Here is a 72,089-nt window from a genome sequence, read left to right as displayed (position 1 = left end):
TATATTTTAGTTGTGCCCATAAAACTCATATGGATTTCTTTATCTCGAAAATCGAATCATTTTAGAATTCCCGAAAAGATCACTTGTTTACATAACACTTTTAACTTTTAACATTTTTATTAAATTTATCCATTTAATATGTCAACTTATGTGATATACATAAATTATTGATGTGATTTTAGAATAAATACATTTTTCATATAAAACTGAATCACATCTAAAAATAGATAATAATAAAAAAATCAAAAAATCATCTCGAGAGCTTTGATTTGTGATAATATTTTACTATCATATCAGTTGTTTACTTAAAAAAGGAAGGAAAGAGGAGAATTAAACATTATATACTCTCTAATATGATTATAAAAATAGATTGATGAATAATCGACCATATAGAAAAAACAAATGATAGTTATACTATCAAGTTTTAAGTTTATTTAAGGAACTAAAAGTAGTTTGAAGTAAGTTTTGAAATTTTCCACCAATTTTATATATCTAAAATAATTTAAAATATACATTAGAGTAAACCAGAAGATTACTGAAAAATTTATATTTACGGGCTAATAATCACAGCTTTATTAATCAAAATAAGTTGTACATGAATCCAACTGTAACAATAACCAGCACGTGCAATCCTAGGCTTCTCATCCATGAATTTTAAGATTATAAGGTACAAATCAATATCATCTACTTCATATTTATCATGATATTTTATAAATCCTTATATTTTAGTTGTGTCCGTGAAATTCATAATAATTTCTTTTATCTCGAAAATTGAATCATTTTAGATTTTTCGAAAAAATTACTTGTTTACGTAACCCTATTAATTTTACATTTTGTTTAAATTCCTCCATCTAATATGCCAGAGACCCGTCAGCTCTAACGCAAAATAATCTCAAGGCAAGTACATTTTACACATAAAATTATGGATAAAACGTGATATACCGGAATACATTTTGGCATCTGGAACTTCAATGTCGTGCCCACACATTTCAGGAGTACCTGCCTTAGTCAAGTCACAACATCCCACTTGGGATCATTCAGCTATCAGATCAGCCATTATGACTATAGGTCAACAATTAGTTTAGTTAGTATTCTGCATAAGTACTTAATTTTGACTCTAATTAAAAATAATGTTACATGTTACAAACTCTAATGATTTTTCACTTAATACAACTGTTCAAAAAAGTCGTGTTGGAACTCCAATTACAAACCAACCAGGATTACAGAAAGCCACACTATATGATTTTGGGGCTGGGGAAGTCAATTTAGCGCAAGTAACAAATCCGGGGCTAGTTTATGAGACTACTACCATTGATTACTATCTTTTTCTATATAATTACAGATATAATCTGTCAATCATTAGGCTTATTTCTAAGGAAATTCCAGAAGGATTTTCTTGTCCGAAGGATGCAAACGCAGATTTGATCTCCAATATGAATTATCCATCAATAGTCGTTGCAAAGTTCAAACCTGACACATATCGAAAGATTACAAGGATTGTTATAAATGTCGGTGATAAAGAGGAGACTGCATACGCAGTGACAGTAGATCCTCCTGAATATTTGGATGTGAAAGTGATACCGGATAAGTTGTATTTTACCAAGGATATTAAAAAGAAACGCTTTGAGGTGAAATTTTCAACATTGTATCCATATAAGAGTGATGTGTTTGGTTGGATCACTTGGAGCAATGACCATACAAAGTGGGCAGTCCTTTTGTATTAACACAAAAATTTAATGTATGTATTTGCATTTTTAATACACGACACGAAAATATACGAATACGAAAGCACCCGATCGAGATAGATTTAGTGTCGGTTTTGTGTTTTCTCTTCAAGTACACGACACGACACGAAGTATATGACATAAATAAATATTATAATTAAATATTAATACTTATCATAAATATATGTATATTTATAATAGATATATGCATATTTACTTTTAAAATAATTACTTAATTTTATAATATGTATATATATGTGATCTAAATATATATTTTTAATCTATTTCGTAGAAAATTTACTTAAAACCCTTATATTTTTATTTATTTATTTTAATCAATATTAAATTCAATTTTATACAAAAAACACGACACAAAACGAAAGTACACGAACACGAAAGTACACAAACCCTAAATATGTCGGTTTTGTATTTGACCTTCAAGTACACGAAACACGAAAATACACGACACGAAAATATACGATACGAATGATTTGCCAGGTATATTATAAGCTAATAAAAATTTTAGATAAAGTGAAAATAATTAGGTAGAATCAACTTGTACCAAAAACATTAAATGATATTGCAGAGAGTAATTCACTGAGGCCTGATCAGAACAAAATAATAATAATTCTAAAACTGATTCCTATGATAAAATTGAAATAAGTTGTGGAAACATGAGTGACGGAATGTAAGACATTTGGAGTTTGGATCTCCAAATAATATTGTACAAATAATCTTGTTTCCGCTGGTTCTGTTGGTTTATCGCATCGCTGCCTTCGTCTGCCTCGATCTGTAATCTTCTGAACTCCGGGTGTTTTCTGATCTGAAATTGTTGTTTTCAGCATCGTAATCACTTAATTGATTGCTGTAAATGATTGATTTAAAGATCGTTTCCATAATTAAATAGAGAATTTTTTGATTGAATCATTCATTCTAACTCATTATAATATTCTGTAACAAACTTGATATCCGTGGCTGCTACTCAGAACACAAATCAAAATGTTGTTGATTTTTCTAGTGTCTATTATGTTCATCCTTCATATGCTAATGTAAATCAATTAGTCTCTGTAAAATTTAATGGAAATGGATATAACAACTGGAAACGGAGTATGATGCTTATGCTCTCTATTAAAAACAAACTGAGTTTCGTTAATGGAACTGTTGTTGTACTTGTGCCTGGTACTGATGAGTATAAGGCATGTAAGAGATGTAATGATCTTGTCATTTCTTGGATCCTTTATAATCTCGATGAAACGATTGCTCAAAGTGTATTATTTTTGAAGTCTGCCAGGGATATATGGAAGGACTTAGAGGATATATTTGGATATGCATTGATAACTCAGATCTATTCCCTAGAACAACAATTATTTGAATTGACTCAGGGGCAACAAAGTGTCTTAGAGTTTTATACAAAGATCAAAACACTATGGGATAGCATTGATGATACTCAGCCTTTGCCTGTATATATGTGTGTTGCTCCTACCTGTACTTGCAATTTGACAGGGAAGATACATCAGTTACAACAAACTCAGAGAGTTCTTCAATTCTTGATGAAATTGAATGATCAATTTTCAGCAGTCAGAGCTCATATTCTCATGATGAATCCATTGCCAAGTGTTACTCAAGCTTACAGAATTGTAGCTCAAGAAGAAAACCATAAGGATATTTCACAAAACACTTTTGATTCTATTGCTTATGCTGCTGAAAAGAAGCCCTATCAAGGACAATCCTATCAGACCCAAAGTGTTCGACCACAGACCTTCAACAATTATCAAAGGAATGGAAACTCTACTAACAGTTTCAACAAAAGAACTTCAAAGCCACAAAACAACTACTATTGCTCACACTGCAAAATTCCTGGACATAGCTTGGAAAGATGTTTCAGGATACATGGTTTTCCACCCAATTTCAAAGGCAACAAAGACAGGATAGTAGCTGCAATGGTCCTCAATCAACAAGACTCTCCAAATGTTTCTAATGAAAAAGATCAAAGTGTGAATTAACTCTCTACTGAACAGTATAATCAACTATTGACACTCCTAGGAAAGCATTCCATCTCAAACAATAAAGAGGACTCTGTTGCGGGTCATGCATTGTTGGCAGGTAATATTTATCTAATGTCATCTAGTTCTAAATAGTGGTTGTTAGACAGTTGTGTGACTGATCATATTAGTCCGGATATACAAGATTTTGAGTCCTATCACCCTGTAACTAATAGTGACAGTTCAATCACCATTCCTGATGGTAGACAAATAAAAGTTCTCCATATAGGCACAGTTAAATCGAATGACAAGATTATCTTAAAACAAGTATTACATGTTCCTGGTTTTCACTATAAGCTTATTTCTGTCCACAAGTTATGTCAAGACATGGATTCCAAGATTATTTTTTCTGCTAATCAATGCATGATACAGGACCATTTACAAAAAGATCCTCCACTGCTTCTTGGTGATCTGCAAAATGGACTGTATGCTCTTTCTCCTCAAAGGCTGATTGACTCTAAATCTTGTATTTCTATGGCTGATGTTGAGAAGACCAAGCTATGGCCTTTGAGGCTAGGGCATCTTCCATTTCAACAAATAAATCATTAATATCCTGATTGTGATGTCAATGAATGTACCAGAACAAATATATGTCAGATTTATCATCTTGCAAAACAAACTCGAAGTCAATTTCCTCATAGTAGTATTAAGACTTCCTGTGTACTTCAACTTCTTCATATTGATGTCGAGGGTCCGTATAGGACAAAGAATCACAATGGATGTACATAATTTTTAACTATAGTGGATGATTACAGTCGTTCTACATGGATTCATCTTATCAAATTTAAATCTGATGTTAAGCATGTTCTAATAGATTTTGTTCGTTATGCTGAAAATTAGTTCAAAGCTAAGGTGTTATGTATCTGTTCTGATAATGCATTAGAGTTTGCTTCTAAGGAGTTACAACTGTTTTATAATAGTCAAGGGATTATACATCAGACAAGTTGCGTATACACCCCACAACAAAACGGCGTTGTCGAACGCAAACACAGACATCTTTTTGAGACTACAAGAGCTTTTTTTCATCAATCTAAAGTTCGAGAAAAAATTTGGGGTAAAATTGTGTTGTGTGCTGCTTACTTAGTCAATTGTATGCCTCTTTCTATTCTTGAAAATATCACTCCTTATGAAAAGGTTTACAAAGAACCACCGTCTCTAGACCACCTTCGAATATTTGGTTGTCTCTGTTTTGTATCAACTATTAAAGTTGAACGAACCAAATTAGAACCATGAGCTTTACCATCTGTTTTACATGGTTATGCTACGTCTTAGAAGGGATACAAGGTTCTCGATCTTCTTTCCCAATAAATAGTTGTTTCCAGAGATGTTCACTTCTTTGAGCATCATTTTCCCTACCATATCATATCTGCATCATCAAATGACTCTCAGTATCACAATACTTTCTTTCTTCCTTATACTACAACCCCTCCGGACTTATATTCTGATGATTATAATTTTCTCACAACACAGATAGAAATTCCTATAATACACACAATCATGGTACGAACCAAAATTCTCATCACACTGAAGATCATTCTTTTACTACTGATTCTCATAAATCTTCTTCACAAGCCTCCTCTTCTTCATCTGAAAATCCTCCAGTATTAAGACAGTCAACTAGGACTAGGAATCCTCCTAGTTACTTGTCTTCTTATCATTCTAATTTGACCTCTCTTGATAAATTATAATCTCAACATTGGTACAACCTTGTAACATATGATCAGGATCTTTCATCTCATAAAGCTTTTACTTTTCAGACCACTACTATTTTTGAACCTAAAAGTTATACAGAGGTTTCACTCCATCCTGCCTGGATAGAGGCTATGCAAAAAGAAATACCAAATTTAACTACAAATAAGACATGGGAACTGGTTGACTTACCACCTTGGTAAGAAAAGCAATCAGATCGAAATGGGTGCACAAAAAGTTGAATTCTGATGGATCTTTAGAAAGGTGCAAGGCACGTTTAGTGGCAAAGGGCTATAATCAAAGGTATGTGATTGATTACGAGGAAACATTTTCCCCAGTTATTAAAATGAGTTCTCTTCGATGTCTTATTGCATTAGCAGCGAGTCGAAATTGGTCTCTATACCAACTGGATGTCAATAATGCATTTTTGCACGGTACATTGTTGGAGGAAGTCTATATGCAAGTCCCTGCAGGTGTTCCAAATCCTCTAAACAAGGTTTGTTGACTTATCACATCCATCTATGGTCTAAAGCAGTCTTCACGATAATGGTTTTCTAAACTTCATTCTGAGCTTCTCAATTTAGGATATGTCCAATCTAAAAATAATTATAGTCTTTTTTATTAAAAGATGTGATCAGTGTATTACTATTGTAGCTGTCTACGTAGACGATATTATTGTCACTGGTAATCAGACTAGTGACGTTCAGTCCTTGAAATCTCATTTGAACAATGTTTTTGGCATTAAAAATTTAGGATTACTACATTACTTCCTAGGGATAGAGGTTGGTTATGTCCCAGATGGTATTATTTTGAGTCAAAGAAAGTTTGCTAAAGAAATTCTTGATCTTTGTGACACTGATTTATCCAAGTCTGCTACTATACCGTTGCCTTTACATTTGTGTCTTAGTATTTCATAACGAGATTTGTTATCAAATCCTGAGTTATATCGGTCATTGGTTGGGAAGTTGAATTATCTGACTAATACTAGACCAAATCTTGCCTTTGCTGTTCAAACGTTATATCAGTTCTTACATCAACCCCGTACTAGTCATCTTGATGCTCTCTATCATACTCTTCGTTATGTGTTTCATACATCAGAACATGGTATATTACTCAAAGCTACAGATGAGTTAACAGTACAAGCTTTTTCTGATTCTGATTGGGCTACTTGCCTAGATACTAGACGCTCTATCACTGGATATTTACTTCTCTTTGGTCAGTCTCCTGTTTCCTAGAAATCAAAGAAGCAAAACACTGTTTCACGATCTTCTTCAGAAGCTAAATACAGAGTCATGGATGCTGCAACATCTGAGGTCACTTGGTTAGTTCACTTGTTAGAAGAAATGGGGTCACCAACCTTAAACCGATTACTTTACACTGTGACAATCAGTCTACTTTGTATATAGCCAAAAATCATGTTTTCCACGATCGAACCAAACATATAGAGATCGATTGTCATTTCACGCATGACAAAGTAATGGAAGGTCTCTTGCAACTATCTTATCTTCCTACCAAGCACCAGCTAGCAGATGTTCTTACTAAGATTGTCCCTTCACCACACTTTGCAGAACTATTATCCAAGTTAGGAATGTCTGCACCCCATTCCAACTTGAGGGGGGGGGGGTATTAACATACATCCTATAACTACAAAGAGCAAAACAAGATACTCATGCTCACTCACTACCAGCTCATCAATCTGCCACCTCATTTCATAACTAACTTATTCTGTATATAGATAAATACTCTCATATATGATAGAGATAGATAATAGAAAATATATGAGTGTTTAGCTTGTAGACTAAGTTTTGTACAGTTTTACAATATTGCTTGAGTTCAACAATGGAGTTTCATTTCATCTTCTACATTACTTAGGCCTTACTCCCGAGTTTTTTAAAGGGAAGGAAGTAAGTGTTAAGGAGGTAAAGTACTTTCATCCCACTTTTGGAGTGAAAGTTTTGGAATGAAAGTTTGTTAAATTTACATTCATTATCACTTGCTTTCGCTCCTTTTAAAAACTCGGAGCACAAATATGAATGCAAGTGAAACTATTTTACTTACCCACCACTTACTTTCCTTCCTAATTAAAACTCGGGAGTAAGGGGTTACTAATCTGATATAGTGTTTGTATTACATCAAATTACAGTGTCTTCTGTTCATGTTATCTTCTTCTCCGGTGTACCTCCAGGGCTTAAATCGAGCAGCACAATTATTTAGCTTGTGAATGTCCCTGAAGAATATGTTGAGCAAATCCTGCTCAGAAAAGGAAGTGGGAGGTGGAGTTTTGACAACATAGAGGAGATCATCATAAGGGGAGATATTGGGCTCATAAATAAACATGCCAGCATTGAAATAATGAGGGGCTTGGGCCCTAAGTTAGCATTACACTAGACTTTGTTTGGGCACTGTTGACAGTACCCAATCTTGTATTGTGGGCTTTCACTTCATATTTTCTCACAAAAATAGTCCTTTACAGCAGGGTTAAGTATTGGTCTATGAACTGGATCATACAGATTGTTGTTTTCTGGTCCATCAGATAGAAGGCCTTGTTTAGGACTAATAATGTTTCTTTAAGGCCTGGATCTTGTCAAGTGGCCCATCAGCTTCTTGTCTTTCCCAAGCAGCCCATTTAGTTTTTTTTATCTTAATTTAATATGATAAACTAAAAAATATTTTATGACACTTGAGAGCTAGTTTGTTATTTTTTCCCATTTAAACTTCAAATTCTGTTTAGCTCATCAACAAACTTATGTACAAAAATGTCTGGCCCTTGATATTTGGGTTATTGTATCTTTCACACGTATTTACACATGAAGAAAATGGGTCCAGTGTTGATCCTGCTGAATTATTTTTTTGTAGAAATCCATCTGCATTTGATAAATGATCACCATAAAATAATCTCTAAATAGTATACAAAATGAAACCTATACCACAATTTTGAGAAAAACACAAAATAAATTAAACTAGGTGGGGTAGGTATACAAACTTAGATCAACAGAAGTAATTGATTGTCATTTTTTATCCATCTTCCTAATTTTATCACATCAATTTTATCGCGGCTTAAGAAAATTTACCACATGTTATAATATAGTGATTGTCATGCATATGGTCAATGAATCAAATAGTAGGGCTATGATTTATAGGAGTAGAATTTGTGTATGCATTTAATGTTCTTGGCTTCTTGCAAATTCACATTGGCTATAAATAGCCACACTCGGTAATGAAGAAAGATGCACCCGAGCTTTCTTTCTATGCTCAGCTTCTTACCTCCTTCTGTTAAATTTAGTAGCTCTCCGATTGTTCTTTTATAGCTAGGATATTACAACACGTTATCAGCACGAAGCCCTGCCGGAACTGAGAAGGTATAATTTTATTTAAATGTACATATATATGAGTAGACGTGGTTACACCCTCTACTAATATTTTAACTACATATGGCCGGAGCACCGCCTATTTACGGTACCATATAATTTTGGGTAATACCGAAATATAGTGGGAACCTTGATTTATAAATTGCCTGCCTATCGGATAATAATTCTTTTGTGCCTAACTAACTTATGCAGGATTTTCCACTTAAATATATTATTGGTTGGAGATAACCTGTATACGCAGACGTCCGTATGGCGGGTGAAAATCCATTTGTCATTTTATATATAGATCTATTTATAATATCGATGATAATAATGATGTACACATTTATTATTGCTTACTTGTTAACGCACCAGATTCAGTAGGATTGTATGTAATATTTATATTGAAAATTTAAGTTAATAATTTTGGTGTTAAATTCAGATTAAAATGACAAATCTTACAAACTTGTCGTTCGTTGCATTGGACATTTCTGGGGAGAATTATCTATCGTGGGTACAAGATGTAAAGTTGCATTTGGGTTCAAAGAAATTAGGCAACACAATAAAGGCAGAAAACACATCCACAATTGAAGAAAATTTTACCTCTATTATTTTCCTTCGACACCGCATGCATGAAGATCTAAAATCTGAGTACCTAGAAGTCGAGGATCCCTTTATTTTATGGGAAAATCTAAAGGATAGGTTCGATCATCAGAAACTAGTTTATCTACCTGCAGCTGAAAATGATTGGGCTAATCTAAGGGTTCAAGATTTTAAGAGTGTTCGGGCATATAGCTCAGCACTATTCAAAATAAGTTCTAGGCTCATTATGTGTGGTGAGATTGTTACTGAGAAAAGAAAGATCGACAAAACATTATCCACTTTTCATCCCAATAATATCAACTTAGCCGAGATGTACAGGGAGCGCAAGTTTACCAAGTTTGGGGATCTCCTTTCAACCCTCCTTGTTGCCGAGCAGAATCATGAATTGGTGATTAAGAATCATCAATCCCGTCCAACGGGATCTGCCCCTTTACCAGAAGTAAATAACACGACATTCCAGCAGAATGTACGTGGAAAAGGGCATAGAGGTGGACGAGGCCATGGTCGCTACCGTGGACGAGGCCGTGGTCGTGGGCATTTTCGTCCTTATTATAGCTTTGGTCACCAGAAGTGGCAACCTGAAACACAGAGCAAAAGAAAGGCACCACAAGGAGGGAAAACTAACAATTTATGTCACAAGTGTGGAATGGAAGGGCATTGGTCACGTAATTGTCATATCCCACAACATCTTGTTGATTTATATCAGTCATCTAAAAGATCAAAAGGGAAAATGGTGGAAACCAATTTCGCCAACAACTTAGATGATTCTCTTATAATATCAACCTGGGGAATAAGCGTTAATGGTCCTAATGAGACTAACGAAACTCCCATGTGGGAGGCTGAGGATTAGTTTTCATAAAATTATTAGTAACCGGAGGAATGAGCATTAATGGTCCGAATTACTATAGTTACTAGTGCGTACTGTGTGCTTTATTTTATCTATGTAATGTGTTATGTTCTTATCAAATAAATCATGTTTCTTAATTATATACAGAATGGATTCTGAAGATATATGCATTGCTGATTGTGGTACAACTCATACGATTCTACAAAATAAAAAATACTTTACCCATATAACCAAAACTGAAGCTCAAGTTGGAACGATTTCTGGCGTATCTAATATAATCGAAGGTTTTGGAAAAGCTAGTTTCGTCTTACCTAATGGTACACACATACATATTCCAAATGCATTATTTTCTAGTAAGTCCACTAGAAATCTTCTTAGTTTTAAGGATATCAGATTTAACAATTTTCACATCGAAACCACTTCTGAGGCTGGTAAAGAATATCTCCTTATTACTTCTGCTAATTCTAGCAACAAGAAAATCTTAGAAAAGTTTCAGTCACTTTCCTCAGGATTATATATGATGAAAATCAGAACCATTGAGTCACACAATGTCATTGCTTCCAAACTCATAGATCCAAAATCATTTACCCTTTGGCATGAAAGATTAGGTCATCCTGGAGTCTCTATGATGCGTCGTATTATAGAGAATTCTACCGGACATCCTCTTAGAGATCTTAAAGTTCTTTCTAAAAATGACCTTCCATGTTCGGCATGTTCTTTAGGAAAATTGATTACTCGGCCATCTCCTACTAAAGTTAAGCTTGAAAGTCCAAGTTTTCTAGAAAGGATACAGGGCGACATATGTGGACCGATCCACCCATCATCTGGTCCATTTAGGTACTTCATGGTACTAATAGATGCCTCAACTAGATGGTCTCATGTTTGTCTTCTCTCAACTCGTAATGATGCTTTTGCAAAATTACTTGCCCAGATAATCAAGTTGCGAGCTCAATTCCCAGACCATTGTATTAAGTCAATTCGTTTAGATAATGCCGGTGAGTTCACATCTGCAACCTTTGTTGACTATTGCATGTCTGTAGGAATTTCAGTTGAGCACCCAGTTCCTCATGTACATACACAAAATGGGTTAGCCGAGTCCTTTATCAAAAGACTTCAACTTATTGCAAGACCGTTGTTATTGAAAGCCAAATTACCTACATCTATTTGGGGTCATGCAATACTTCATGCTGCTAATCTTATAAGGATTAGACCAACTGCCTATAATCAACATTCTCCGCTACAGATGGTACTTGGTCAAATCCCTAATATTTCTCATTTCAAAATCTTCGGAAGTGCTGTATATGTATCGATTGCTCCACCACAGAGATCGAAGATGGGAGCTCAAAGAAGAATAGGTATCTATGTTGGTTTTGATTCAACATCTATAATTAGATATCTTGAACCACTAACTGGAGACTTATTTACTGCACGATACGCAGATTGTCATTTTGACGAATCTTTGTTTCCTCCCTTAGGGGGAGATAAACATGTGAATAAGGTTAATCTTGACATAACATGGAATGCATCGGGGTTACATTTTCTAGATCCACGTACCGGTAAATGCGAACTTGAAGTTAAAAGAATCATACATATGCAAAATATCGCAAACCAAATGCCTGACGCATTTAACGATTCTAGAAATGTAATTAAATCTCATATACCTGCAGTAAATACTCCAGCTAGAGTAGATATACCAATTCAAAAATCAAGTACAAATGAATTGGTTACAGATTCAAAGCCACGCCTGAAGCGTGGTAGACCGGTCGGTGCGAAAGATGTTGCACCAAGAAAAAGAAAGACAAAGAAAATTGCCCCTGAAGTGGCACATGCTCCAGAAGAAGCAAATACCCCCGAAGTGGTATTATCTCCTGAAGAGATTCCCGTCCCTGAAGATTCGGGATTAAACAATCATGAAATTTCAATAAATTATGTGCATGATATGAAATTATGGGATCGAAGTAAAGCCATAATCGATGATGTATTTGTGTATTCAGCGGCATTGGATGTCGACATAAATTCTGATCCTGAACCATAAAGTGTGGATGAATGCCGTCAAAGAAAAGACTGGCTAAAATGGAAAGACGCAATTCAAACAGAATTAAATTCATTGCGCAAAAGAGGAGTATTTGGACCTGTTGTCCAAACACCAATCGGTGTGAACCCTGTTGGGAATAAATGGGTATTCATAAGAAAAAGAAATGAAAAGAATGAAATTGTGAGATATAAAGCCCGACTTGTAGCACAAGGGTTTTCTCAAAGGCCTGGCATTGATTATCATGAGACATACTCGCCAGTAATGGATGGAATTACTTTTCGTTTTATATTAGGTATGGCATCTAAAGAAAAATTAGAAACACGTCTTATGGACGTTGTTACTGCATACCTATATGGATCACTTGATAGTGATATTTTTATGAAAATCCCAGAAGGATTAAAAATGGATGAGTTCAAGAAACCTCGTCATATATACTCCATTAAACTTCAACGATCATTGTATGGATTGAAACAATCTGGTCGTATGTGGTATAACAGACTTAGTCGTTATTTACAAAAGAATGGGTATATTAGTAATCAAATTTGTCCATGTGTTTTTATCAAAAAATCACAATTTGGTTTTGTGATTATTGCTGTATATGTGGATGATTTAAACCTTGTAGGAACAACTACAGAGGTTGATGAAGCTGTCATATATCTAAAGACAGAGTTTGAAATGAAAGATCTTGGGAAGACAAAATATTGTCTTGGTATACAAGTCGAGCACTTGTCATCAGGAATTTTCCTCCACCAATCTACATATACAGAAAAGGTTTTGAGCAGATTTTACATGGATAAATCTCATCTGTTGACTACTCCAATGGTGGTTAGATCTTTAGAACCAGATAAAGATCCATTTCGACCACGAGAAGATGATGAAAAAGTTCTTGGTCCTGAAATCCCATATCTTGGAGCAATTGGTGCACTTATGTATCTTGCGAATAATACAAGGCCAGATATTGCTTTTGCTGTCAATTTATTGGCTAGATTTAGCTCTGCTCCGATGGCCAGACATTGGAATGGGATCAAGCATATATTTCGTTATCTTCGTGGAACCGTTGATTTTGGGTTATTCTTTCCAGAGAACTCGACATCTCAGTTGATTGGATATGCAGACGCTGGATATCTGTCAGATCCTCATTTTGGAAAATCACAAACTGGATATGTATTCACATATTGCGGTACAGCCATTTCATGGAAATCCACGAAGCAAACTACAGTGGCAACCTCAACAAATCACTCAGAGCTAATTGCAATTCACGAAGCCAGTAGAGAATGTGTTTGGTTGCGATCTATTATCAAGAACATTCAAGAATCATGTGGATTGCCGGACATCACGAGAAGTCCTACTGTTATGTTTGAGGATAACACTGCATGCATTGATCAACTCAAAGAGGGATACATCAAAGGAGACAGGACGAAGCACATTTCACCAAAATTCTTCTATACTCATGAGCTTCAAAAGAATGGAGAAATTGATGTACAACAAATTCAATCATGTGACAACCTTGCAGATTTATTCACAAAATCATTACCAAATTCAACCTTTGCAAAGCTGCGACATAACATTGGAATGCGTCGACTCAAGAATATGCTGCAACAAAACTCCAGTGATTGATGTTTTTTTCTTCTAAGGGGAGATTGTACTCTTTTTCCTTCGTTAAAGTTTTTATCCCACTGGGTTTTTCTTTGACAAGGTTTTAACGATGCAATTGATGATCCACACTATCATGACAATCAAAGGGGAGTGTTATAATATAGTGATTGCCATGCATGTGGTCAATGAATCAAATAGTAGGGCTATGATTTATAGGAGTAGAATTTGTGTATGCATTTAATGTTCTTGGCTTCTTGCAAATTCACATTGGCTATAAATAGCCACACTCGGTAATGAAGAAAGATGCACCCGAGCTTTCCTTCTATGCTCAGCTTCTTACCTCCTACTGTTAAATTTAGTAGCTCTCTGGTTGTTCTTTTATAGCTAGGATATTACAACACCACAAACTATATATACACTATTGTGGAATTGTGAACAGAACAGGAAAGCATGCCATTATCTTGTTGTTTTGTTTGGTGAACATTTTGATATTTAAGATTATTCAAGTCCATTTTTAGTTTCTCTATATAATCACAACTCTGTAGTAAAATTTGGTTATAGTATAAAATGGACAGACAATTGGCAAGAGTTGTTAGTTTTTTCCACCTTCTTGCTAAAATCTAGATATGGGAGTTTGTTAACAATTTCTGTATTTGAAAATCTAGCAATGGCGGTTTGTTAATAATTTCTATATATGAAAATTGATATTGATGTTATTGTTCACTGTTCAGTGTGTGTATATAAGGCTGTTGTTGATAATCAGAATTCATAAATCATCTTTACAACAACAAATACAATGCCTTCTGTTATAAACTTAACTCTCATTTGTTATTTACTCGTCACCACATTTGCTCGATCGGAGCTTTACATAGTTTATACCGGCAGAAGCTCAAAAACATATGAGCTTCTCAACTTTATTCACAGCAAAGATGTGGTCCATGTGTACCAGCATGGATTCACAGGTTTTGCTGTTGAAATGTCTCAAAATGAAGCCCACCTGGTAGCTCAAGTACCAGGTGTAGTATCAGTTTTTAGAGACAGAGTGTTGAAACTTCACACCACCAGGTCGTGGTCTTTTCTCGACAATCAGGAGCTGCTTGCTACTTTTACATTCACGAATTCCACTGACAAAGGAGCGGATGTTATAATTGGGGTTGTAGATTCAGGTGCATTCATTTGTTTGTTGTGTTTTTATGATTTTCAGAATTTTCAGATTATATGGGTCCAGTTCCAAAGAGGTGGAAGGGAACTTGTGAAGCAACAGAGGATTTCCCTGCTTCAAGTTGCAACAGGTAAATCCCCTGTCCCTCTCTATCTATCTCTCTCTCTCTGCATCTGTACCTTTGGTTTCTTTTTAAACCCCTTTTAAACCCCCATAGTTGTGAAACACGATAGATACTCCTTCGTTTTGAGACAGCAAAAATGTAGACTTTACATCATAAGAAGATGGGTAACAAGTTTCACTAGATTTACAGTTTTGATTATTAAAAGTTTGTAATACAGGGATCATTGTTGTTTTCTAATCATATCATGACCATACTGTTGGGTTCCGAATGCATAAAACGCAGCGGATAAACGTAAATAAAACAAAAATTTCGAAACCCAAAAACAGGATCCATGTATAATTATGGGCAGATTATGGAGATAACGAATCATACCTTTCAAGAGATTAACTTTCACGAACTCAACGGAGATCCTAGCTATCACGCTTTGTGTCTACCTCTCGGAGAAACACCTCTATGGTATCCACACGAGCACCTTCAAGAACGTCTAGCGAACTTGACTACGGAATGGATGTACTAGCCTCCTTCTTGACGATCTGAATTGCCTCTGCCTCTCTTTGCTGCTAGGGTTTTCTTAAAAACGTACAAGCCTCTTTAACCTCTCATTATCTATTTATAATGACTGATTAAAAAGGCCCATAATAGCAAAGCCCAACCCTAGTAGGTATTGGATTAAATAATAAAAACGAATTTCTATTATTTAATTAATAACTAAGTCATACTTAATTATTATGGGCAAAAACATTCCTTTTAATTCGAATTTATATTATCTCAATTAAGTCTTACTTAATTATAATAAAATTCAAATAATCATCAATTAATTTAAATCCATAATTTAAATTAACTATTCCATTAAGTGCTCTATTTGTGCGACCCTATAGGCTATTATTTAATTGGCAATAATTTTATTTTCTAATAAAATTATAAACAATGAGCGGTATCTAGTAATACATCATTGTTACCCAATTAAACAATAATTAAATCGTGATTAGATAAAACCTTTCGTGATTAATGTTTTTCGTGTAATATAATCCCTTTAACCATACATATTATAGATTAAACTCGAGGCATGTATTTAGTCATCCTCTTCAACATTTAATCCGGGTTTACTTGATCCATGAGTAGATTATCGAGACAAATCATTATTTGAGCATGGCCATATTTTTATAATCTCATTCAATCAAGAGGCCAATAATATATCTCCTAATTATAGGAGGGTTAAATTCTTTATCTATCATTCATATTTCTCATACGACTCATGATATACCCGATGTCCACTTTTATCATCACCCGATCAAAAGTAACTTTTAATGTAGTCAAAGTATATTAATCCTCGTATAGAAATATAATGATTTCAAGTCAACGGATCGTTACACCATTATCACTGTGAGTCTTTCTTATGACTTTATTAAACATGAAGAATCTCACTGTGGGTCTGTCCAGTACCATGTACTCTCACATGTACCTATGTATTGACTTTAGTATCCCCATACTTATAACCAATGAGATGTGGTTATCTTGTCAAACAACATACTAGTCTATCTATGTATTATTATTGTCCTATATAATAATACTCGACTAGGGACCTTTAAGAATATGATATATTATATAATCTCAAGTTCAAGTCATGTACTTAAACTATACAATTTGTATCATAATTCTAAGGACATTTATTATGCTAACAAAATATCGCAGTAATTGAGGTCATAATAAATACATTTATTGAATGATCAACTGACATAAAGATAAAAGAATAATGTATTGCCTCTAAGGCACCTACACTAACAATCTCCCACTTGCACTAGAGCCAATCACTCATATATCTAATACCCATGGAACTAGTGTGACCATCGTGCTTCTGCTGCGACAAGCCTTTGGTCAGTGGGTCTGCAATGTTCTCATTTGTGTGCACTTTACATATGTGTATATCACCCCTTTCATTAATCTCTCGAATAAGGTGAAATCTCCTGAGTATATGTTTAGCACGGGAGTGTGATCTAGGTTCTTTAGCCTGTGCAATGGCTCCATTATTATCGCAGTATAGATCAATGGGATCTGCGATCGATGGAACCACTCCCAAATCAGAAATGAACTTTTGAATCCAAACGACCTCCTTAGCTGCTTCACAAGCTGCAATGTACTCAGCCTCCATTGTAGAATCAGCTACTGTTTCTTGCTTTGAACTCTTCCAGCTTACAGCACCTCCGTTTAGACAAAACACAAAACCAGACTGTGATACAGTATCATCTCTGTCTGTTTGGAAACTTGCATCGGTGTAACCTTTTACGACGAGTTTCTCTTCTCCTCCATACACCAAGAATGAATCTTTAGTTCTTTTCAGGTACTTAAGAATATTCTTAACTACCGTCCAGTGACCTTCACCCGGATTAGACTGGTATCTGCTCGTCATGCTCAAAGCATACGAGACATCTGGGCGAGTACATACCATTGCATACATGATAGATCCAATTGCTGAAGCATATGGAACTTTATGCATGTGGTCCTTCTCATCCAATGATTTCGGACACTGGTCCTTAGAGATCGTTATCCCTTGAGACACGGGGACATATCCCCTTTTTGCATTTTGCATTCCAAAATGATGCAAAACCTTATCAATGTATGTGCTCTGACTTAGACCGATCATCCTTCTAGATCTTTCTCTATAGATCCTCATTCCTAGAATGTAGGATGCCTCTCCTAAGTCTTTAATGGAGAAATTGCTCCCTAACCAAGTCTTAACAGCCTTTAGAGAAGGTATGTCATTCCCCATTAGTAGTATATCATCAACATATAGTACTATGAATGCCACATAGCTCCCACTAACCTTCTTGTAAACACACGGTTCATCTTCGTTTTGAACAAAGCCATACTCTGTGACTATTTCATCAAAACGGATATTCCATCTCCTAGAGAATTATTTCAATCCATAAACGGATCGACGCAATTTACATACCTTGCCAGCATTCCTTGGATCGACAAAACCCTCAGGTTGTGTCATGTACATATCCTCTTCAAGGCTTCCATTAAGAAAGGCTGTTTTGACATCCATTTGCCATATTTCATAATCATGGAATGCTACAATGGCAAGTAAAATCCTTATAGACTTGACCATAGCCACTGGTGAGAAAGTTTCATCATAGTCAATACCATGAATTTGTTTGAAACCTTTTGCAACCAGCCTAGCTTTATAGGTCTGAACATTTCCATCCATGCCCTTTTTCTTCTTAAAACCCCATTTGCACCCTATGGGTTTTACCCCTTCAGGTGGATCAACCAAAGTCCATACTTGGTTTTCGTACATGGAATCTATCTCGGATTTCATGGCTTCAAGCCATCTCTTAGAGTCTGGACTGTTCATAGCATCTTGGTATGTGAGAGGCTCATCTTCATCTATGAGCATCAAATCACCACACTGTGTCATGAGAAATCCATATCTCTCTAGCTCATGGCGAAATCTACCAGATCTACGAACAACCTGTGTTTGTTGAGCATTTCATTATTCCGCTCTTGTTCCACTTCAGGTTCAATGCTATTTTGCGGTTCTCGATCTTCATCGAGATCTATAGTTCTCCCACTATTTCTTTTGGAAACAAAATCTCTTTCCATGAAGACAGCATCTCGAGCAATAAACACTTTCTGCTCAGAAGGACTATAAAAATAATACGCCTTTGTTTCATTAGGGTATCCTACAAAAATGCACTCTTCGGATTTAGGTCCAATCTTGTCAGATTCTTGACGTTTCACAAACGCCTTACATCCCCAAACTTTCATAAAGTTCATGCCTAACCGTTTCTCTTTCCATATCTCATATGGAGTCGTTTGAACCTTCTTAGTAGGAACACGGTTAAGTGTGAAAGCCGCTGTTTCTAGAGCGTAACCCCAGAAACTAATTGGAAGATCTGCATGACTCATCATCGATCGCACCATGTCCAACAAGGTGCGATTTCTCCTCTCTGAAACTCCATTCCATTGAGGTGTTCCTGGCGGAGTGAGTTGTGATACAATACCACACTCTTTCAAATACTCTCTAAATTCGGTGCTTAAGTATTCACCCCCACGATCGGATCGTAAGATCTTAATACTTGCATCTCCGCCAATTTGCTTCTCTACTTCAACTTTGTATTCTTTAAATTTTTCAAAAGAATCGGATTTGTTCTTCATAAGATATACATATCCATATCTACTGAAATCATTAGTAAATGTTATGAAGTAGTAGTAGCCTCCTCTAGCCATTACACGCATTGGGCCACATACATCACTATGTATTAGCTCCAGACGTTTAGTGGCCCTTTGACCCTTACCAGTGAAAGGGGCTTTAGTCATCTTACCAAGCAAACAAGATTCGCATTCTTGGTATGATTCAAAATCAAACTTATCCAAGTATCCATCCTTATGTAATTTGGATATGCATTTCTCATTTATGTGGCCTAGACGACAATGCCAGAGGTATGTTTGATTTGAGTCATTCATTTTAAGTCGTTTGTTTTCTATATTACAGACAGGGTTATCTAAATCAAGAACATATAAACCATTAAATAAACGCGCAACACCATAGGTTAAATCATTCAAAGCAAAAGAGCAACTGTTGTTCTTTATTGTAAACGAAAAACCTTTCTTGTCCAAACAAGAAACAGAAATAATATTTCTGCGAATCGCAGGCACGTAAAAACAGTCTTCTAGTTCTAAAACAAGCCCAGAGGGCATAGATAAATAATAAGTCCCTACAGCTAAAGCAGCAACTTTTGCTCCATTGCCTACTCTTAGGTCCACTTCTCCCTTAGCCAAAGTTCTACTTCTCTGCAGGCCCTGCACATTTATACAAATGTGAGAAGCACATCCAGTATCAAATACCCAAGATGTAGAAATAGACAAATTGACTTCTATAACATAAATACCTGATCCAGAAATCTGAACTGCATTCTTTTTCTTCAGATCCTCCAAGTAAATTGGACAGTTTCTCTTCCAGTGACCATCTTTCTTACAGTAGTGACATTCACCCTTGGCCACACCACCCTTAGGCTTTAAAGCCTGTTTGGGACCTGACTTTGGCTTGGGTGTAGAATCAGATCCAATCTTCTTCTTACCCTTCCATTTGCCCTTCCCTTTGGCCTTACCTTTATTTCCCACCATCAGTATGGGAGCAGGTTCCGCTGTCTTCATGTTGGTCTCATATGTTCTCAACATATGCAACAATTCAGTAGGTGTTTTGTCAAATTCATTCATATTGTAGTTCACAACAAACTGAGTGAATTTGTTGTTCAAAGAATTCATGATTAGGTCAATACCAGTTTCCGGACCAATCGGGAAACCCAAAGTTTCAAGGTACTCAATGTAACCAATCATCTTCAGAACATGTGGGCCAACTGGTTCACTCGCCCCTTGTTTGCAATTAAAAAGTGACTTACTCGTGTTGAACCTTTCTTGACGAGTTTGGCTTGCAAACATGCTTTGCAAGTGCTCATTAATAGTATATGCATCCATATGCACATGCTGTCTTTGAAGCTCAGCACTCATAGTTGCCAACATAAGACATGCAACATCATTTGCATCATTCTCATCCCTTGTGCGTGCTGCTCGTTCATCAGCAGTAGCACCCTCAGGAAGGGGGCCTGGAGGAGGAATTCCTCTGCCAGTCTAGGAAGTTGTTTCTTCCTGTCAGCTTGTCCTTCTCAAGGACTGAACGTACGGATAGTGTGTTTATGTTGTTTGCCATTACTCAGTATCTACAATAATAAAAGCGCAAAATAAACATTAGATTGTCTGAGTTAAAATTTTATGTTCATATGATTATGATATATTCATAATATATCTTCCACTATTTTTTTATCAAATTAATAGTCCTAACTATTAATTCGGAAAGTATATCCCATAAATCTTTCTAGTGAGCCAAGATCCATATTTCGTCATGTTCTAAGTCAACCACTGGTATCCTTAAAACATGATTATTTAGGTAGACAACAGTTGTCAATTATATCATATATAATTTTTGGATAATTTGGTGAACAACAATTGATCTTATCTATCTAATAGATTTTTAACCAAACTCTATGCTTCTAAGTTCATAATAGTTGAATATAACCGTTTATATTCACCTTATTATGATGACTCAGTTAAGTTAGACGCAATGATACTTGTAAGGCTAAGTAAAAATATTAAGTTTTAATCAGATGCTTTCCAATGAATGAACACTCATTAAATCCTAGATCGATAAAACCCACAGCCTTACAAGTTCTATGAACCCGTTGTTGACAAAATCGCCCCATGTCAGAAATAAAGAAAATTCGTATTTTATTCCGTGTTTCATAAACACGAGAATCTCATGATCGTTTGTTAATTTTAAATCTTGAGTCGTTACAGATTTTATCTTGTTTAAAGGCATGGCATGGGTGATGTATCTAATACATACATGCATCATTAATCTAATTAAAATATGCATTTTCTACTCTACACATACTATTTATACATTATATGAAAAGTACGTAAAGTAAACGTGCAATAGTTATGGCCCAATCCTATGTGATCTTTTCAGGCTAATGAAAAGATCAAGGTCAATCTATGGTGTAAAAATAACTATTACATATGTCTTCTCTATTGCTTCCATTGTCTCCTTGGCCTCCATAGGATGCCTCCTCTTTCCCTTGTCCTTCTTGGATGTTACATTAAGAATTATACTAATGAACTTACAAAAGAACTCGAGTTACATTCGAGATAAAACAACTACAAATAGAAAACGACATGCAAGTCGTATTTATTACAAACCAAAAGAATAAACCATTACAACTAAGGTCTTAAGGCCATAACTATGCACCATGCTCAAGTAACCATTAAAGAACATGATAGATCATATAAAGATGACATACTATTTATCACTTATCATGATCCAATCAAGAATAATAAATAAGTAAAGCATATGTCATAAGCACAAATTAAAAACGAAACCCTAAGCACGCGGATCGACCTCCGCGGTGAGGTCGTTGGGGGGGTTCGGGGGGGCAGCGAGCCCCCCGATGGCGGAAATTTTTGCAAAATCAAGTATCAGAATACTAGAAAAACATGTATCATAATACTATTCCAGAAGCATGTATCAGTATACACACGATCCATATCCCAGTTACCAAAAACGTGTATCCGTATACATATTTTAAGAGATCGCATACATATGAGTTATGGCAGATCTTAAACATACTAGTATCATCATATAGATCATTAATAGATTCATCATATCATTAATATAACATAACTGTTATCATGGCAGACTCATATAACATAACTGTTATCATGGCAGACTCATCACACATGCATACTTGTAAAAATACAGTAAACACGTAACCAAATCAGCCCCTTATACACGTAGCTCTGATGCCATTGTTGGGTTCCGAAGGCATAAAACGCAGCGAATAAACGTAAATAAAACAAAAATTTCGAAACCCAAAAACAGGATCCATGTATAATTATGGGCAGATTATGGAGATAACGAATCATACCTTTCAAGAGATTAACTTTCACGAACTCAACGGAGATCCTAGCTATCACGCTTTGTGTCTACCTCTCGGAGAAACACCTCTATGGTATCCACACGAGCACCTTCAAGAACGTCTAGCGAACTTGACTACGGAATGGATGTACTAGCCTCCTTCTTGACGATCTGAATTGCCTCTGCCTCTCTTTGCTGCTAGGGTTTTCTTAAAAACGTACAAGCCTCTTTAACCTCTCATAATCTATTTATAATGACTGATTAAAAAGGCCCATAATAGCAAAGCCCAACCCTAGTAGGTATTGGATTAAATAATAAAAACGAATTTCTATTATTTAATTAATAACTAAGTCATACTTAATTATTATGGGCAAAAACATTCCTTTTAATTCGAATTTATATTATCTCAATTAAGTCTTACTTAATTATAATAAAATTCAAATAATCATCAATTAATTTAAATCCATAATTTAAATTAACTATTCCATTAAGTGCTCTATTTGTGCGACCCTATAGGCTATTATTTAATTGGCAATAATTTTATTCTCTAATAAAATTATAAACAATGAGCGGTATCTAGTAATACATCATTGTTACCCAATTAAACAATAATTAAATCGTGATTAGATAAAACCTTTCGTGATTAATGTTTTTCGTATAATATAATCCCTTTAACCATACATATTATAGATTAAACTCGAGGCATGTATTTAGTCATCCTCTTCAACATTTAATTCGGGTTTACTTGATCCATGAGTAGATTATCGAGACAAATCATTATTTGAACATGACCATGCTTTTATAATCTCACTCAATCAAGAGGCCAATAATATCTCTCCTAATTATAGGAGGGTTCAATCATTTATCTATCATTCATATTTCTCATACGACTCATGATATACCCGATGTCCACTTTTATCATCACCCGATCAAAAGTAACTTTTAATGTAGTCAAATTATATTAATCCTCGTATAGAAATATAATGATTTCAAGTCAAAGGATCGTTACACCATTATCACTGTGAGTCTTTCTTATGACTTTATTAAGCATGAAGAATCTCACTGTGGGTCTGTCCAGTATCATGTACTCTCACATGTACCTATGTATTGACTTTAGTATCCCCATACTTATAACCAATGAGATGTGGTTATCTTGTCAAACAACATACTAGTCTATCTATGTATTATTATTGTCCTATATAATAATATTCGACTAGGGACTTTTAAGAATATGATATATTATATAATTTCAAGTTCAAGTCATGTACTTAAACTATACAATTTGTATCATAATTCTAAGGACATTGTTATTCCTAGAGGACTAACAATGAGATTTACAGAAGGGGGGGTTGAATGTAAATCTCAAAACTTTTTCAAGTTTTGAGAAGTTTATTAAAGCAGTGTGTTCTAGATGAACAAGTGTATGAATTGCTTTGAGCTAATGCAGACAGATATATATTCAAACACAAAATGTAAAGAACACAACAAACTTTAAAAACTTTTCTGGTGGATTTGTTGTTCCACCAGAGATGGTATTTTAGAAAATCTGTGTTCAACAATGTTGATCACAGCTGCATCCTAGTACAAACTAGATGAATTTTCTCTCAAGATATTTCTTAACAGCTCTGGAAAAAATCTCACTCTAATTACTAGCTTCTTCTTGGTTTTTATATTACCAAGTGTACAAGTGAAAAACAATATAAAATTACAATAGTAAAATAAGTTCTTCACTTGCTTCTTTTCCTGTTCAATCAAGTACTTTGTTGACTATTGCATCTTTGTACTAAAGAAGAACGGCTGCTTTTTCTGTTGATCCTGAAATTCGGCTACCACATCTCAGTTTTCTCTGACAACCCATGTGCCTCTGTTTGTAGGTACAACTACCACTTATCAACGGCTAATTAGCAGAACATCCGTTGAAGCTTTCATCCGTTGATGACTTCATCCGTTGAAGGATGTTATCCGTTGAAGCTTTCATCCGTTGATGCTCTCATCCGTTGAAGGATGTTATCCGTTGAAGCTTTTAGAGACATCCGTTGAAGCTTAGCTTCTCATCCATTGAAGGTCTTTAAGTCATCCGTTGATACCACTTCATTTATACAAAATTACAAGGCATGAAATATTTACAATTGGCCTTCCTATCTGCATATCATCTAGTAGTCAACATGACTCATAGTTTCTCTCAACTTCTAAGAATTACATTTTAAATACAGAGACTGAAATATGCTACAATACTAGACTTATTTCTAAGTAAAGCTACACCATCAACGGATAGCCAAAGTGGTCTTATCCGTTGAGGCTACAGACACTAAATTTCTACTTAAGTGTTTTGTTAAACATATCATCAAACTAATGCACATATATTCCTAACAATCTCCCCCTATTTATGTCTATAAGAACTGTAGGCATAAATTCAGGGTTAACTTGATGATAACAAAACACTTAACAAATATTTGAATTGAAACTAAGTAGAAATATAAAAAGTGCTGCAAAAGTGTATGTACTAGGAGGTAATTGAAGATTTATAGTATTTCCAAGGGTGCTCCTCTAGCCTGAGCAAATCATCATTTTCTTCTTTGTTCCCTGGTTTTCTTTCCTAGCCCTTTGTCATTTTCCTCAATTTGGAGTTGGAGTTGTCTGAAGAATTCAGCTTCATCTTCATCACTGATATCCAACTTAGATTGCATTTCCTTGAGAGTTTCATTGCTGGCAATCTTGAGTTGGTCTTCAAGTCTGAAAAATCTTCTGACTCCTTTGTCATCTCTAAATTCCATCAACCAATGAGGTGATTTGTGAATTTTAGTTCCCCTTTCTTGTATGAGTAAGGTTCTGGGCAAAGCATTTGGTTCCCTCCAAGTCTTCCTTATGTTGGCAATCTTGTTGAGAATTTCAGTCTTGGCTGTTCTGGTAAAGCCAGAATCCTTTTTGATGGCTGAAAAGACTCTGATCAAGGTAGAGTAGCCTTCATTTAGAATCCTGTAGAGAGGCCATGTTCTTTCCCCAGCTCCCTTATATCTGAAAACCAATCTCTCTGGTAGCTGTCTGTAGGCAGCTATTCCCCTTACTTCCTCCAGCTCATCCAGATAGAGATTAATGTCTGAAGCTTCTTTTATGTCACAGATGTGAACATAATCATCTTTAGAAATGGGTGGCTTAGGGTTAGGTTTTTGTTTTTGAGTGAATTTCTTAGAGGTTAGGGGAGGTGTAGATTTAGATTTTCTTTTCTGTTTCTTTGGTAGTGGTATATTGGTTACAAAGGTAGGCAATGTGATGTTGTCCCAATCAATAGGTTCCTCTTTTGGAATGATTGGTTCACCATGGATATTTATAGAGGGATCAGCAACAAAAGGTTCAGGTATGGAAGGTAGTGGTTTAGATATAGATTTGGTATCTTCAGGGTTATCTTCACTCCTTCTGTGTGCCTTGGCCTTTCTTCTGTTTCCCTTCTGCCATTCCTCTCTTTCCTCCATATTTTCACCAAATATGCTCCCAAGAACCTCATCTAAGTTAGCAATCTTTTCTTCACCCCTGACTTCAATTCCTTTCATTTCTTCACCTTGGCTTGACTTTAGCTGTTTTTCAAGCTTTGCTTGTGCTCTTTTGTCAGCCTTGAGTTTTACAGCTTCTTTCTTCAACCTTCTGGTTTCTTCCCTTTTAGCCTTTAGAAATTTGGGATGTCCTTGCATCACACAGATACTCTTTCCCTCTCTATAGATAAAGGCCATGTTCATTCTCTCACCCTTGTCCTTGGTCTCCTTCTTCTTTATGATGCTTGCACTTAGAACTTTGTCTCCATCAGGTTTTGGAAGAGGAAAGTCTACTTCCTTTATCTGAGCAAAGTCTAGGGGATTCTTTGTGGAGTCCATACTGGATCTAGTGTTAGGCTTTAGAACCATAGGTTTTAAATTCTTGAAAGAAGTCTCTCCAACCTTATTTCTCCCTACTGGCTTGAGCTCCATGTTGATTGGTTCAATCTTTGTGCTAAATTTCACAGATGTTGATTTATTTTGTGTAGAACCAAACACCAATTGTAACCTTTCATCAATTCTCCTCCATTGTTCTTTCATTTGTATTTCAGCTGCTGCTAGCTGAATCAAATCAATTCCATCAGGTTTTCCCTTGATTTGAATGATTGGAGAGGTAGTGATGGCAGGAACTAGCACTTTAGATATCTGAATCTTTGTAGAGGGCTCTCCTTCCCCTTCCCTTTTATTCTCCCCCTTTTTGTTATCATCAAGGAGAGGGGTCAAGCCTTGTGCTTTTGCCAGCTGCATTAGGAGATTGGTTTGAGATTGTTGGTTGAGAAGAAGGGTGGCCACAGAGTTTTCAATTCCTTGAACTCTGTCTTCCAACTTGGCCAGCCTTTGTTCAGTAACTGATTCCTTTTTCAATCTCGAAACCAAGTCCTGCAAAGTACCATAGGGCATGACTGAATCCAATTTTTCTGAAGTGAAGGATTTCAAGTCAGCAATATCTTTCCTGAGATCATCTAGACTCATATTTTGCTTTACTTTCTGCAACTTCATGAGATGCAGTGAGTCCAGGTGAGCTTGGAGGATAGCCTTGATATTTGCATTTGAAGTGTTCTGAATGGCCTGTTGAATAGTGATGATTTGTTTGACCAAGTGGACATTGAATTCACCTGTTCTATGCTCCTTAGTCAGGGCCCATTCAGGTAGATTAGGAATGGAACTAGGGTCTTCATCTCCCCCTATGTTCATGCTTCCATCAGAAGAAATAGAGTCATCATCATCAGAATTTACTCCAAATTCCTCAGATGGCTCACCAGCTGTAGAAGGCATCCTGTTAATAGCAGCTTTATCCCTTTGAAGAGATTCTGTTGAGTGCACTAGATGTAGTGTCCTTTCTGCCTCCTCATTGCCCTGAGCAGCCAACATTTGATAGGCTGTCACAGGATGAGTAAAAGTGTCAGCATCCAAGGAAATGTTATCAATTACAGCTTTGTAATGTTGCTGAAATTGTCTTTCCTTTTCAGCATCATCCACAATCATTGACTCATGAGCAATGGCTGGTTTCACCCTTGTATCAACTGTACCTGCTTTTCTCTCTTTTTCTCTATGTTCTTGCATCAGGGGCTCCCCCTGGCTCACACATCTCACTCCCTCACCTTCACCTTCTAAGGTGGTACTCCACTCACTGACTTTTGCCATGCTGGAAGAAATAGCATGCATTTTTGTGCTCTCAATCTCTCCTTTTGCCTGGGAGCAACCCAGCCTCTCACTCAAATTTTCACTCCCTGCCCTCAATCCTAAAAGTGATTGCACAGTATTCATGTCTTCTACACTTGGAATCATTTCAGTTATTTGTGTAGAGACTATCAACGGATGTGGAATATCCGTTGAAGTTGAAACTGTTGTTATCAACGGATAACTGCTGTTAAGCTTATCCGTTGAAGAGCAACCACTTGTCAACGGATGAGTGATATCCGTTGAAGAAGGAAAAGAAGATGAAATTGAAAGTGATATAACTGTTGAATCTGTATAGATTGATTTGATATGTGTTGATACAGATCCTTCAATTATATCTGAAAGAATTTGCGGGTGATCCAACAAATCATCTAAAAGATGATGATCACCTGTATTTGAGTGGGGCTCCTCCCTGAGTTGTAAAGAGGGAGAATCAGGAATTGATGGGAATAACATATCCACATCCAGAGATGGTGAAGAAGTATTTGGTGATTGATGTGTAGTTATTGTGAGAGAATGGGGCTGTGACTCCACATTTATTGGAGTCACATCAAACTGAGTTTGAGAAGGCACAGAGACAGATGGATGTATCTGTGCAGTGTGTGCACCCTGTGTAGAAGATTGGGTTCTAGCCTTCTTTCTTCTAATAAAAGCTTTTGTAGGTGAGTGTTTGGCTTTAGTGTCCCTCCCTCTTTTGTTCTGTGTTCCTGGTTGGGAACTCTTTTCAATAGTAACATCCTTTTGGGAGGATGCTACTAGGGATGTGCTAGAAACCTTTTCAACCACCACAGCTTTTTGAGAAACTGGGGCTTGGCTAGCTTGGGAAGCACTCAACTCTCCTTCCTTATCCTGGGGGTTTCTTTGATGTTCACCCCTCCCCTCACCACTCACACCCTGATCACTTCCCTCAGGGTTAATGGTTGTTGTTACAACTGTTGTCTTTTGAGAAACAACAGAGGTGGTTTTCTTTGTCTTGGATTTTGAAAGTTTAGATTTGGTGACCTTGGTAGAAATCTGTTGGGGCATTGACACAGATTTCATGGCCACACTAGAAGATAAAGAAATAGAGGGGTTGGAAGAAGTAGGAGTTGTAGAAGCAATTACCTCACCTACCTGGGGTGCATTCATGATTGGTAAATATACCAATTGCACACTGCTGTTGAGATCCATTCTCAATAAGTCTGCAAGAACTCTTTTCTCTTGTGCCCAGCACTTGAGTTTATTATTCTCATTGATAATGACTAAACCTTCAGCAACATGGTTAGCCAATAACATAAAGAATCTAGCATAATAGATGTTATTAGGTCTATTAGCTTTGTTACCTAATCTAGTACCTAATTCTAGCATCACATAGTTGCTAAAGTTAAAGTACCTATCAGAAACAAGCATATAGAACATATTAACAAGAGATGAAGTTATGGCATCAAAATTACTAATTTTCCCAGAGAAAACCTTTATGAAGGCATCCCCAAGAAAACTCCATTCTTTCCTAAGGCCTTTTCGTCTAATACCCCCTAAATTAGCAGAGTTAAGAGAGTAACCTATGGAATCTAACATGCTGGATACATCACTATCAGTGTGTGGTGTCATGGCATTGTTCTCAGGTAATTTAAAACATGCTTGTAAGTCATCACAGTTAATACAGTGATTTTTACCTTTGAGAGTGAAGGAGATAGTCATATCCATGGAGTTGAACTCAGCAGTTGTCCAAATCTCCTCAACTACTTCACAGAAAATCGTTGGGGCTTCCAGCATTGCATAGCTAAGTTTACAGTTTTTGATGAAGTCCATCATTTTGTGATAATCTGAGTGGGCTTCATTCTTTTCTACCAGAGCTATGAAATTGTTCTTCTCGTAGATGAACCCAGATTGAGACATAATCTTCACGACTGGTGCCATTGTTGTGAGTAGAAATTGCAGAGAATAACTTGAAGGTTTTGCAGAGAGAAAATGGTAAATGCTTGAAATTCTAAGAAAGCGTAAAGTAATAATGAACAATCAGAAGGGCTTATATGCTTTCAAAGAAAAAGAAATAAATAAAGGATTAATCAATAAATAGGTGTTAGTGAATTTCAGCCGTTTAAGAATAAACTGTAAGTATTCTAATAACTACCTTTAAAACCAATACATACAGATGTATGTATGGTATCAACGGTTAAGAAAATAGAATCAACGGCTGTGAAACACCTCAAACGTCTGATGTGACATTTCAACGGATAATGTAAATTGTCATCCGTTGAAAGGTACTTCAGCTTTATCCGTTGACGGATAAAAGTTCCAGAGATATACTTGTCTTTCAACGGATAATGAATATCCGTTGATAGAGCAATTTTGACTTTCAACGGATAGGGAACATCCGTTGATGGAATAAACTTTGTTAAAAGTCAAATTTGTTCTAGCAACTAATATATTTCAGGCTTCACATCAAATTGCAAAGAAGACATGAATTTTAAGAGTAATTAAGCATACCTAGCTCACTTACCAATCTTGTGAATGTTGATTCATCAAGTGGCTTGGTAAATATGTCAGCAATTTATTGTTCACTTGGAACAAAATGTAGTTCCACTGTACCATTCATGACATGCTCCCTGATGAAGTGGTACTTAATATCAATGTGCTTGGTCCTTGAGTGCTGCACAGGATTCTCTGTTATGGCTATGGCACTTGTGCTGTCACAAAAGATAGGTATTCTATTAACATGAAGTCCATAATCAAGGAGTTGATTCCTCATCCATAACATTTGAGAACAGCAACTTCCAGCAGCAATGTATTCAGCCTCAGCTGTAGAAGTAGAGACTGAATTTTGCTTTTTGCTAAACCATGATACAAGCTTGTTTCCCAGGAATTGGCAGGAGCCTGTTGTACTTTTCCTGTCTATTTTGCAACCTGCATAGTCTGCATCTGAATAACCAATTAGATCAAAGCCAGATTCTCTAGGATACCAAATTCCTAAATTTGGTGTACCCTTGAGATATCTGAAAATTCTCTTGATAGCAATTAAGTGAGACTCCCTAGGATCAGCTTGAAATCTAGCACACAGACATGTAGCAAACATTATATCTGGTCTGCTAGCAGTTAAATATAAAAGTGAACCAACCATGCCTCTATAACTTGTAATGTCCACAGACCTTTCAGTCTTATTTAATTCAAGTTTGGTGGCAGTGGCCATGGGAGTTTTTGCAGATGAACATTCCATTAAGTCAAACTTCTTTAAAAGATCATGAATATATTTAGTTTGACTAATGAAAATTCCATTACTAACTTGTTTAATTTGTAAACCAAGAAAATAGGTTAGTTCTCCCATTAGGCTCATTTCATAATTACTTTGCATTAGCTTAGCAAACTTTTTACAAAGTTTATTATCTTTAGAACCAAATATTATGTCATCTACATAAATTTGAACAAGTATACTAGAGCCATTAACATTTCTAAAGAAGAGAGTTTTATCAACAGTACCTCTAGTGAAGTGATTCTCCAAAAGAAATTTTGATAATGTTTCATACCAGGCTCTAGGTGCTTGCTTCAGTCCATAGAGTGCTTTCAACAGATAATACACATAGTCTGGAAAATTTGGATCTTCAAATCCTGGAGGTTGACTTACATAGACTTCTTCCTCTAATTTCCCATTTAGAAATGCACTCTTGACATCCATTTGATAGACTTTGAATTTGGCATGGGCTGCATAGGCTAGAAAGATTCTGATAGCTTCAAGTCTTGCAACAGGAGCATATGTCTCATCAAAATCTATTCCCTCTTGCTGAGAATAGCCTTTAGCAACCAATCTGGCTTTATTCCTTATGATAATGCCATTTTCATCCATCTTATTTCTGAATACCCATTTTGTATCAATAGGACTCTTGTTCTTTGGTTTGGGTACCAGCTTCCAAACTTGGTTTCTCTCAAATTGGTTTAGCTCTTCCTGCATAGCTAATATCCAATCTGGATCCAATAAGGCTTCTTCCACTTTCTTAGGTTCCTCCTGAGATAGAAAACTACTATACAGACATTCATCTTGAGTAGCTCTTCTTGTTTGCACTTTAGATGATGCATCACCAATGATCAGTTCAAAGGGATGATTCTTGGTCCATTTCCTTTGAGGTGGAAGATGAGCTCTAGATGAGGTGATCTCAGTATTGTCATGATGTGAGATAGAGTTTTGATTAGTTGAAACTCCCCCTGAGTTGTTGGTCCTTTGCAGGGAACTTGGAGTTCCATCAATTAATGATGTAAATTGATTATCAGTTGATGAGCTATGATCAACGGATGCTTCATTAAGTACTTCAACGGATGATGCACAATGTCTTTCAACGGATGCTGAATTTTGTGCATTATCCAGGAGCAAATTTTGTATTCCTTTTGAAGTGTCGTCTCCATCAATCTCTTCTTCACTATCATCACAGTATATTTCAATATTGTCAAATTTGAGTCTCTCATAATGTTCCTCATCTGTTAGTCCATCAATCTTTTTATCATCAAACACAACATGCACAGATTCCATAACAATGTTGGTTCTTAGATTGTAGACCCTATAAGATTTTCCAGCTGAATAACCAACAAATATTCCTTCATCAGCCTTTGCATCAAACTTCCCTTTATGGTCAGATTGATTCCTCAGTATAAAACATTTACATCCAAAGACATGAAGAAAGTTTAGAGTTGGTTTTCTTTTCTTGAACAACTGATAAGGAGTCATGCCTTTAGCTTGATTGATCAAAGAAATATTTTGAGTGAAACAGGCACAATTAACAGCTTCAGCCCAAAAATATGTTGGTAACTTTGATTCTTCAAGCATTGTTCTGGCAGCCTCAATTAAAGATCTGTTCTTTCTTTCAACTACCCCATTTTGCTGAGGTGTTCTTGGAGCTGAGAACTCATGCATGATTCCATTTTCTTCACAGAACAGCCTTAATGTCAAATTCTTGAACTCAGTTCCATTGTCACTCCTGATGTTTCTTACCTTCAAGTCAGGATGATTGTTGACTTGCCTGATGTGATTGATAATGATTTCACTTGCTTCATCCTTTGATCCAAGAAAACAGACCCATGAGAACTTTGAGAAATCATCTACAATCACTAAGCAATATCTTTTTCTTGCTATTGACAATACATTGACTGGTCCAAACAAATCCATATGTAGCAGCTGTAATGGTTCATCAATTGTTGTTTCAAGCTTCTTCTGAAATGATGCTTTCCTTTGTTTGCCTTTCTGACAAGCATCACACAGACCATCCCTTGAGAATTCAACAAGAGGTATTCCTCTTACTAAGTCCTTTTTGACTAGATCATTCATTGTCTTGAAATTCAAATGGGATAGCTTCTTGTGCCATAGCCAACTCTCAACTGAACTTGCTTTGCTGAAGAGACAAGTAATAGATTCTGCATCTGTAGAGTTGAAGTCAGCTAAGTACACATTTCCTTTTCTAACTCCAGTTAGAACCACTTTGTTGTCTTTCTTACTAGTGACAACACAGGCTTCAGAATTGAAGGAAACTGTATTCCCTCTATCACATAGTTGACTGATACTCAGTAAGTTGTGCTTGAGACCATCAACTAATGCAACTTCTTCAATGATGACATTCCTTGTTGAAATCAAGCCATATCCCATAGTAAACCCTTTGCTGTCATCTCCAAAGGTTATGCTGGGGCCAGCTCTCTCTTTAAACTCTGTGAGCAGGGAGAAATCTCCAGTCATGTGTCTTGAACAGCCACTGTCCAAGTACCATAGATTTCTTCTATTTTCCTGCACACCACAAAATCAATCAATTTGATTTTGGTACCCAAGTTTCCTTGGGTCCATTCTTGTTAGCCTTTCTCCTAGACTTCATTCCTCCTGCATCTTTAGACTTAGGTGAGTTTGAGTCAACCTTGGTCTTAGATGTGGTTGGTTGAGGTGTAGGGTTAGTCACAACATTATCCAGCACATTTATAGAATTATTAGGCATGGATTGTGCATACATGTTATTCCACATTGGCATATTGTATGGCAATTGAGGCATACTGAATGCAGCAAGATAAGGATTGTTAAAATATGGCATGTTTGCAAAATGTGCATAAGGATTTTGTTGAGACATAACAGGCATAGCATGTAGAGGTGATACAGACATGTTAGGCATGGAAGAGGGTACAGTTATGGGAGATTTCTTAATAGATTTACAATTAGCAGATAGATGATTAACACTACTACAATGCACACAGCTTTTTCTAGGAGCATACTTATCAGGTGTGTAATTGTTATGTTTGTTAACTCCTACCTTCCCATTTCTGTTGGATTTCCTTTTGGATTCCTTTTTATCCTCAACCATCTTGAGCCTATTGTTTAACTGTTCTAAGGTCATGTGCCCTACATTCACCTTTCTGACATCTTTGGATGTGCTTGCTTCTTCTTTGACAAAGTTCTTTGAAGTTGAACCAAACTTTTTGTTGAGTTTCTTTAGATTTTCTCTTTTAGAAACATCTGCCTGTTTTAATTGAGGAACCTTCAACGGATGTTCCTTTTCTTCCTTCAACGGATAACTTTCATCATCCGTTGATTCCACATCCGTTGACAGTCCATCAATTAATTCCAGTTTCTTTTTATTTTTATCCCAGGCAGTTTCACAGAATGATTCAATTCCTTGGACTTTGGCAATTTGAGCACTTACATCCCTAGATGTTTTCCAGGCTTTAATCACCTCTTGCTCTTTCTCTAATTGATTGGAAAGTATTTCTACTTTCTTAACAGATTCAGCTAGTTCATTCTCAACAGATATACAATGCAATTTGGTTTTCTCTAGGTCAATCAACTTATTTTCTAACACAGTATTTCTATTGCTTAAAAACAGATTGTTCTCTTTGATCCTACTATTTTCTTTAGCAAGAGATTTAAGAGACACACGCAAATGATACAATTCAGTAGACATGTCATTGAAAGCATCATTGCACTCTTCTTTAGTAAGCTGTGTTAAATCAGTAGTGATTACCTGATTGCTTGATGAACTAACTTCATTTTCTTCAGAATCAGCCATGAGAGCAAGGTTGACATAATCCACATCTTCATCCTCTTCATCTCCATCAGCTGCCCAGTCCTTTTCTTGAGTAATGAAAGCCCTTTCCTTCTGTTTGAGTAGATCAAAATATTTCTTTTTGTAATCTACTTGTTCAAATTTCTTCTTTTCAGAGGTTGGCTTTCTGCACTCACTTGCAAAGTGTCCACTTATACCACAATTAAAACACTTGAACTTGGATTTGTCCACCATGTTCTTATAGGGTTTAGTGGCTCTAGTGTTTTTCCTGAACTTCATCTTTGCAAATCTCCTGGACAGAAATGCAAGATGCTCATCAATACCATCAGAGTCATCTTGACTGGAGTTGTCTTCATTTTCAGCAACTTGCCCTTTACCCTTGTCTGATTCTGGATTTCTTACACCATCTTTGGAGCTTGATGTAGATCTCACAGTTTCTTTTCTGCATTCTTTCTCATTTTCAGCTACCAATGCAACTGAACCTCCTTTCTTTCTCCCCCTCTCCAATACTTCATCCTGTTCCAACTCTAGTTCATAAGTCTTCAAGATTCCATATAATCTTTCAAGAGTAAAGTCCTTATAATCCTGAGAGTTTCTTAAGGAAACAGTCATGGGTTTCCATTCCTTTGATAAGGATCTCAAAAATTTAAGATTTGAATCCTTCACCTGGTACACTCTACCATACAGCTTCAGTCCATTCAACAGTTTTTGGAATCTATTGAATGTGTCATTTAAAGATTCATTCTCTTCAAAATGAAAGTACTCATACTGTTGAATGAGAAGCTGCATTTTGTTCTCTTTTACTTGTTCTGTACCTTCACACAGCAGCTGAACTGTGTCCCAAACCTCTTTGGCAGTTGAACAATTTATCACATTATCAAACATATCCTTGTCAAGACCATTAAACAAAATGTTCATAGCCTTCTTATCCTTGTGGACTTCTTCTGTGTCTTCCATTGTCCATTCTGCTCTAGGTTTTGGAATGGATTGACCAACAGCAATTGTGGCCGTAGCAACTGTGGCTACTTTGTGGGGAATGTGAGGACCATTCTCAATGCAGTTTACATAACCTTCATCTTGGGAGAGTAGATGAAGGTGCATTTTCACCTTCCAGTGGTGATAACTGTCTTTGTCAAGAACTGGGATCTTTACTCCAATATCCTTCTTACTCATCTTTGTTAGATTCCAAGATCTTTAAACTCTTTGTGTGTCAAGAGCTCGCTCTGATACCAATTGTTATTCCTAGAGGACTAACAATGAGATTTACAGAAGGGGGGGTTGAATGTAAATCTCAAAACTTTTTCAAGTTTTGAGAAGTTTATTAAAGCAGTGTGTTCTAGATGAACAAGTGTATGAATTGCTTTGAGCTAATGCAGACAGATATATATTCAAACACAAAATGTAAAGAACACAACAAACTTTAAAAACTTTTCTGGTGGATTTGTTGTTCCACCAGAGATGGTATTTTAGAAAATCTGTGTTCAATAATGTTGATCACAGCTGCATCCTAGTACAAACTAGATGAATTTTCTCTCAAGATATTTCTTAACAGCTCTGGAAAAAATCTCACTCTAATTACTAGCTTCTTCTTGGTTTTTATATTACCAAGTGTACAAGTGAAAAACAATATAAAATTACAATAGTAAAATAAGTTCTTCACTTGCTTCTTTTCCTGTTCAATCAAGTACTTTGTTGACTATTGCATCTTTGTACTAAAGAAGAACGGCTGCTTTTTCTGTTGATCCTGAAATTCGGCTACCACATCTCAGTTTTCTCTGACAACCCATGTGCCTCTGTTTGTAGGTACAACTACCACTTATCAACGGCTAATTAGCAGAACATCCGTTGAAGCTTTCATCCGTTGATGACTTCATCCGTTGAAGGATGTTATCCGTTGAAGCTTTCATCCGTTGATGCTCTCATCCGTTGAAGGATGTTATCCGTTGAAGCTTTTAGAGACATCCGTTGAAGCTTAGCTTCTCATCCATTGAAGGTCTTTAAGTCATCCGTTGATACCACTTCATTTATACAAAATTACAAGGCATGAAATATTTACAATTGGCCTTCCTATCTGCATATCATCTAGTAGTCAACATGACTCATAGTTTCTCTCAACTTCTAAGAATTACATTTTAAATACAGAGACTGAAATATGCTACAATACTAGACTTATTTCTAAGTAAAGCTACACCATCAACGGATAGCCAAAGTGGTCTTATCCGTTGAGGCTACAGACACTAAATTTCTACTTAAGTGTTTTGTTAAACATATCATCAAACTAATGCACATATATTCCTAACAGACATTTATTATGCTAACAAAATATCGCAGTAATTAAGGTCATAATAAATACATTTATTGAATGATCAACTGACATAAAGATAAAAGAATAATGTATTGCCTCTAGGGCACCTACACTAACACATACTACCTGTCACATCCTGCTAATATTCTGCATTTTTACTGTTTCTGTTCTATGATGTTGGCGTAAATAGACCACGTACTACAACTTAAATTCGAAGATAGAAAATGTGTATGTTTGTGTTTATTTATAATTTTTAAGTATGTGTATGCACTATGCATCAAGTTAATTGTAGACTTTTTGTTGTCAATCGTCCTAATTTATTTGTTTTAAACCAAATTGTAGATGGTATTAAAAGGTGAACATTATTCTATAAGATATTGGTAATTCTTGTTTCTGTTCCACTTTTTGTATGTCGATAAATATACGTGCTTCACCTGAATTTTTTTTACTGAATATTTAATGTTAGGAAAATAATTGGGGCAAGGAACTTCCACAAGCACAACCAGACGGCTAGAGACTTTGTTGGACATGGCACCCATACCGCCTCAACAGCAGCTGGAGCAGCTGTTTCTGGAATTTCCTATTATGGATTAGCTGCCGGAACTGCAATTGGCGGTTCGCCGAATTCAAGGATCGCCGTATACAAAGCTTGTCACTATCTGGGCTGCTCTGAAGCAGCGATGCTAGCAGCAATGGATGCAGCAATACATGATGGAGTGGACATAATGTCCTTATCCATTGGCGAAGGATATACTGATATCTGGACTGACCCGGTGGCCATTGGTGGATTTCATGCTGTTGAACACGGAATCATGGTTGTTTGTTCTGCTGGAAATTTCGGGCCTACAAGTTCGAGTGTCATCAATTTTACACCTTGGCTGACAACAGTGGGGGCCTCAAACATAGACAGGCAATTCTTTGCCAATGTTGTGTTGGGTAACAATCGAGTTATCAAGGTAGAATTATTCTACTTTGTAAAGTTACAGTACATATTCTATAATGCATAAGCATGTACAGTTACCTGACAATGATGTTAATAATTGATTTGCTTGATGAGAAAATCAAATCATGTATTATAATCTTATACTTCAGGGTGTAGGCATTCAGTTTTCTGGGTTAAGTAAGTCTCCAACAAATCCGCTGATTGACGGTGTCTTGGCCAAAGTTAATGGATCCGAGGACAGTGCATCAAGGTAAAACAGTTACACTCTTTTGGAAATCAATGCATGTACAATCAGTACTTCTTTACTAAATACCTGGGATGTCTTCAGAAACTGTCAATCAGGTTCATTAGATGCAAGCAAGGTTAAAGGGAAAATTCTTTTGTGCTTCAACGAGGATGAAGCCGGACCTTTCAAGGCAATGGAAATTATGGACAGAGGTGGACTTGAAATGGTATTGGTAGATGATGATTTATATCTGGAACCAAACACTGACTATCCTGATTTGGCTTATCCGCTTACCGCAGTAAGTTTCAGGGAAGGAAATGCGATTCTGGCTTATATACGGTCAAACATGTAAGAAAAATACTGTTGATTACAGAAGTAGTTTCTATTTTGTAGCAAATTATTAATCTGAATAAATTCTACAGGAATCCCAACTGCAACAATATTAAAGTCAGAAACATCTGTTCTGTACACACCTGCACCTGCGATCCCAAGTTTCTCATCCAGAGGCCCGTCAGCTCTAACGCATAATATTCTCAAGGCAAGTGCATTTTACACAAAAAATTATGAATAAACATATTCGTGTATAGACAAAACATTATTAACATGTTGATTTTTACCTCTTACAGCCAGATATAACTGCACCAGGAATGAATATCATTGCAGCATGGAGTAAAAAAATGTCAGGTTATGCTCTCGCCGGGCGTGAGTTACCGGAATACGTTTTGGCATCTGGAACTTCGATGTCGTGCCCACACATTTCTGGAGTAGCTGCCTTAGTCAAGTCACAACATCCCACTTGGGATCATTCAGCTATCAGATCAGCCATTATGACTACAGGTCAACAATTAGTTTAGTTAGTATTCTGCATAAGTACTTAATTCTGTCTCTAATTAAAAATAATGTTACATGTTACAAACTGTAATGATTTTTCTGTTGATACAGCTGTTCAAAATAGTCGTGCTGGAGCTCCAATTAAAAACCTACCAGGATTACAGAAAGCTACACCATATGATTTTGGGGCTGGGGAAGTTAATTTAGCGCTAGTAACAAATCCAGGGCTAGTTTATGAGACTACTACCATTGATTACTATCTTTTTCTATGTAATTACGGATATAATCTGTCAATCATTAGGCTTATTGCTAAGGAAATTCCAGAAGGATTTTCTTGTCCGAAGGATGCAAACACAGATTTGATCTCCAATATGAATTATCCATCACTAGCCGTTGCAAAGTTCAAACCTGACACATATAGAAAGGTTACAAGGACTGTTACAAATGTCGGTGATGAAGAGGAGACGGCATACACAGTGACAGTAGATCCTCCTGAATATCTGGATGTGGAAGTGATACCGGAGAAGTTGTATTTCACCAAGGAGATTAAAAAGCAAAGCTTTGAGGTGAAATTCTCAACATTGTATCCATATAAGAGTGATGTGTTTGGTTGGATCACTTGGAGCAATGGCCAGTACAAAGTGCGTAGTCCTTTTGTATTGACTGTCAACTAAGAAATTAGGACTATATATATGTTATGTTTTCCAGGATGATAGTCCAGAGGTTGTAATTGTAATCTCATCCTTAATGATATAAATCTAAATATTAGGATACTTAAAGTAGTAACCCTGGTAATGATATAGGAGACTAATAAGTTCTCGTGTCTAGTTGATTTAAATTAACATTCGGAACACTATGTCTCATCATCTGATGAGTTTATCTTGGTCTCGTTAATCTTGACGAGTTTCTTTGGTGGAAATTTATTCAAATCATATTGTTCTATTTTGTTTATATGGCTGCTTCTTCAAGCAAGAAATCTATTGTGGATGATTATGCGAATCTTTCACTGCATGATGATGATGAGGAAGGAGGTTTAATTCTGCAAGAATTACCAGAAAATAACCGGGAATTAGATTTCTCATTATGTTTGGTGGGAGGTTTCTTGAACCAAAAGAAGGTTAATTTTGGGGCTATGAGAGACACCCTCTCCTCGATATGGAGATCTGTAAAGGGGGTGTTTATGGAGGAAACCAGTATGCCAAATATGTTCTTGTTTAGATTCTTTCATAAGTTTGATATGCAGAGGGTAATGGATGATGGGCCTTGGACATTCAATCAACAAGTGCTGTTGGTAAAGAGGTTGGAAGAGACGGACCAGCTAACTAGTATGCAGCTAACAGATTTATACATTTGGTTACAGGTATATGATTTGCCTATTGGTTTTAATTCTGAACATGTCCTGAAAGCCATAGGGGATTATGTGGGTACATTTAGGGCTTCGGATCCAAAAAACCTTCAACGGTTGTCAAGGAGTTTTATCAGAATTCAGGTTACTATTGATGTTCGTAAGCCTTTAAAAAGCAAAATGCGTCTAAAGAAGAAAGGGGGGAATGGATATGGATACAGTTTAAATATGAGAGGTTGCCATCCTTTTGCTTCTTTTGTGGAATAATTGGTCACTCTGAGAAATTTTGTGAGTTGCTTTTTGATAGTCCAGAGGAGGATAAGGGGAGGAAGTTTGACAGCACTCTTAGAGCTCCAACAAGAAGGCAACAAGCAGCTTCGTCCAATCAATGGCTGAGGGGGGAAGATGGTAGTATGCTGGATATGGCAATAACAGATAGTTCGGACAGGATGAGTGAAGATGGAGATAATTCAGGGTTGCAAGCTGGTAGGTGGAGAGATTTAAGGAAATCGCAACAAGATAATAATAATCAGATAATTAAGGATAATTCGCTGGCGAGTTTTGAGGGAGAGAATAATGGGGTTTTAAAAGAAGGATCAGTTCCAGATATCGAGGATGGAATTATAATTTCAAAACAGAAAAGGGCGCGAACAACGGATGGGGATATACAGGTACATGACATTGGGCCGGTTAGTGAAAGTGGGCCTGTGACAGATACAATCATGTCTGCACAAGAAGTATTAGAACTGGACCAAAAAAACTTGCTTCTGGCGGGTGCTGCAATGCAGGCCCGCCTTTCATCATGAGTTCTATCAGTTGGAACTGTCAAGGTATTGGGCTTCCTTGGAAAATTCAGTTCCTATCAGACGTTACTCGTCAAATAAAGCCCAACTTTGTTTTTCTGTGCGAAACATTAAGTCGTAAACAAAAGATGGACCGGGTTTGTTCTAAATTGGGATTTGAGGGCATGTTTGTGGTGGACTCTCAGGGTAGGAGTGGTGGACTGGCGATGCTATGGAGGGATGTTGAGGAGACTAATCTCCTGAGTTACTCTCAGAATCATGTTGATATGGTGGTGAAAGTTAATGGATTTCCTTCATGGAGGATTACAGGGTTATACAGGGAGTCGAATAGGAATCATCGAAGGAAAACATGGGATCTGCTTAGAAACCTTGCTCGAGATTCAAATCTACCGTGGTGTGTGGTGGGAGACATGAACAATATCACTTCTCAGAGGGATACTAGGGGAGGAGCTAAGTACCCTAGTTGGTTAATAAATGGATTCAATGATGTTATCACTGAGTTGGGCTTGTATGATATGGAGATTATGGGACATCAGTATACTTGGGAAAGGGGGAGGGGAACCGAGCATTGGATTGAGACGAGGTTAGACAGAGTGCTGACTAATAATGCGTGGCTGGAGATTTTCCCTATGGCGAAATTATATAATTTGGAGGGATCACCATCAGATCATAGTGCCATTTTTCTGGAGCCTAAAAAGAAGGAGGTGGTGGACATAAGGAGGAAATTCCGCTTCGAGAATGCATGGTTGGCGGATCCTTTGTGTTTTCAGATTGTTAAGGACAGTTGGGAGGTTAGTAGTAACGGGGATATTATGCTAAAAATTCAGCAGTGTGGTGAACGACTAGAAAATTGGGGAAAGCATGTAACAAGTGATTTCAGTAAGCGTATAAAGAACTACAAAATGGAGTTAAAACAGTTACGTAATAAGAGGGATGAACAGTCGGTGTTGAGGTTCAAAGACATGAAGCAGAAGCTGTTCCTGGTTTTGGATCAACGAGAAGTTTTTTGGCGTCAACGGTCTAAGCAGTTATGGCTGCAGGCGGGTGACAAAAATACAAAATATTTTCATGCCTCAGCTTCAACTCGAAGACGTATGAACAGAATTTATAAGCTGAAAGACACAGGAGACAACTGGGTGAAGTGGGATAATGGCCTAGCAGATTTGATTCAGGGGTACTTTCGGAACATGTTTACTGCGGAGCAAACGGAGAGTGAACAAATTATTAATTGTGTGAAGCAGACTATAACTAATGAGCATAATAATGATTTATTGAAGCCAGTTACTCCGGAGGAAGTGAAGCATGCTGTTTTTCAAATGCATCCGGATAAAGCACCCGGGCCGGATGGCATGACCCCGGCATTTTTCCAAAAACATTGGAGTATTGTAGGAGCTGACGTGGTGAAAATGGTCAGTAATTTCTTCCAAGATGGTGTAATTCCAGGTACTTTAAATGATACAAATATTGTCCTTATTCCTAAAAAGAAAAATCCGGTGGCCTTGGGAGAATTACGTCCTATTTCTTTGTGTAATGTTTTGATGAAAGTGATTACTAAAGTGTTGGCAAACAGATTGAAGGGGATGTTAGATGTGGTCGTATCGGATACTCAAAGTGCTTTTGTTCCAGGACGATTAATTTCAGATAATATAATGGTGGCCTACGAAGTAATGCACTATCTAAAAAGAAAGAAAACTGGAAAAGATGGATATATGGCGTTGAAGTTGGATATGAGCAAAGCGTATGACCGTATGGAGTGGGAGTTTTTAAAATCAATTTTGAGGAAGATGGGTTTCAGTCAGTGGTGGGTGCATCTAGTTCTGCAATGTGTGACCACGGTGTCTTACACTATAGTGCATGGGGAGCATAATATGGGACCTATTATTCCAAGTCGGGGAATTCGTCAAGGAGACCCTCTGTCTCCATATCTTTTTATCATATGTGCTGAAGGATTATCATCGGTGATTAAGGATTTTGAAGCGAAGAAATGGATAAAGGGGGTGAGTGTTTGTCGCAGGGCTCCAGTAATTTCTCATATGCTATTCGCGGACGATAGCTATCTGTTTTGTAAAGCTGAGGTTGGGGAAGCAGACAAAGTGCTGGAGCTACTTCATCTATATGAAAAGGCCTCGGGCCAGAAAGTTAATATGGGTAAATCATCGGTGTTTTTCAGCACCAATGTTATTTCCTATAACAGAACGGATATATGCCAGAGGCTGCAAATGTTAGAAGCAGATGATCAAACTAAGTACCTAGGACTCCCTAATATTCTAGGGAGAAACAAGAATGCGATCCTTGGCTTTTTAAAGGACAAGGTGAATGCAAAAGTTTGCAGTTGGGACAATAGAGCTGTGTCAAAGTCCGGAAATGAGATATTGATCAGATCAGTGGCACAATAGTTACCAGCATATGCCATGAATGTATTCTTGTTGCCGCTGGAAATTTGTAAAGAGTTTGAACGCAGCTTAACTCAATACTGGTGGGGTTCATCGCAAGGGAGGGGGAAGAAAATTCACTGGCTAAGCTGGGAGAGGTTAAGTAAGCACAAGTCTACTGGTGGTTTGGGGTTCAGGAGCTTCCGTGACTTTAATTTTGTGATGTTAGGCAAACAAGCTTGGCGTTTTCTCACAAAACTTGACAGCCTGGTGACAAGAGTGTATAAAGCTAGATACTTTGCGAATGGAAATTTTTGGGAATCGGGTTTGGGAAGCAACCCAAGTTTCATATGGAGAAGTGTTTTGGAATCGAAGGATCTGGTTAAACAGGGGGCAAGGTGGATTGTTGGTTCGAGGGAGGATATTTCTATCAAGGGACAACCCTGGTTAGCAGATGCTAATGATCCGTATATCTTGTCTGATGCTGAGGCGATAGAGGGGAGAAAAGTTGTCTCTCTTATGTGTGTGGATAAAAGAGAGTGGGAAGTGGATATTATTCGAGATTTGTTCAGTAGTAGAGATCAAGAAGCTATTTTGAACACTCGAATTCATGCCACTAACACGAAGGATTCTTTGTTCTGGAGATTGGAGACTTCTGGGAATTACTCTATACGAAGTGCGTATAAGTTTCTGCAAATGCAGAAGGAACGCTGGACTATCAATAATTCGGATAATATATGGAGGAAGCTATGGAAAATTCGCGCCCCGCCAAAGACTTTGAATCTGTTATGGCGTGCTATGTCATGTTGTCTTCCGACAAATATTCAACTGCAGCAAAAGCAGGTACAGGTGGTGTCAACGTGCCCAGTTTGTTCGAATGGGGATGAATCATCTTATCATGCTTTGGTGCTATGCGCGTTTGCGTCTCATTGCTGGAGATGTGTTTTTACGAATTTTCAAGTACCAGATGTGACATCTAATTTCCCAGAATGGTTTGGACAGACTATTGAGGCGTGTAATATGGGGAAGAGAGCTGAGATTATTGTTGTTGTATGTTGGGCCATTTGGAAAGCCCGTAATGAGCTAGTTTGGAACCGGAAACGGACTCAAGCGTGGAAGGTGGTTGATTCAGCAAAGGAGTACCTTAAACAATGGACTGCAGCCCAAGACAGGTCGTATGTTGCTTCAATATTGCCAATGAAGAAAGGCGATGGAGCTTCTAAATGGGTTAAACCACAGATTGATACAATTAAGGTAACGGTTGATGCGGCTATTTTTAAGAATCTTGTTGAGTTCGGGTTTGGTTTGGTAGCTCGAGATTGCAAAGGAGATTTGGTTTTGGCTAAATCAGTTCTTCATCAGGGGGTGGCCTCTCCAGAGCTTGCGGAAGTTATGGCTGTGAAGGAGGCACTCAGCTGGGTTAAAAGCAATGGTTGGCCCAGAGTGGAGTTGGAAACAGATAGTTTGGTCACTGTGCAGGCTATCCGTAGCAACGAACATATGTGTTCACCATTTGGTCTGGTTGTCGAGGAGTGTCGTCAACTCTGTCGACTTTCTAACAATATCTATTTGTATTTCATTAGACGGTCTGCTAATGTGGTGGCTCATAGTTTAGCTAGAGCATCATATTTATATCAAGGTCGTAGCTTTGATAGGAATTGTATTCCTGTCGAGTTGAAGAACTCTTTGTTGGCTGATGGTTTGAATTAATATATCATCGCATTTCGTCAAAAAAAAAGTAGTAACCCTGGTAACTAAAATATTATTATGAGTGATTGATTAAAAGCAAACAATCTGTTAAGAATCACAAAATATTCCCAAAAATATTTCAGTCAGGCTGGTTACAAAAAATTAAACAAGTTTTCGAAAAATTCTGGATGTCCTTTATTTTGTTTCTGATGGGCTGGGCCTAATTTAGAGGGCACTTCTTCTCAATTGATTGTGATCGATCCTTATTTTACTAATTAGCTTTAAGGTGTTATCAGGAAATGCTTACGTTAGCCGATGATCCAATAACTTGGTGATAGCAATTAATTAACAACAGGCTCAGCACATTGTCATTTCATATCAGAGGATATTAATAGGTAGATATGAAAAAAATCAATAAAATTTAACGCTATAAGACGGAGGAGTATTCTACAACTGCTTCCAACAAATTCAACATCCAATCTTCCTAACTGGCAAATGAATTGGATTCTTGGAAGGAACTTATTTAACAGGCAATCTTCTCAGAAACCACATGGAAAAGATTGTAAGGGTATATGCTAGTTCATTGGATTGTGAGGCTAGAAGAATCAACGAACTCAATGCTATGCATCAAGGTCTTATTAGAGCTTATGTTGATAACTATGATGTTTTGGAGTCAGGAAACAGGTAATGTAGCAGGCAGAGTGAGAGTGGGACACCTCAATGCCTGAGCAACTCTATCTCATTTAACAATTCAATCCAAAAAAGGCGCAAGAGGGTCTTCAACTATCCGGTTAGCTTTGTGGTAGTTTATGTTCTCAACCTGCAGTTGGCGTTATTAAAATAAAAAAATAATAAAAAAAATAAAAATCAAGTGCATGGTTCAATGACCAAAATCCACTATAATTTAATTTATATCGAATCATTTCAAAAAAATTTTAATTATTATTGAAAAAATAAATATTTCCCTATTATTTTATCAAACTTGTGTCACCTGACCTGGGACGCAGATGTACAAAATTTTGAATCAGATAATTCATGAATTAGTTAATTACAGATGAATTATAAAAAAAACGCTACTTTTTTAAATTTATTTGTGATTTTTGTGATTTTGAATATTTTTGTAAAACGTTTTCGCCCGCATTGTTGCCATTGGAAGAATGATGTATGATTTGCAATAAAATATATATCTTCTTTTACATTTTATCATAATTAGCTAAAACGTTTTTTGTTAAGATTGCATATGCTTAGAGGTGATTGCATCGAATTGCATTGAGTTGCAAAATCGTGTTTTTATAATAATTAAAATATCATATATTTACAAATGAAATGTAAAAAAATGGTTTTTTGCAAAAAAATATTTAAAAACTCGCATTTTTAAAAAATATTAATTGGTATATTTCAATTTCTTTTATATATTTGTAGATTTTATTTGAATATATTTGACATTGTTAGAAAAGATTTATGAAGATTATCACGGTACTTTTTATAATTTTGAATGAATTAATTATGTATATCTAGATGTACAAAATTTAAATATGATAGATTACCCAAAAATAAAAAAGAAATTATGGTAATCTTGAAAATCTAATTTTTTTTCCAATATAGTAAAATTTATAAAATATACCTAAGAAGTAAATTTAAAATGAATGTGTTTAAGATAATATAGACCATTTTATTTTGGAATCCATGAAAATAATTAGTTTAATTTATATTGTACATGTATTTTAATTTTGATATATACTCATGGTTGTAAAAATCGGTAATCGGAACTAATCGGTTTAGGTACCGATTAGGGATTAATCGATAAATCGGGGATTAATCGGAGGGATTAATCGGAACAAAAATCAGATATATTTAAATATTTTAATAATATTTAATATATTTACCTTATTTATTATGAAATATATAATTCAAAAATAATTTATAAATATTAATCGGATTTCAAAAAATAAAATCGGGGATTTTTAGAAGAGTGTATATACTTATAGATTTTGTCAGATTATTAAAGATAATATACTATTTGAATATATTGACAAGATGAACTTTTTGAAAATATTTAAAGTCAAAATTATTTTTTCAAAAATATTATTAATTTTTTAAAAATTTACAAATTCTTTTTCATTTGTAAAAATACTTTTTCTTTAAAATTTTATTATAAAATTCTTGTTTTCTGCAGTGCAGTGCAACAAGATAAGAAATTCTCTTCATCGAAAATTTGCATAGCTAGTTTCTGCGTACACCCTCGAATATATAACTTTAAATGCAACTAAAGTTATTCACTGAGCGGAGCCGAGTTTTGATTGAATCGAGTCGAGTTTTAATTTTTTTTTTCTGACAAAAAAATCGTGTTCGAGTTCGAATTCATTAATTAATGAGCCGAATACGAGTTTTTATCGAATGCAACCGAGCCGAGCACGAGCCTTCTCCATAAAAACAATCATTCATAAATATTTTAAAAAAAATCGAAACATCAATATATGACTAAACACTAGTAAGAAGTACTGGTCCAAATATTCGTTAACTGTTAAAATAACAAACCAAATAAATTTATCTTTTCTAAAATTTTTATTATATCAATAAAATATATAGATCTTGACATCCGTACAGTTAGTTCATTCAAAAATATTTTAAAAAAAATCAAAACAACAATCTGGAAATAAATACTAATTACGAGTAATTATCAAATCACTTCTTAATTATTAAAATATCAAATTAAATAATTTTTTATTATTTGAAACTTTTTTCAGATTACTAAAATATATATATATATCTTGACATTCATACGGTTCAATAATTGAGAAATATTTATAAAAAATCTGAATAATATTCATAATAATTCAATATATAAAATATTATTTTTTTGAATTTTTTTCGAGCCGAACCGAGCCGAGTTCAAGCCGGACATGCCAAAACCTCAGGTCGAGCTCGTTTTCTTAAGGAACACAATTTTGTATTCGATCTCAAACTCGAGCTCTTAACGAATCGAGGCAAACTGAACCCCTAACGAGTCGAGTTCGAACTTGTTCGTGAACAGCTCTAAATGCAACCAAAAAAGCTATATACAACTAGTTGCATATGTTGAATTTGGATACACTATATTGATTTTGATTCACCATATTTTTGCAAATGTGTTCGGAAGATAGTAAAATCGTAAAAAAATTAAAAAAAATGAATTTTTGATAATTTTTATAATAAGATTTGTCAAAATTATCATAATTTTTTTTAACTTAAGAATAAAATAATTAAGTATATCTAGATATACAAAATCTAAATTTAATGATATATTGTCCAAAATCAGAAAAGAGTTTATGGCAATCTTAAAAAATCTTTTCTAATAATGTCCAATATATTTATATTATCTTCAAAAATCTGACAAAATCTACATATAAAGAAAAAACAGTTTAAATATCCAGAAAAATAAACTGAAATAAATATATTTATTTCAGCGAGTAATCACAACTTATAAATGTCAATCAAATCTCCACTACTACCCTAGTATCATTCCATTCCATTCCAAATGGCTCTAAAAGCACACACTCTATTTCTCACCCTCCTCGTACTTTCTCTTTTTGTCAAATCAGATTCCGTTGACATCAATGATCCACGTGTCCAAGAAGTTGAAAAATTTGTTGTAGATAAATACAACACCAGGCTTCATGAGAAAACAACTTATAATTACTTAGATTTTATAAAAGTTGTGAATGGCACATATATTCAAGGAGGATTCGATGCAGGTGTATACTTTCGTTTGTTTATTGTAGCCAAAAAACGAGGTGATGGTGTTTTAGGAAATTACAAAGTTGCTTCTGCTCATCATTATCCTTGTCAACTTTTAAGTTGAATTGTGAAGTTGGCAACATGGCATTTGCATTTTGAAGATATCTCCCCAAGATTCTGATCATCTCCTAATCTTCAAGTTTCTTGTTTTTCTTGGACTTGAGATCAGTTTCAAGAAACATTATCAATCTCACATTTTCTCTTACACAATTCTTTGGAACTATGAGAGAATTTTATTTTTTGGATTGTGAACAGATGTAGGCCACCCCCTGCTTGGATGCAGATAGACTTCAGGAAAAGAAGCCATCTGAGCTTTATTGAGTTCATTTAGTAGTTGGGTGTCTTCTGAAATTACTGGATTAACTCTGTCAATAATTACATCCAGCTCAGATGCTCTCATGGTTTGAAGATTGGAGAGAGACACCTGTAAATATCTGCCCAAGCCACATTCATTCACATTTGCAATAATTCTTTTCTCTAGAAAGTTATCAACTTTGACAATCACAACTCTGATGAAATTGATGTTATTGGCCAATGCTCTTTTGTAGGTGATGTAGTTCTTGTGAAGAGACACCCTTAAGACTGTTAGAAGTTCATTGAATACTTGATCTTGACAAGGTCCTTCTGCAGCTTTTAGAAGTCTGTCTTTCCCAACATCTTTAGATAATTGAGCTTTTGAAGAACTTTGACCAGTGTGAGTTGATGTCAATTTTCCAGTCTCTTTAGATTTCCCAGCTTCCTTAAATTGTTGAATCCTAGCTTGTATCTCCCCCTTAGTCTTGTTGGTAGGCAGGAGTAGTGGAATTGGGATTTCTGGCCTCACAACTTCAGGAAGAGCGGGTAGAGGAACATTCAAAGCACCCATGATAGCTCCCAAATTAACCGAGTTCTGCATCTGAAGGTGTTTATAGGAGTCTACCAAGGTTTTGATGTCATTTTATTGACTATGCACTAGAGAAGTGAGAGCTTGTACCTGAGCTGTGAGTGAGTCATTTGAGGACTGTAGAGTTGAAACTTGCTTTTGTAGAGATTGAAGTTGGAGATTTGATGATGTTGATGATTGTGACTGAGAGCTTAAATAGGCCGACGTTCCAAAAGTAGCTTGCATAGCTTCTTTTATTCCTTCCATCAAAAGAGCTGAAGGTTTATATCTGCTTTAATGAAGTTGATTCAACTTGAGTTTGGTGTCATTTGAATTTGCAATGATAACTTAGGAATAATTAAGCATACCTAACTCACTTACCAACCTAGTGAAGGTTGACTCATCAAGTGGCTTGGTAAAGATGTCCGCAAGTTGCTGCTCACTTGGAATAAAATGAAGTTCCACAGTATCATTCATGACATGTTCTTGAATGAAATGGTACTTGATGTCAATGTGCTTTGTCCTTGAATATTGTACATGATTGTTAGTAATGGCAATGGCACTTGTGTTGTCATAGAAAATTGGAATCTTGTCTACATGTAGACCATATCTAAAAGATAAGTTTTCATCCATAGAATCAGTGCACAACAACTACCAACAACAATATATTCAGCCTCAGCTGTGGAAGTGGAAACTGAGTTTTGTTTCTTACTAAACCAGGACACTAGCTTGTTTCCTAGAAATTGACAGGTTCCTGTTGTAATTTTTCTATCTAATCTACAACCTGCATAATCTGCATATGAATAATCAATTAGATCAAAACCAGAATTTCTAGGATACCAAATGCCAAGTTTTGGTGTTCCTTTGAGATATCTAAAAATTCTCTTACAAAAAATTTCATCTGTAGAGCCAAATATAATTTCATCTACATAAATTTGAACAAGTATACTAGAGCCAATAACATTTCTTTTGTCAACAGTACCTCTTATGAAATAATTTTTTAGAAGGAATTTTGACAAAGTATCATACCAGGCTCTAGGTGCTTGCTTCAATCCATCGAGTGCTTTCAAAATATAGTAAACATATTCTGGAAAATTGGGGTCTTCAAAACCAGGAGGCTGACTGACATAGACTTCCTCCGTCAAATCTCCTTTTAGAAAGGCACTCTTTATATCCATTTGATAGACTTTGAAATTGGCATGAGTTGCATAGGCAAGAAAAATTCTGATAGCTTCAAGTCTTGCAACAGGAGCAAAAGTTTCATCAAAATCTATTCCTTCCCGTTGACATTAGCCCTTAGCAACCAATCTGGCTTTGTTCTTTAAGACTATGCCATTCTCATCCATCTTATTTCTGAAAACCCATTTGGTGTCAAAAGGATTCTTGCCTTTTGGTTTGGGTACCAGCTTCCATACTCCATTCCTTTCAAACTGGTTTAGCTCTTCTTGCATAGCTAAAACCCAGTCAAGATCCAACAAAGCTTCTTCTACCTTCTTTGGCTATTCCTGTGACAGGAAGCTGCTATACAGACATTGATCTTGAGTAGCTTTCCTTGTTTGCACTCTTGAAGATGCATCACCAATAATTAATTCAAATGGATGATCTCTAGTCCATTTCCTTTGTTGTGGTAGATTAGCTCTAGATGAAGATGCCTCAAAGTTATCTTGATGTGTGACTAAGTTTTGATTAGAAGAAACTCCCCCTTAGTTTGTGGATCTTTGACTTGAGATTGGGGTCCTTTCGGTGTGATCTAAAATGACTTTAAACTCCTATTGATTGCTCAACGGATGTTAAATTTTGCCTTTCGATGGATGATGCAGTTTGTCTATCAACGGATGATGCACTTTGTCTTTCGACGGATGTAGAATTCTGTTCTTCATTTGTTGCTGATTTTTCTGCATTTTCCTTAAAAATTATTTTTTGATCACTTTTATCATCACTTTCATTACAGTTCATCTGAACATTGTCAAATTTGAGGCTTTCATGGAAACCTTCATCTTGTAGTCCTTCAGTCTTTTTATCATCAAACCCAACATGCACAGATTCCATAATAATGTTGGTTCTAAGATTGTAGACTCTATATGCCTTTCCAAAAGCATATCCAACAAAGATACCTATATCAGTTTTGGCATCAAACTTTCCATGTTGCTCAGTTTGATTCCTTAGAATGTAGCATTTGCATCCAAAGACATGAAGAAAGTTAAGTGTTGGTTTCCTGTTCTTTAATAATTGATAATGAGTCATGCATTTTGCTTGATTGACCAAAGAAATATTCTGAGTGTAGCATGCAGTATTTACAGCTTTTGCCCAAAAATAAGTTGGTAACTTTGATTCTTCTAGCATTGTCCTTGCAACTTCAATAAGAGATATATTCTTTCTTTCCACCTATCCTTTTTATTGTGGGAGTCCTTGCTGTTGAAAACTCATGCATGATCCCATTTTCTTCACAAAACAACCTCATTGCAGAGTTCTTGAACTCAGTTCTATTATCACTCCCGATTCTTCTAAGTTTGAGATCAGGATGATTGTTGACTTGCCTTTTATGATTGATAATGATTTCACTAGCTTCATCTTTAGATTTGAGGAAGTATGTCCATAAGAACTTTGAGAAATCAACCACAATCACTAGAAAATATCTTTTTTTTTTGAGATTGACAACACATTGACTGGTCCAAACAAATTCATGTGTCATAGTTGTAGTGGTTCCTCAATTGTAGATTCAAGCTTCTTCTTGAATGATGCCTTGATTTGTTTTCCCTTTTGACAGGAATCACACAATCCATCTTTTGAGAACTCAACTTGAGGAATGCCTCTTACTAGGTCTTTCCTGACTAGTTCATTTACAGTCTTAAAGTTCAGATGTGACAACTTCTTGTGTCATAGCCAACTTTCATCTTGACTTGCTTTGCTGAAGAGACAAGTAATAGAATTTGTATTGGATGAGTTGAAGTCAACTAGATACACAATTTCTTTTCTCACTCCTGTGAGAACCACTTTGTTGTTCTTATTGTTTGTAACAACCCATGCTTCTGAATTGAAGGTTACAGAGTTGCCCTTATAACATAGTTGACTGACACTCAAAAGATTGTGTTGGAGTCCATCCACCAGAGCAACTTCTTCAATGATGACATTATCTTTTGAAATAAAGCCATATCCCACAGTATACCCTTTGTTGTCATCTCCAAAAGTAATACTTGGGCCAGCTCTCTCCTTGAACTCAGTGAGCAGGGTAGAATCTTCAGTCATGTGCCTTGAGTAACCACTATCAGGATACCAAAGATTCTTTTTGTTTCCCTACACACAACAAAATCAAATCAAGTTGATTTTGAAAACCCAAGTTTCCTTGGGTCCTGCCTTGTTAGTCTTCTTTTTAGGTTTCTTGGGCTTTTCCTCATTTGACTTAGGTGATTGAGATTCAACCTTGGTCATTAGAGTAGGGTTTTGAAAACCATTCATAATTGCAGAATTATCATACACAGGTTGGTTAACATGAAATAACATATTATGTGCAAACATGTTATTCCAGTATGGCATGCTAAATGGCATTTAAGGCATATTGAATGCAGCATAGTAAAGATTTTTACAAATGGCATATTAGCAAATTGTGCATTCAAATTTTATGCAGGCATGCTATTCATAGGCATTGTGGGCGTGTTGGGAAATGAGGGAGGTGCAGACATGGATGCATGCATATCAGATTTATAATTAACAGACAAATAATTAACACTACCACACTTAACACAGATTGTTCTAGGTGCATATTTATCAGGTGTGTAGTTGTTATGTTTGTTAATTCCTAATTTCCCATTCATGTTGTTTTTCCTTTTGGAGTCTACCTTGACCTCAATTTTCTCCAATATGTCATTCAGTTGCTTCATTGACAGATTCCCCACATTCACTCTTTTGATCTCCTTGTCCTGACTTTATTCTCCTGTAACAAAGTTCTTGGAAACTGATCCATATTTCTCATTGAGTTTAACAAGCTTAACTTTGCTAATTGGTTTCTTTTCACTCGACGGATGGTTCCTTGTCTTTCGACGGATAATCCCTTTTAGCTTTCGACGGATAAACTTCATCATCCATTGATTCCACATCTGTTGATAGTCCTTCAACCAACACAAGATCTAGTTTCTCCTTGCTCTTTTTCCAGGCTTCTTCACAGAATGATTCTATACCTTGAACCTTAGCAATTTGGGTATGTACATCTATTGATGACTTCCAATCCTTGATTACCTCTTACTCTCGTTCAAGCTGCTTTCTCAAAATCTCCTATTTCTTCAAAGATTCAGTCAATTCATCTTTTGCAATCTTGCACTCTATCTTCAGTTTCTCAAAATCAACAAATTGATTTTCTAACACAATATTCCTCTCACTTAAAAATAGATTGTTTTCTTTAATTTTTGTGTTTTCTTTAGTGAGTGATTTAAGTGTAATACGCAAGTGATATAATTTTATTGACATGTCATTTGTATCATCATTACACTCATCTTTAGAAAGGTGTGCTAAATTAGTACTTATTACCTGATTTCTTGAAGAACTGACTTCTTCTTCATCTGATTTGACCATTAGAGCTAAGTTGACATATCTTGTTTCTTCATCTTCATCTACCCCATCGGCTGCCCAGTCATTTTCTTGAGTCAGAAAGGCCCTTTCCTTTTGTTTGAGCAGTTCAAAGTACTTCTTTTTGTAATCCATACGCTCAAACTTCTTTTTCTCAGAATCAGGCTTTCTGCACTTATTGGAAAAATGACCACTCAAGCCACATTTGAAACACTTGAATTTAGATTTATCCACCATGTTTATATTTGGCTTGGTTGCTCTAAAATTCTTTTTGAATTTGAGCTTGGAAAATCTTCTTGATAGGAAAGCTAGATGTTCATCTATGTCCTCCATTTCATCATGACTAAGATGGTCTTTGTTAGGTCACACACACTATAGAAGGGGGTTGAATACAGTGTTTAGCACAATCAAATCGATTATAAGAACTCGAGTAACAGAAAACAGATTTTATTCAATACAATAAACTCTGTTACAATATGGAACTGTCCTCTCTCAATGATGAACAAATTATCACGAGAGCTGCTAGAGTTACAAAGAATAATAACTTCGATAATCGTAACACTTATAGTGTAAACTCTATGCCTGTGTTTATATACTACACAGTTACAAGATAAATTCTAATTGATATGGAATATAATTTTGCTTCCTAAAATATATCAAACAGTTATCTTTTCTTCCAAGTATTCTATTCTTCATAGAATTCCTTCTTCATGCACAATTCTTTCTGTCTTAGTCTCGATCTTCTTTCCTTTCAATCAGCCGCCTGCCTTATCTGAAAGTCATCTTAAGTGCTGATATTATCTCCTGGTAAATATCTTCTTATCACTTAAGTTCTGATAACTTAAGTTCTGATATCTTAAGTTATGTCTTCAGTATAAGTGCTGATTTCCAGTTAAGTACTGATTTGCCCTGTTAGGTAAGATCTGAAAACTAAACACAAATCATATTACACATGACATTATCAAATATATTTAACAATCTCCCCCAACTTGTAAATTAGCATAATATACAAGTTCAACAGATATTTAATGATGTCAAAAACATTAAGTACAAATGCATGAGAATTTGACTAGATAACTACAACTTACAGTCCTTCCAGCTTTACCATCTTTAACTTCTGATAACAGCTTCAGCCTGTATAAACTTCAGAATTTAAGTAGTTATAGATCTTTGACTTGGCTTCAATTTCAATTTCTGATCTCTTTGATATCAGGAGTTGTCCTGAGATAGTTCTTCAACAAACATCTCTCAGCATATTCAAGTTCATTAACCATCCTCCTTTTAGCATTTATCAATTCAGCTGTATCTTCTCCAGTTTGAAAAATAGCTGCTCTGAGATCATTTATCTTAGCTTTTCTTATCTCCTGATCTAGTCTAATCACATATGCCTTGTCAGATTCTAGATTGAATTCCACAGCCTTATAACCCAGAAAAGTAGTTATAATCTTAGCAGAGTTAGGCTTCATATCGACAATATCACCTTTTGATCTCTGTACTTGGGACAGTATGTGCTGTCAGACTTTACAGAATAAAGCTTCTTCTGTCTTTGAATTTGAGACATTAAATACTCTACAGCATTATCTGTTAATCTGTCTTTCAATTGAAGTAGAAATAGAACATGTTCCAGTTCTTCAAAATACTTCAGTGGTATAGCATTCTGCCTAATTTGGTATACCCTTCCATCTGTCATAAAGTATAACAAGATATGCTCTTTCAAGAAGGTATGGTAAACCATTTGTACAGATTCAAGTCGATTCAATTTTTCAGGAGTTGCTCCAACACCTAGTTCACTTAAGGAAGTTGGATCATCAGTAGTGTTATGTACTCTTCTTTCATCAGAACTACCCAATCTAGATTTATCTCTTGCTTCCTTTCCTATAACAACTCTTGCTTCAAAACCACTAGTTGTAGTCTTCAAAGGTTGAGCCTGTTTAGCTTTGATGCATCCTGGTAGGAGTATCTTTGAAGGTTTAACATGAGCAATGTCAGAGGTTTCCTTTTCCTTATCTTCTGATATCAAGCCAACTTGAGCTAATTCAGAGGTTGCTTGCTTCACTGTCATATCAGAACTTACTACATCTTGACTCTGAACAACACGAGTCATGTCAAAGGTTGTTTGAAAAATCTTGTTATGCATCAGAGTAAGATTAGTATCTTCTTCATCATCAGTTATTTCTTCATCCATGACTAGCATATAAACCTTTACAGGTTCATCCCTTGGACCTTGGATCAATTTCCATTTGTGATTTGGCTTTGATTGCCTCAGAATTTGTTCTTTCCTTTATCACAATATCCTTAGGCTTTGGAAATTTCTTTTTAACAACAGAAGCTTTAGATTTTGTCTTGACACCTTCTGCTTTGAGTCTAGCTTCTTCTTCCTTTAGACTCTCAAAGTCTATCCCTGGATTTTCTTTAAGAAATAACTCCCTTGAAATGTCTTCATCAAGTTCCAGATGTTCACCAGAACTTATCCTTTTACCAGTATCAGAACTTATTCTTCTCCCAGTATCAGAACTTGTTCCTTGACTTGTAATTCTAGCTTTACTTGATGAAAATCCTTTGCCTTGACCTTGACCTCTACCCTTATCAAAGTTTCCCTGGTCATCATTTCCATCATCCTTTCCTTTCAGTGTCTGAATAGATTTGCATTTGGACTTACTCACTTTCTCCCCCTTTTTGGCATCAGCAGGTAAAAGAAGAGAGACAAGCAATTCCACTAAGGATTGGATCTCATTGAGTTGACTTTGGTGAGAAGCTTGATTCTTTAGCTTGATTCTTCAGAATTTCTTCAATTTGAGTTTGTTGCTTCTCCTGAGTTTTCTCAATGTAGGCAATTCTGTCAAAGGCTGGCTTGAAAAATCTGTTATTTTCAAGTTTCAAATTCATATCTTGCTGGATTAGAGCTTCCTGAATTTTATTCACCTTGTCATGAGTTATTGAGTGTTGACCTTGAAGGTGCCTTGTACTCAATGCAGTAACTCTCAGCTGTGCCTTGAAATCATCATTTATCAGCATTTCATCAGCTTTTGCAAGATGCTCAGCAAGAATCTTTTCAGAAGAAACAAAACTAACTGTGTTCCATTCCTTAGTCCGCTCCTTTCCTCTAGGAGTTTCACTCCAAGGTATTGGTGCTTCCCCTGTAACAAACTTCTTGACTAAATCAGCTTTATGAACAATTTGTTGAGGTGCATGTCCTGATGGACCAGCTGCATCAGCATCTAAATTAGCAGCAGCTTCACCAGTAATTTCTTCATTAGCAGCATCAGAACTTGTAGAACCTGCAGAATCAGCATCCTCTGGTAAAACAACAGTATGTGAGGCTATAGAGGCTTCAACATCATCCTCTAAATTCTGATATGCAGCCAGGTTCTGATCAACATCCAAAATTAATGTTGTTGGTGGAGTGAGTTGAATTGGTGGAGCTTCCAAGTACAAAACCTCAGGCACAATCAAGTTATGAATATAAATCTCAACACTTGTACCTGGTTCTTCAGTATGTACTGGATCAACTATAGATGACATAAGAGGTGTAGGTATTTTAGCTTGAGCAATTTCTGGTTGTGCAGAAGGAAGTGATTCAATAACAACTGGTTCTGTTGAGATCAGAGATTCCTGATCCCCTTCCTTAGCTGCTTCCACTACATCTGAATCTGACTCATCTATGTCCCTATGAGCTCTCTGTTTCTTTAATTTCTTCAAAGGTGGAGACACTATAGGAGCTTTATCATCAGAGTTTAACTTTCTAAGCCTTTTGAGGGGCCAAGAACTCCCAGTTACAGTATCTTTCTGAGAAGAAACCTTCTCAGCTTCTATAACAACAGGTTCTGATATAAGAACCTGTTCCTCAGCATCTGATTCATCTTGCAGAATAATTCTCCTTCTCTTCTGTTGAGTCTGAGGTACTTTCTTAGTCCTCTTGGGTTTGGAAGATGAAGGCTGCACTGTAGTATCTGAAGGTTGAGGTTGAGAAGTTTGAGGTGTTTGTGTAGAGGTGGTAGGTGCTGATGGATGAGGTTCTGATGGTTGGACATCAGGATATAATTCAGTGTATTTAACTGGATCATAGGTTATTAAGGCTTGCTTGACAGATAAAGGAACTAGGAGGGGTCTTAACACGTCCTTCTTATTATCAGTAGATAATAAGTCATTAAAAGCTCTTTTAGCTAGTCTGAATGATGAAATTAATTCACTAGCTGATTGGGGCTTATCATCACAAGAAAAACTATAGATAAGCTGACAGAATCTAGCAAAATAAACAGTATTTCTATCTTCTATCATTCTATCCCCAATAAAACCTAAGACAACACTTGCATAATCAAAATTAGTTTGATTTATGAGAGCATACCCGATTTGTTGGCTGAAAATGGGGATTGCATCGAAATTAGAACAATTGTTTGCAAAAAGCCTTGGTTATGCAGTCAAAGAAGAAACTCCATTCCCTCCTTATGTAAGATCTCTTTAACTGACCCAGCTTTGCCAATGTCCTCTCATACCCCAGACTGGCCATCATGTTTTGAAGAACTTGCTCTTTAACAGTAGAATAAACATAGTTCTCAGGCAGTGCTTGGCGAACCGTAGCCAATGTCACGACATGCTCATCCTCCCCTGATGAAAAAATAATACTTGGGGACCCTTGAGCACCACCATCATCATATACTCCGCTTCTCCAGAACTCCAGTACTTGAGTACCAGAGACTGCTTCAGGTTCGGTCAGAGCGTACCCAATATCAGAACTAGCAAGAAAGTCCTGAATGAAATGAAGTTCTGATGGGGCTTCTGACTTGCTAAGAATAGCGGAGAAGTTAATAGGAACAAACTTAGCTCCATCAAAAATTATGTCTTTTGGTGCCATCTCTGTAAGAAATTAAGCGAATAAGAGAATGTTTACAAAGTGTTTGTAAAAAGTCCTGAGAGAAAAACAGCTTCAGAAAATAAAAGAGAGAGAGAGAGAGAGAGAGAGAGAAAGTAAAAGAGATTTAGAATAGAAAAGTAAGTAAAAGATTTGAAAATCTTTTATCTCTCATATATATACTCTCTCCACTCAACAGTCATATTTTTGAAGCATGGAATACACTTTACACCTGACACCATTTGAAAAGTCAGTAAACGGTATGGCCACGCAAAATAAGCAATAATTACCGTGCACATGCAGTTTTTCAGGACATACACGTTAACCACTAACCCATAATGATTATGACTGTTTTATTGCATATTAACCAATATTCAGTAAAAATATTATCGTTCAAGTAATGACCAAAAATAAACCAAGTAAATAAATACTGTCACGTCAGCATCAGAACTTGATTATTATTAGGATTTAAAATCATCTGAATATGGCTCCTTAACTCGAAAAGTGAATGTGTATTCCTGTAATTCTTCACACAAATACTGATATGGTTTCATCCGAACGTAATCATCAGAACTTCCATCAGAACTTGTCCTCAGAATTTATGCAACCTGACACATAGACTGTTCATCTAAAACAACATTGATCACCACAGTAATTTTCATCATTCATATGGAGTGTAAGTGTGTGCATTAAGCTAAATATCAGACAAAGAGTAAAGTCTGATTCACTTCAGTACATCTTAGAAATAAGGCATAACTAAGAACTTTGCTCAAAATCTGTCATTATTCTGAAGTCTACTTTAGAATGAGTTTATGCATGAGTCCACCTCAACTGTTTTATGCCCATTTTATGCATCTTTTGAAATTCTATTTTACAGTGGATTCTCAGTGTAAGTGAGTCACGACTGCTTATCAGAATTTATGGTGCTATCGGAGTATTTCTCTAGTAATCATAGAGTGTGAAAAGTCACCAAGAAAATTTTTATTTTTCTTTTCTAATGCATATTACTTAATACCAGCAATGCACTTGGATCTTCCCTTCCACATTTTTACTCTAGATCTCAAAGGAGTACCTGATTTTCATTTCTTTTCTTTTCTTTTTCTTTTGATAAGTGAGGCTTATCAGCACTTAGTACATCCACTAAATTTACTAACATCAGAACTTAATAGATAAGAAGCACTATTCTAGTTTTTGACTTAGTAATAAGATACACAAAGTTAACTTAACTAAGCTCAATATCAGAATTTGCTTGTGTTAATAGATTTCCACATAAACATTTACTTCAAACATGGGTTCTTTAGTATATTAAAGACTACTAGGTCAGCATCTAGCACAGTTATCCTCATTGGATTGAATAGTCACAGAAACATTCATATCACTATCAGAGTTTAGAAATTCACATCAAACAACAATCAGCACTTAGAAGATTTCTATTTAAGCACAGAATACACAAAGATGTAATATCTGTAAACACTGATCATAAAGTCTGATGTATCAGAACATAAACTAAGCAGATTTAGAGAAAGAACCTGAAACCATTCCAAGTTCATTTACCAATCTTGTAAAAGTAGCTTCACACAGCGGTTTTGTGAAGATATCTGCTAGTTGTTGATATGTGGGAATAAAATGCAATTCCACTGTACCTTCATCCACATGTTCCCTTATGAAGTGATAACTTATGCTGATGTGCTTTGTCATTGAGTGTTGAACTGGATTACCTGTCATAGCAATAGCACTTTGATTATCATAGTAAATTGGGATTTTAGAAAATTCTAACCCATAATCCAGTAACTGATTCTTTATCCAAAGAATCTGTGCACAACAGCTTCCTGCAGTAATGTATTCTGCTTCTACAGTTGATGTGGAAATTGACTTCTATTTCTTGCTAAATCAAGAAACCAATCTGCCTCAAAGAAATTGGCAGCTTCCACTTGTGCTTTTCCTGTCAATTTTGCATCCTGCAAAATCTGCATCTGAGTAACCTATTAGCTTAAAGTCTGATTCTCTAGGATACCACAATCCCAGATCAGCTGTACCCTTAGGGTACTTGAAAATTCTTTTCACAGCTGTTAAGTGAGGTTCTCTTGGATCTGCTTGAAATCTTGCACAAAGACAGGTAGCATACATGATATCAGGTCTACTTGCAGTTAGATAGAGTAGATAGCCAATCATACCTCTGTAATCAGTAATATCTACTGATTTACCAGTATCCTTGTCCAGTTTTGTTGCAGTGGCCATGGGAGTGGATGCACTTGAACAATCTTGCATTCCAAATTTCTTCAGCAAGTTTCTGGTGTACTTAGTTTGACAAATAAAAGTGCCTTCTTCATTCTGCTTGACTTGAAGGCCCAGAAAATAGCTAAGTTCTCCCATCATACTCATTTGATATCTTGACTGCATCAGCTTGGAAAACTTCTTACAAAGTCTGTCATTTGTAGAACCAAAAATGATATCATCAACATATATTTGCACCAAAAGTAAGTCCTTTCCATGGTTGAGATAGAACAGTGTTTTGTCAATAGTTCCTCTGTTAAATCAACTTTCCAGAAGAAACTGAGCTAAAGTCTCATACCATGCGCTTGGAGCTTGCTTAAGACCATAAAGTGTTTATCAAGGCTGTAGACATGATTGGGAAATTTGGGATCTACAAAGCCTGGAGGTTGTTCAACATATACCTCTTCTTCCAATTTTCCATTGAGAAAAGCACTTTTCACATCCATTTGAAAGAATTTAAACTTCTTGTGAGCAGCATAAGACAAAAATATCCTTATGGCTTCCAATCTAGCAACTGGTGCAAATGTTTCATCATAATCAATTCCCTCATGTTGAGAGTATCCTTTTGCAACCAGCCTTGCTTTGTTCCTTGTAATTATGCCGTCACTGTCAGTTTTGTTTCTGAACACCCATTTTGTACCAACAACTGATCTGTTCCTTGGTCTTGGCACTAGGGTACAAACTTTATTTCTTTCAAATTCATTCAACTCTTCCTGCATTACTTGCACCCAATCAGCATCTTGAAGAGCTTCTTCCACTTTCTTTGCTTCAGTCTGAGAAAGAAAAGAATGATAAAGACATTCATTTGATGTAGCTGTTCTAGTTCTGACACCTGCATCATGATTTCCAATAATTAAGTCAGGTGTATGTGCTTTAGTCCACTTCCTTGCAGATGGAAGGTTTTCTCTAGAACTGGATGCTCCCCCATGATCCATGCTGTCTCCATCAACATTTTCTGATGTTCCCCCAGAAATTATGCTCTCGTAGTTGGATCCTTCATTATTTGAGTTTCCAGAAATATCAGAACATGAGTTTCCAGAATTATCAGAACTTGGCCCATCAGAACTTGAAGAGCATGTTGTAGGTTCTGATGTTTCTTGAGATGTGGTTGGATCTTCAGTATGCTCCCCCTGCACAGGTGCATTTTCCTTAGGCGTAGTCACCACAGTTTCAATAACATCAGAGTTTGCAGTATCAGGATTTAGATTGTCAGGATTTACAGAATCAGAATTTAAAACTTCGTTAGCTGATCATGATCATTGAAATCTTCAAGTCCAGTAATCTTCTTATCATCAAAAGAGACATTGATAGATTCCATGACAACCCTTGTTCTTAAATTATAGACTCTGAAGGCTTTTGTAGAAAGTGGATATCCAACAAAAATTCCTTCATCATCTTTTAGATCAAATTTGGATAGCTGTTCAGGATGAGCCTTAAGAACAAAACACTTGCATCCAAATACATGAAAATACTTCAGATTTGGCTTCTTTTTCTTCACCATCTCGTATGGTGTTTTTCCATGCTTGTTGATAAGTGTTGCATTCTAAGTAAAATAAGCAGTCTACACAGCTTCATCCCAAAAGTAGGTTGACAACTTTGCTTCATCAAGCATAGTTCGTGCAGCTTCAATAAGAGTTCTATTCTCTCTTTCAGCAACTCCATTTTGCTGTGGAGTTCCAGGACCAGAAGATTCCTGCTTCATTCCATGGTCTTTGCAGAACTCTTCCATAATCAAATTCTTGAACTCAGTGCCATTATCACTTCTTATAATCTTCACAGAATCTTTGACCAATTTATCCAGTTGCTTGACATGATCAATCAAGATAGATGCAGTTTCACTTTTTGTGTGCAAGAAATACATCCATGTGTATCTAGTGAACACATCCACTATGACCATAACATATTTCTTCTTTGCAATAGACATGACATTAACTGGACCAAATAGATCAACATGTAGTAGGTGATAAGGCTCAAGAATTGATGATTCAGTCTTGCTCTTGAATGAAGATTTTCTTTGTTTTGCCTTCTGACATGAATCACAAAGGCCATCAGGAGCAAATACTGATTTTGGCAGTTCTCTTACAAGATCTTTCTTGACTAGTTCATTTATATTGTTGAAATTTAAATGAGACAGTTTCTTGTACCAATCCCAGCTTTCTTCAATTGATGCTCTACTCTACAGATAGATTGCAGAACCATCAGTACTTGTTGAAAGCTTGGCTTCATAAATGTTATCATACCTGTATCCTTTCAGAACAACTTTGCCTGTAGATTTTCTTACAACTTCACAGCGTTCTTCAAAGAAATCCACATGATAACCTATGTCATAGATTTGACTCACACTCAGCAGATTATGTTTAAGTCCTGAGACCAGAGCCACTTTTTCAATGATGACATTCCCAAGATTGATATTGCCATATCCCAGAGTTTTTCCAATGTTGCCATCTCCATAAGAAACACTTGGGCCAGCTTTCTCCATAAAGTCTGATAGCAGGGATTTATTTTCAGTCATATGTCCTGAACATCCACTGTCCAAAACTAGGATGTTCTTCCTGTTGCCCTGCAATCACAAAGACCACTAATGATTAGTTTTAAGGACCCAGACTTGCTTGGATCCTTTGGCCTTTTTAAGTTTGTTAACATTTGCAGCGGATTTAGCATCAGAGTTTATGTTAACAGTTTTCTTATCAGAATTTGCAATATCAGACTTTGCATCAGAACTTATACTAGAAGGAATAATGCTAACTTTCTTTACAGAAGGTTTTATTTGATAATAATCATAGTACAAACTATGATATTCCTTACAAGTATAAATGGAATGCCATAAACTACCACAATGAAAACAAGGATTTTGTGGCTTATATCTAACAGACTGACTCTTAACTCCTAATTTTGAAGGTAAGGAGTTTATATTCTTATTCTCCCTGCAAAAAAAAGCCAGATGGTTAGAATTTCCACAGTTATGACATGTTTTTTTAGGAGCATTAGGAACAGGCTTATAATTGTTACTTTTGTTCACACCTTCCTTCCCATTCCTATTTTTCGTAGGTAGCTTTACCTTGTTTACATTCTTAACATCTTTCAGCTTATGCTTAAGCTGCTTCTTAGTCATTAAGCCTATGTTAACTTTAGTTGGCTTATCCTATTTAGGTTTGTCAGAAGTTACTTTCTCCTTAACTTCTGATTTCTCAATATTAGACTTTGCAGTTACAAACTTAACAGGATTTACCTTTGGTTTTTGTTTAACAACTATAGACTCAGTTTCTACAGTTCCCTTACTGTTCTTATCATCTCTATAATCTTAGCCCTCTTTCCAGTTTCCACTACTAAGAATATCCTGAGTTGCTTTACCAGAGTTAGTCCAGGTCCTGATAATCTCTCTTTCCTTTTCTAACTCAGTTTTTAGAGATTCATTCAATTTTAACACTTCATCCCTAACATAAAAGGCATCATCTCAATCTTTCTGAGTTTGATGGAATATGACTAACTCTTTTTCTAAATAATCATTCCTCTTTTTATAAGCAAGATTTTCAGAAGTAATCTTTCACATGTTAAAGTTTGATCTTTATAACTAATGAACATGGTATTAAGATATCTTCTCAACTCAGTAATATCATCAGTATGAAAGGCATAAGTAGTTTGAGGTACCTTTAAGTCAGCAGTATCAGAACTGCTATCAGCATTTGCCATCAAGGCATAGTTTTCCTCATCCTCAGAATCTGAAGCATCTGACCAGCTTTTCTTCTTTGTGACAAGAGCCTTGCCTTTGTCACTTTTACCTTTTCTACAATCTGGAGATATGTGGCCTTTCTCACCACAGTTGTAGCATTTAACATTTGAGTAATCTCCTCTGTCAGACTTTCCTCCTTTGCCTTCAGATTTTCTGAAACCTTTCTTATCAGAACTTGCACCTTTCCTGGAAAACTTCTTTCCTCTCCTGAATTTTCTGTATGCAATCTTTGTGATCCCTTTCACCATAAGAGCACACAGCTTCATCATCTCCTCATCATGGTCCATCTTAGGTATACTTTCAGTTTCTGAGTCATCATCACTATCAAAACTTGATGACTCAGTACCAGACTTTGTGATTAGAGCCTTTTTCTTGCCTTTTCTTAAGGTAGCTTCTTTGGGACTTTCCTCCTCAGCCACAAAAGCAATTGTCCTTGACTTTCTTCCATTCCTCTTGCTTCTTTGTTGCATCTCAAGTTCATGAGTCTTGAGCAACCCATAAATTTCATCAAGAGTTGTTTCGTCAAGAGCATAGTTGTCTCTTATTATCGTGGCCTTCAAATCCCATCTTTCAGGAAGTACTAACAGGAATTTAAGATTTTAATTTTCAATATTATACTCTTTGTCAACTAATGACAAATCATTCAAGAGTTTGACAAATCTGTCATATAAATCAGTTAATGACTCATCAGGCTTTGAGTCAAAGTGCTCATACTCTTGAAGGGGTATCGTCTTCCTGTTCTTCTTGATTGCATCAGTTCCCTGACACCTTGTTTCCAAAGCATCCCATATCTCTTTTGCAGTCTTGCATTGAATTACCCTGTTTGACATGACATTATCAATGGCACTATGCAGCAAGTGTCTTACCTTTGCATCCTTTGCAATCGATGAGATATCTTCAGTAGTGTAATCACTTTTCTCCTTTGGTACAGACTTTGCTGGCTGACCTGCAACTTCCACAGAGAGTTTGGTTGGCATATGTGGTCCTTCATAAATCCTGTCGAGATATTCAGGATTTGTAGCTTCTAGAAACATTGCCATCTTCACTTTCCATATGGAATACTCAGAAGGTTTCAACATGGGAACTCTTATAGTCTCATATCGACTATGGGTTATGGTTTTTGGAGGTTCTTCAGTTTTGGTGGGCTTGGTCGGAGTTTCTTCTTCAGACATGATTGTTTTTGGATCTTAAACTGTTTGTGTGTTAACAGATAGCTCTGATACCACTTGTTAGGTCACACACACTGTAGAAGGGGGTTGAATACAGTGTTTAGCACAATCAAATCAATTATTAGAACTCAAGTAACAGAAAACAGATTTTATTCAATACAATAAATTCTGTTACAATATGGAACTGTCCTCTCTCGTGATGAACAAATTATCACGAGAGCTGCTAGAGTTACAAAGAATAATAACTTCGATAATCGTAACACTTATAGTGTAAACTCTATGCCTGTGTTTATATACTACACAGTTACAAGATAAATTCTAATTGATATGGAATATAATTCTGCTTCCTAAAATATATCAGCCAGTTATCTTTTCTTCCCAGTATTCTATTCTTCATAGAATTCCTTCTTCATGCACAATTCTTTCTGTCTTAGTCTCGATCTTCTTTCCTTTCAATCATCCTCCTGCCTTATCTGAAAGTCATCTTAAGTCCTGATATTATCTCCTGATAAATATCTTCTGATCACTTAAGTTTCGATAACTTAAGTTCTGATATCTTAAGTTCTGTCTTCAGTATAAGTGCTGATTTCCAGTTAAGTACTAATTTGCCCTGTTAGGTAAGATCTGAAAACTAAACACAAATCATATTACACATGACATTATCAAATATATCTAACAGTCTTCATGCTAAACCATTAGCCCTTTTCATTTTCCTTCACAAACCCTTGAGTTTGGTGCAAATTCCACAGCTTTAACCTTCATCTCTTTCATTCTCTCTTATTCAGCTACCAATGTAATGGATCCTCGCTTCTTTCTTCCTTTCTCTATCTGCTCATCTTATTCCAACTCAAGCTCATAAGTTTTTAGAATGGCATACAGTCTCTCCAAAGTAAACTCCTTATAATCTTCAGAGTTTCTAAGAGAGAAAGTCATAGGCTTTCACTCTTTTGGTAGAGATCTAAGGAATTTCAGGTTTGAATCTTTTGTCTGGTAGATTCTCCCATGCAGCTTCAGTGCATTTAGTAGTTTGTGAAATCTACTAAAAATGTCACTTAAAGATTCACTATCCTTATAATGAAAGTGCTAATACTGCTGGATTAGAAGTTGCATCTCGTTTTCCCTCACTTGTTCTGTTCCATCACATATGATTTGAATTGTATCCCAAATTTCCTTAGCAGATTTATAGTTGATGACATTGTCAAATATATCTCCATCAAGACCATTGAACAGAATGTTCATAGCTTTTTTATCTTTGTGCACTTACTCAATGTCTTCATCTGTCCATTCTGATTGTGGCTTTAGAATGCTTTGCTCATTTCCTATAGCTCCTTCAGCATCTGTAGCAGCTCTTCGAGGAACATGAGGGCCTTTCTCAATGCAATCAACATACCTTTCATCCTGAGAGAGAAGATGCAGGTGCATTTTCACCTTCCAATGGTGATAGTTATCTTTATCCAGAAAAGGAATCTTCACTCCAACGTCCTTCCTACTCATGTTGTTAGTTGTTTTGATCTTTAAACTCTTAGTGTGTCAAGAGCTTCATCTGATACCAATTTTTATTCCCAAACAACCTAAAAATGGAATTACAGAAGGGGGATTAAATGTAATTCCTGGTTTCTTTTGGAAATTAAGAAAATTCTTTACTAAAATATAGCGGTGTATGAATATGCAAGTGTGCGGAATGAAATATAAATGTATTCAAAACACAAAGTAATTAAACACAAAGATTTAAAAACTTTTTGGTGGATTAATCTTTTTCCACCAGAGATATATATATATTGATTGAGAACTCTGTGATGCAAGAATTCACAGAGCTGCTTACAAGTAAAATTATAAAGAACAGAGAAATTCCTAACATATGTTGCTTTTTCTATTTCTCAGCTCAATTGATAATTTTTTACTTGCTACTCTTGGTTTATATATATCACCAAGTTACATATGAAAAAGACAAATATATAAAACAAAATGTCTAAGTCTAATCTCATGTTTCTTCAACTCTCTATTCAGCATCTTTGTATTTCTTCAAGTACGCATGTAAATTGAAATGCTTCTTTGTTCTAAAAAACCTGTAAATAGGCTGCCACATTCCTTTTGTATACAATCAACCCATGTGACTGTCAAGTCACTATAAAATCCTATTTGAATTTGTTATTCGTCGAGACTTTTGTAGATTATCCGTTGAGTCTTTATTGGACCATTTGTTGAGAGTAACTTGGGTCATCTGTCGAAGCCTTGTAGGATCATCCGTTGAAAGTATTTCAATAGCAGTTGACTCCATTTCATTTATGCAAAATTACAAGGAATCTAATATTTACAATTAGCCAACCTATTTTGCATATCATTCTAGTAGTCAACATGATTTAGAATATCCTACAACCTCTAATTTTCTAAGACATTACAGTATATAGGAATGTGCTACAAAAAATTATTTAACCATACGCTACTCTTTCAACGGATGACAAAGTAAGATTATCTGTTAAAAGTTACAAACACACTTAATTAAATATACTACGGTGTTTTGGTGAAATATCATCAAGCCTACAACATATTTCTAACAATGTTAACCCTTATTTTATGCTAGCAAGTGTGTGATAGGCGTCCTTACAGCGAGCCATGATCAGGTGAGCGTAAGATTCGCAAGAGGATGGTACACGGTGGTAGTTGATTGTATCACTGATGTATAGGGGATGGAAAATGACCAGATAATCTTATCTCAAGTGGTGAAGTTCCAGATAATAGCCTCTTTATTAAATTGTAATGTGATGTTGATTATTCACTGTTGAATTTGAATTTCTATTTGATAGGGATAAATAAATTATGATAGTATAATTAAATACTGCAAGGTGTGGGCTGCTAGGCCCAATAAAAAGATATATGATACTCAGACCAGAAAGGTTAAGCCTGATGGACCAGATCAGGCCTGATGGAATAAAGAAGGCCCAAAAGCCTTGATTATTAATTAATTTCGTAATTAATTAATAAGGGAAAAATCAGCTATTGAGAAGAGTCCCGATAAGGATATAAATCCTTATAGATTAGCCTCAAGGGGACCTAAAAGGATAAGGAATCAGTTTCCTACTATCTAGGACTCCAAAGTCCATTCTAATTATGAGACTTGCCCACCAAGTCTCCTATACCAAGTCCAATTCAAGGACTCCCAACATCTATATAAGGGGCCTCACCCCACAAATCAGAACTACATTTTTTGGCTTCATTCTATAATTCACAGAGATACGTAGGCATCTCGTAAAGGCAGAATTAAGCTACAAAACATGAGAGCAGCCATTAAAGGCCTTGAGCTCCCGAATCTTAGCAATAAATACAGCAGATAATAACCTTAGTTTTTTATCCATAACATTTGGCGCCGTCTGTGGGACAGGCACAATAACAACCATGGCGAGAACATGGAGAACAATTAGAGCTCTAGAGGAAGGAACACCATCAGAGACAACCCAGGTGATTTCGTCAACCGTGGAGGTTCCTCCCCATTCAACTTATGCATCTACTCAGGGGGAAGCCCAGATAGGGGCAACTCAACCTCAGCCACAAGGGACAACTCCCCCGACTATTCAAGGTACGAATCCTCAAGTTCAACAAGTACATATACCTGTGAATTCTTGACCCGTCGGGTATGAATATTCAACTATTATTGCTACTAACCCCCCTTATGGGATGCCCCTTCACCTTGAGGTTGGAGGAAGCGGATATGCTGGGCGAAGCGAAGCACGAGGGCAGTCGCCCCCCTATATACGAGGTTTGGGTCATATCCCTGAGGATCGGGAATTTTCTGGTCCTTACACTGAGAGAGACTTCGAATCTTCGGATGATGAAGTGGCCCCGAGAAGGAGGCGTCCTGGAAAAGAGCCAATGGCCGATGGAAGGCAACGCCCCCAAAGCACCCCAGGGGCGAATCCCCAAGAAGTGCAGGAAAGGATCAGGCTCATGAGGCTGAAATCCAAAGGCTGAGGCATGATTTGGAGGCTCACCAGGCCACCAGACCCCAGATACCTCCTAGGGGGAGAAATCCTCCTCCTGTCATAGACCTGGATGGTCCGGTACGAAGAAGGGCTGCTGTCTCAAGAACTGATCCAAGCAATCTCCTTCCCCTTGGAGATCCTGATGATCCAACTCCACCCTTCACAAAAGAGATAATGAATGCCCATATCTCAAGGAAATTCAAGATGCCCACTATCAAAGCCTATGATGGCACGGGAGACCCCGCTAATCATGTTAGGATATTCTCTAATGCATTGCTGCTGCAACCCGTGAATGATGCTATAAAGTGTCGGGCCTTCCCTCAAACCCTGTCGGGTATGGCTCAAAGATGGTATAGTCGCCTGCCCCCAAATTCTATTGGATTGTTCAGAGAATTAAGTCAGGCTTTTATTAAGCAATTCATCAGTGGAAGAGTCCATGAGAAAAGTTCAGCATCTCTTATGAGTCTTGTGCAGGGAGCTAAGGAATCCTTGAGAGATTACCTGAATTGTTTCACAAAGGAGGCTTTAAAAGTCCCGGACCTTGATGATAAGGTAGCCATGATAGCACTGCAACAAGGAACTAGGGACGAGTTTTTTAAGATGTCCTTGGCCAAACGTCCCCCTGAAAGCATGTTGCAACTCCAAGAGAGGACAGGGAAGTATATCAAGGTTGAAGAAAGTATGAGGAAGACCGTAGTAAGTAATGAGCCCACTGGAGGCAAGAAGCGGAAAACTGATTTAGAATATATTGCAAAGGACAAATATCCTAGAACCGAACAAAACCCTGATTCAACCCCCAAGAAGGGAGGACCTGGGCAAAAGTTCACTGAATACGCTAAGCTGAATGCTCCTAGAAGTCAGATTTTGATGGAGATTGAGAAAAACAGAGATATTCGCTGGCCTAAGCCCTTGAAGGCTGATCCCGCCAAGCTAGATAAGAGCAAGTATTGCAGGTTTCACAAAGATGTTGGCCATGACACCGATGAGTGTAGGAAATTGAAAGATGAAATTGAGTTTTTGATTCGAAAAGGAAGATTGAACAAGTATATTGGAGATGGAGGGGACATAAATAATAATGGAAGGAAGAACTTTGAAGATCGTAGGAGGGACCAAGACGATCAGGGGCGAAATCCCCAACCCAGAGGGCCGGTTATAAATGCGATTTTTGGAGGACCACGACGCCCTCGAGGACCTGTGATAAACACGATCTTTGGAGGTCCAACTGCTGCTGGATTTTCCAAAAATTCCAGAAAGGCATATACTAGGGAGGTTATGCATATTGTTGGAGAAGCCCCGAAGAGGGCCAGGACAGAAGTAACATTGGCTTTTGATGATTCCGACCTAGAGGGTGTGAAGTTTCCCCATGACGACCCGCTGGTCATAACACCGATAATAGGAAATAGCCCGATTAAGAGGGTCCTTATGGATAATGGTGCTTCTGTGGATATCTTGCTCCACGACACCTTTCTAAGGATGGGGTATAACGACTCCCAGTTGACACCAACCGACATGCCGATATATGGATTTGC

At 36.4% G+C, this 72,089-nt stretch overlaps 3 protein-coding genes across 3 annotated transcripts; all 3 read left to right on the top strand.

Moving 5' to 3' along the window:
* Positions 1-1,130: 1,130 nt before the first annotated feature.
* On the top strand, positions 1,131-1,724 carry LOC141686716 (CO(2)-response secreted protease-like). Its single transcript, XM_074491798.1, has one exon. The coding sequence runs from the start codon at positions 1,131-1,133 to the stop codon at positions 1,722-1,724; it is 594 nt and encodes a 197-aa protein (XP_074347899.1).
* A 12,955-nt stretch (positions 1,725-14,679) lies between these two features.
* On the top strand, positions 14,680-38,856 carry LOC141686556 (CO(2)-response secreted protease-like). Its single transcript, XM_074491605.1, has 6 exons — positions 14,680-15,049; positions 15,097-15,175; positions 37,620-38,109; positions 38,246-38,346; positions 38,425-38,670; positions 38,745-38,856. The coding sequence occupies exons 1-6, from the start codon at positions 14,680-14,682 to the stop codon at positions 38,848-38,850; spliced, it is 1,392 nt and encodes a 463-aa protein (XP_074347706.1). The 3' UTR covers positions 38,851-38,856.
* A 143-nt stretch (positions 38,857-38,999) lies between these two features.
* Positions 39,000-39,827, top strand: LOC141686497 (CO(2)-response secreted protease-like). The gene is made up of 2 exons (XM_074491548.1): positions 39,000-39,159; positions 39,265-39,827. The coding sequence occupies exons 1-2, from the start codon at positions 39,000-39,002 to the stop codon at positions 39,825-39,827; spliced, it is 723 nt and encodes a 240-aa protein (XP_074347649.1).
* Positions 39,828-72,089: the final 32,262 nt, after the last annotated feature.

This window comes from Apium graveolens, chromosome 1 (assembly GCF_009905375.1).
Source record: "Apium graveolens cultivar Ventura chromosome 1, ASM990537v1, whole genome shotgun sequence".
NCBI classification, from domain to species: Eukaryota; Viridiplantae; Streptophyta; class Magnoliopsida; order Apiales; family Apiaceae; genus Apium; species Apium graveolens.
This window is presented reverse-complemented; position numbering and strand designations above follow the sequence as displayed.

Excerpts from the sequence above, each read along its gene's own strand:
- LOC141686716 (XM_074491798.1), top strand. The coding sequence starts at position 1,131 with ATGTTACATGTTACAAACTCTAATGATTTTTCACTTAATACAACTGTT.
- LOC141686556 (XM_074491605.1), top strand. The coding sequence starts at position 14,680 with ATGCCTTCTGTTATAAACTTAACTCTCATTTGTTATTTACTCGTCACC. Across the intron at positions 15,050-15,096 it reads AATTGGGGTTGTAGATTCAG|ATTATATGGGTCCAGTTCCA; the intron begins GTGCATTCATTT and ends CAGAATTTTCAG. Across the intron at positions 38,671-38,744 it reads GCTTATATACGGTCAAACAT|GAATCCCAACTGCAACAATA; the intron begins GTAAGAAAAATA and ends TAAATTCTACAG.
- LOC141686497 (XM_074491548.1), top strand. The coding sequence starts at position 39,000 with ATGTCAGGTTATGCTCTCGCCGGGCGTGAGTTACCGGAATACGTTTTG. Across the intron at positions 39,160-39,264 it reads ATCAGCCATTATGACTACAG|CTGTTCAAAATAGTCGTGCT; the intron begins GTCAACAATTAG and ends CTGTTGATACAG.